The 72,089-nt window shown below is 42.9% G+C and overlaps 1 protein-coding gene and 1 pseudogene across 1 annotated transcript; both read left to right on the forward strand.

Annotated features, from left to right (window-relative positions):
• The first annotated feature begins 9,528 nt into the window (after window positions 1-9,528).
• LOC143750703 (uncharacterized) lies at window positions 9,529-20,075 on the forward strand (annotated as a pseudogene).
• Window positions 20,076-32,026: 11,951 nt separating this feature from the next.
• LOC143750704 (trace amine-associated receptor 13c-like) lies at window positions 32,027-33,107 on the forward strand. The gene has a single exon (XM_077243883.1). The coding sequence runs from the start codon at window positions 32,052-32,054 to the stop codon at window positions 33,105-33,107; it is 1,056 nt and encodes a 351-aa protein (XP_077099998.1). The 5' UTR covers window positions 32,027-32,051.
• Window positions 33,108-72,089: the final 38,982 nt, after the last annotated feature.

Genomic DNA, 72,089 nt, shown 5'->3' on the forward strand with positions numbered 1-72,089 from the left:
CACCTGCACAGCGCATAACTTAAAATTTTCCTTTTGCAGGATGTCAGGATGGATTGAATCAAACAGAACTGATTCTGTTCTAAATGTATAAATATTGTGTTGTGGACATGAGCAAAGTGGGTTGAGCGTTTTTCAGGGTAAAAGGACCCCGAGTGCTATTAAGTGAGCAAGAAATTATCCGGAGATAATGTTTCAGGTTGTTGATTCCACAGGTCAGACCAAAGGGGACGAGTGGCAAGACAAGCGGTCACTAACAAAATACTTAAGGTCTTCATTCACAGGTCAAAGCAGGAGATGGTTCACTCCAGTAGGGGTACATCGGGATCTAAGGGGCAAATCTGGTAATGATCAGAAAACGGTTGGAGAGTGGGACACCTGGGTCGAAGCCTCTCACCTTAGACTACACCGACAGGCCTCAACCATCCAATAGAGCACAAAGTGAGGGATTCAAGGACGTGCTAGTAACGTACCTCCCGAACCAGCGATGGAAGACCATGGCTACGGCACGCAAAGTGTCACCCTGGTGAAGACGGAATGTTCATGGGGCAAACGAGGTGACCAACACACCTGGAGGAAGATGCACCAACTAATGGTTTGAGTTTAGCAAAAGAATCTGTTTTTGTGATGATTTTGATGATTTTATTTGATTGAATCAAAATAGGGCTTAGATCAAATGATTTGATTGGTTAAGGATTCATTAGAAAATATTTCAGGTAAATTATAGGGATTATTATTGAAGAAACTTGATGATTAGGCTTTCCATTAAGGGTAAGAAAGGCCGATCATGGGAGAATATGTATGGTAATAAGCTAAAAGATGGTCCGTATTTGAAATATTAGAGTTAATTTTGAACAACTACATTGGTTAAAAGAATGGATAAAAAAATATAAAACCTTTTCAGGATAGATTTTATTAAATATGGTGTTAAAAGTTAAGAAAATATGGTTAGGAAAATGGAGGTGATGTATGGAAATGGGCGTGGACTGATGGTAAATGGATAAGATTGGTTAATCTTTGGGGGGTTGGGGGTACTGTACTACCAATTTCAGCGATAGGATTATCAATATTGTTATGTTTACCATGCATTATAATGTGTCTCCAGCTCAGTACAGAGACTGGTTAAAGCTGGGAGTCTGTTCAATTGGATGAACAAAATATGATGATACAAGTAGTGGGAGCTACTGTGACATGTGTTAAAGTGTATGTTTCCTTTTCTTTTTCTTTCTTTCTATGAATGTTTTTGATATGAACAGAAGGTTAAAAGCTGTGGTTATCCGCTATGTGATGACGTACAAGGAGAGGGGTCGAAATGAGGGATTTTATTCTACTTTTATTTCTTCGTATTTCTTAGCCTGTTGAAATGCCATGTGGGTTTCAAGATGTGTAATGATAACCAGGGTGTTAAATTGATGTGTTTCCTACTTAAACTATACACTATTTCTTGTTTATACTAAGGTGACTGAGGGTCCGACCTAGGTCGGGAGTGCAATAACAGTGCTTATTCATTCAGTCCGGCCTCAGATAAAGTCTTTACTTGCTTGCTAATACTTAAGGGACTATCCCCACAAAAACAGCCTAAGCTTTTTACTTTTCCAAATGTTATTTCACAAATGTTTAAGAGAGTGGTCAGTTATGTGAAAACCAGAGATGAAGAGTATAAGTGTGATGAAATGACTTAAAATTTGTTCTATTATTTTTATTATTATGATTGGGTAATCTGAATGATAAAAAGGGGGGAATTGTTGTAGAAATTTTAATAGTCATTGATCCCAAACAGGTATCATAAGAGAAAGAACCTATTCAATGTATAAAAGTATATGTGTGTACGTGCTTGTGCGTGACTTTTCAGGAACATATGGGACAGGACCTCTGACCTTAGGGACGGTCAGTTTTGGCCAGTTTATTTCAGTACCAGTTTGTGTCTTTAAGTAGAAACTGAACAGCAGTAAGGACCTTATCTGGGTGGGTGAAAGGTACAGCGGGTGAGGAGGAACCTTGAAAACAGTATAAAGGCTGTCTCATATCTTCCTGTTGTGTGTCACTCTCTTGCACAGCGTAACTTCTTTGTACTAGACTGAACCTATTCTTGCAAGAATAAATACTTATCTTTTTATTAATTTTGACTCTGAGTGTCTCTTACGCAGTGATGATGTTTAACAGAATTTTTGCCACAACAATCACGATTTTGATTTTGTTTTTGTTTTTTTGAGAAAAGTAACTATTCATCATTTTATCACAATTCTTTTTCATGTTGGTTTTACTTTTTTTCCAAGTGAATGAGCATTACAGCCAAACTAATGTCCCTTAGTATTTTAAAAACAAAGCCTTACAATGTAACAATATATATATATATATATATATATATATATATATATATATATATATATATATATATATATATATATAAATAAAAGGCAGACATTTAGAACAAAGTGGCGAAGATAAAAAACCCTTGTCATTATTTACTTTGTTATTAAAAATTAAGAACAATACACATATAATATAATTAGCTGAAGAAAAAATTCACTTTTTTTCATTTGTATAAGTAGGTGTATTTAACAGTAGCATTCAAGAAAGAAATTACATGAACAAACAAACATAAAAGCCTACATAGACTTCACTGTATAAATAATACATTGATTCTTATTAAAGCTACTATTAAAGTTCTCAGCCAAGAGCAGCGAGTGATTTTCTCTTTGTTTTGTGTTGTCTTAACATTAAATGGACAGTTCATCCCAAAATGAAAATTGCCATAATTTACTCTCCAAGTTGTTTTAAACCCGAATATGTTTCTTTCTTCTGTTGAAAATAAGTTATTTTGAAGAAAGTGGCCATCTAAACAGTTGCTGGTCTCCAGTGACTTCCATAGTATATTGTAACTATTATATTTGTACTGCAATTAAAGCCATTGGGGACAATCAAATGTTTGGTTAGCCACTTTCTTTAAAATATCATCATTTTTTTGGTGTTGAGCACAACAGATAAATTAAAACAGGTTTGGAACAACATTAGAGTATGTGAATAAGGACAGCATTTTCATTTTTGGGTGAACTATCCCTTTAAGGACAAGCTGCAGCAAGTTTACGATTAGGCTACTGTCGCTTTAAGACCTGATCGCATCTAATATACAGGCATGATACGCACTCTATTTTCTCTCAAATGTTAGCTTTCATTTTAGAAATAGCCTAACCAACTGTATTAACACAATAAAACTTAAAAGATAACTTTTTGACAGGCTTTGACAGACAAAAGCGCATGTTAGAAGAACTGCGCATCAGCAAGCGAATGAAATGTTTAACCGGCACAACATAACTTTTGTGAAGTGCAGTGTCCCGTGAATGTAACAAACTATCTCTGCTTTGTGAATGTCACTACGTCGCTTTGTGAGACTAAGGCGTCAGAACTGCAACTAAAGCACGATACTACGATATGTTTTCATAAGCAGATCGTGGAGGCATTTTAATCGTCCGCGATCAAAAATCGTGATATTGCACACGCACACTCCTAATGCTGATACACGTTACCCATGAAAGTCAGGTTTTATTTGTAAAATTGTGTCAACTTACGTGCATTGCCTCTTGTTGTGGTTCAGTCAACGGTGTAAACGCAGCGCCATCAGCAGAGCTGGCGGAATCTGCGATGTCTGGTGCTTGGCCACCGCTTGAGTTAAAATCGTCCTCGTCGTTGGCATTTCCTGGTATGCTTGACACATCATCATGTTCATTTGGCATAAATTCTGGCTGAAGTGGGATACCGAAATTCTCGAAAAGTCTCTCTTTCACTTGGATTCCAATATCTGCAGATGCACACGCACGGCAATTGTTCCCTTTAGCTTGAGCTAAATTTTGGCTTCCACTTGACCTCGATCTGTGACTGATAAAATGAGAAGAATGCCTCCGTTTGACATGATAGTAAAATGAGTTGTAGACTCGATATTCCTGAGCGCAACCATCAATCCCACAGATCACATGGAAATCCGGGCTGGAACTATGCACGGTGTTTATGTGACTCAGCAGTGCTCTTAACGACAATGCCTCAAAGAGACAGCAAATAACACAACGCCAAATCATTTTAAGTGGAAAATCTGAACATTTAGTTTAATAAATCATATTTTTACTTCATTCCCATATGTGCCTGTCCCGCCGAAAGCAATCAGAAGAAATTAAAGGCCATGGTGCAGGTTTTGTTTTGTTTTTTTTTGGCAATTTTCTAGTTGGTAATAAACATTTAAACAGTTATCCGTTGTATTTGATGTTGTAGGGTACTCAAAAATTTAAATATAATACAGAAAAGTAGGTGATATGTTAGCATTTAGCTACAGCTTAGCGATGATTCTTATTTCTCCCACAATGCATTCCATGACGTCACATGAGGTACTCGCTGACTGTTGGACGACAGACGAAAGCCCGCGGCCCGCCTTACCATTGAGGGAGAGTGATACGAGGAGTAGCTAGCTAGTGAAAGAGTGACAGTGACAGATTTACAAGTAAAGATAGATAGATAACGATAGATAGATAGATAGATAGATAGATAACGATAGATAGATAGATAGATAGATAGATAGATAGATAGATAAGCATAGCATATATAGTGAGAGATAGCATAGCATAACAGATAGCTTAGAGATTGATAAAGAGTAGATCATAAATAACGTTAGTCAAAATGGTTTATTATTGTGTTTGTGGCGGGTGCAAGAACTACAGCAAAACTGGACATAGGGTCCATTCCTTCCCCAAGGACAAAGCGATCTTCCGAAGCTGGGTGCAGTTTGTGAAGATTATGCGGGCAGATTTTTCAGCGAGCTCTGTCACCGCCTACTCGAGAATATGCAGCGCGCATTTCAAAGAGGAGGATTACAACTCAGGGGATGCCAAGATGGTCTCACTTAGTTTAAAGAGTGAGAGAAGTGCTAAATTACTTCCTACCGCCGTGCCGTCTGTGAACGCAAACCTCTCTGCTTGCCCTGTCCCGAGGTCGAGAGACACCGCCTGCCGCAAGCGAGAAATTGCCACAGTAAGCATCATGCTAACGTTAATGTTTACAAGCTGCGTGTTAGCTAGCTCTGTGTGTATTTTGTATACCGTGCTCCCTTTGACACAGCCTCCACTAATTTACAAGCACGATCACTCTGAAATTAGAAGAACATATTGCGTGATTCACGAATAAAAATTAGAATAATAACAAAATTGCCCTGAGGTAAAAGTCCATATCATCATGAGTGTTTGGATCAGATCAAGCGGCTTTCGCAATAGTGTGTTCGCGTTTTGTTTTTTGACTGCTACGGTTCTCTTTCACATATATTTGACCGTGACCATGTCGCCAGGGCTGTAGTGAAGGCTAAACGCAAGTAAAACATTTAGTATCGCATATCTGGGTCCACAGTACTTCAATCTAAGTCAGTGGTTCCCAACCTTTTATCTCTTGTGTAGCACCTAAGTTACCCTCTTAGCATTTTTCTCACCCACTCGCACTGTTTTGATTTTGGTACGGCTGTGCCATAGGTTATTGTTTCCACTGGGAAACTAACGTTAGTTGTAGCACACACGTCCCATTTTATTGATGGACTGATGAAATGACTGGGAATATTTACTTATCGTCTTGGAATTTCAAAGATAAGTAAATAATTCTCAGAACTTCCAAGTTGAAAATAAATGATTAATTTAATGTGCTCCTGCAATGTGCTTGTGCACCCAATGTGCTTGCGAATCACTTGTAAGTATTCATAGTTTACCCACCTCTTATTTCACCACTACACCCTTGCATTTTGCTGACCCTTTTTCACATTTGTTTTTGCAAGATGTTGATAGACGCCTCACAGCAGGAGAATGTGGACAGTGTAGGCACTGTGGAGAGTGTCTATACTGGGGATCAGCCCTTGCCCTCTTCCACTTCTGACGCTGGGACACAGTGTTCTTTGAAGCTCCCCCGATGGTCTCACGGTAAAACTTGGGTATTTTAAGGGGTAGATATTATCATATAGTCTAAAACATTGCCAGTATCTGTGCAATCAGAACATTTCCATACACATTGATTAAATTAATACATAGCCTGTAAATGTGTTATTTTGTAGGCTTCTCTTAGCGGCGCTGCATTATAATCACAATGGCAACCGGGAGACAGCAAGGAGAAGTGATTGGATGGAGAAGTACTGCGTGCGGTATCCGCGCTTCAGAAAAGGTGCCCATGTGGTGCGTCCCATCAAAGAGGCAGCCTCATACGGTAAGCAGTGTCATGCAGTTCTATCATATTTTGAGATGATCTTTATTAAATATTATTATTATTATTATTATTATGTCTGCAGGTTATGCAACATCATTGATGAAGGCCCTTCAGGAAAGCTACACCCATTCACCTGCATTTCTTCGAGAGGTTAGCGCTAATTTGTCCTCCGATGCACCCGCCCCCATCGCCAAATCCTTTGAACTGGTTCCTAAGGAGGAGGCCGTCAGCCTCTTCCTAGCCCGGCAGTCACGCTACAAGAGAACCTAAATGCACATTATTTTTAAAAAAAATTCCACAGACAATTCCAATGATTTAGTTGTAAGTATTTCTTTTATTTTAATTTATTTTAGTAAGTATTTATTTAGTTATCTTATTTCCTTCTGTCCCTGTCATCTCATTTGGTGGTGGTTTCCTGTATTCTGCATCTTTTGTTTTTTCTTTGTGTGCTGTTGCTTTGGTTTTACTTTGCACTAAATCATTACATTTTTTCGTCTTTGTAAGTGGCAATAATTGTCGCTGTACCCCATTCACGGGGTCCTGCATGTCTGCTCCTCTGTCTGTTATTTGCATGAAATTTGTTGTATGTAATTCAAAATAATTTACCAATCATTTTACCTGTGCCTTGTCAACGTCTGTGTGCGGTGTTGTCTGGGCTCACTGTGTGTCAGCTTGATGTGCTTTTGCATGTAACACTGCATATGCATCATGAAAGAGAGAGTGTGTGTGTGTGTGTGTGTGTGTGTGTGTGTGTGTGTGTGTGTGTGTGTGTGTGTGTGTGTGTGTGTGTGTGTGTGTGTGTGTGTGTGTGTGTGACTGTGTGTGCGTGCTTGTGTGTAAGTGAGTGTGAGTGAGTACGAGAACCATTAGTTGACCCTCAGGTAAGACCACACTTTTGCAGGCATCTGAGAAATACTTTTTTATCCTTGGATGATGCTAAGCAACTCATACATATATTTATTTTCTCCCATCTTGATTACTGCAATGCTATGTACACTGGCCTTTCGAAGAGTTCTTTAGCGAAGCTACAAATTGATACATAATGCTTCTGCCAGAGTACTAATGAAATTAAAGCGTTGCATTCCATGTATGAAAAGTGCTATACAAATAAATGTAGTAACCCTTACAAGCAATGCCAATAAACTGTTTTTACTTATTAAAATTCATGTGTTCTGTGTACTTTATAACATTTTAAGGGCAATTGGGCGATCACAACAGAATATTTATTTATTAATATTTATTTACAGAATTATTTTTATTCATTCTCATTCAAACAAGGCCATTGAAAGCCCTGATAGGTCTGGTCACCACTTTGGAAGTTTTGCCTTATGGTTGAAACCACACAAGAGGGTAGATGCTTCCTTATACTCCTCCCTAAAACTCCATAAGCCCAGCGTATAGCCTGCCTGTACGCTGTGTACCGGTATTGCCTAGGGATAAGTAGGAAAGATTTGTAAGTTTTAAACTCTGTAAGTAGGTTGGAAATTGCATTTGAAGCCTGTCTCTTATGCATGTTTGTGCATGCAACACATCTCTTGTCACCTATAGCTGTTGTTCAAAGGACTCCCTGTAAAAAGATTGGTAAAGTAAACATAAACCATGAACATACTCGTGCGTGCTGGCTTGAAGCCATGATCCTGCCTGAAGTGTGAGTATGCTATCTGTAGCACAAACGGATTCAGGCAGCATGACTCAAACCCAGGATGCTGTGTTAGGCACGTTACATCTGCTGGCCGCGGGGTAAGATCCTCGACCAGCGACCAACACGCGCTCACCACCCTACAACCCAAGCTCTCCACCACAGTTTCCATGGGACGACACCGCCCACACACACACCTGCCAAACACAGCGACACAGACGATTACTACTCACTCCCTCTCCCGGTAAGCCTGACTGTGTCAATGACAATCAATCGCGAGGAAAACGAGTTGGCACTATCAACAATAATCACACTGAAGACATGACCAGCCTACTCGGCGTCGGCTACGGTGAAACAACATTTTCACCGGAGAAAGAGGTAAAAGTTTAAAAATAAACACTCACAGGTGGGACTGTCAAGCTTGCATTATATTTATAGATCTTCTGACTAAGTTTAGGGTAACGTTACTTTTCTGAGCCAACGACATAATCACCGTCAACTGGATAAAAAGAAAACGTTGACTTTCACTCGATGCTATTCACTGACAGTAAAAAAAAAAAGTTGTTATTGTATGCAGTGCTGTTCATAGACTACTAGCTCCAGCGGTCATTGCTTCGTTTCTGAAATGGTAGCAACTCAAGAGGACACTACACCAACTCTCCATTCATTCTCCTCTGACCATGCATTTATTTGTCTTTGACGGCCATCGGCTCTCGGTATTTCCTCATTCGCCCTCTCACGTCTAAACGTCTAAATGTATGGCTGTGGGCCATCATAAATGTTAACTCTGGGTCTTGCCACCTCTTCCTCATCCCAGTTAGACGCCATAGTAGTCAGTGCCAGTCTGCTAGAATTAGTTCAAGTAACTTAGCTGAGAACGGCTGAGGCTACATTCCACCGCGTCTACCTCGTGTGACGTCATCGCCGAGTTGCGTAAAAATAACCGTTACTAACTAAAAACTACAATAACTAGACTTTAACACCATTTTGGAGACATTTCTAACTTTATATACATATCTTGACTGCTTTATCTACCCATTAATCGACAGTGGTGTTTAACCTGCACCATGGCCTTTAAGTGTTTCAAACTTTTAATCCAATCAAGGCAGCGGAATATTCCAGTGGATATAAATAGGTGAAATCATAAAGTATTATTCCTTTAGAGTTTTAAAATGTTGTACTCAGGGAAGGTATATTAAGAAGAAAAAACAAAAAATTTAAATATGTAATATTTTGAAATGTTAAAAATATTATAATTTCACAGGTTTTATATGTCTACGCTTTTAAACCCTACGGATGGAGCGTAATGGAACCGCCCTTAAATTTACGTCACTGGACCCAACGACCGTTACCACTTGTACCAGTTTCGCGGTTTTTCACAATTTTGAGCGCTTGAAGGCAAGTAAGAACAAATTTTCTTATTATTATTTATTTATTAATCAAATCATTTAGTTTTGTATGAATGTAAGAAAGAAAGATATACGTTCTGATAATTAGCGTGTACAAAAAGTGAGTTCGAAATATGACATTGTAGTCTTAGTTAATAGAAAATTACTGGTTAAATACATTTATTTGCTTCTCTTTCATATTTGATGTCATAACCAAGTAACTTAACGTTAAAGCTAGCAAATAGTCGTTTGAACTTTCTAATTTCCATTCAGGTGGCATTTATGGAGCAGCTTGATTCAGTGACACGGTCCACTTTACACGGTATGTTTTACGTTTTAATTTTGCTTCAGAATCTGCTATATTCGCTTAGTTCAGTGCACATGTAAGAAGTCTTAGGCATGTTATAGATTCTTCACTAAAAATGCTTTATAGTGTGCCAGTCACAAATATGTTTACACTTTCAAACTGTCATTTTGCTATTAATAGTAACGCACTATATGCAAATTTATTTCCAAAAGACGTCTTTTCACATAAGTGCAATTTTTTAATGACATATTTTTTATATGTCCGATATAGACGTTCATGGACCCACCATACAAGGTTAAAAACGTCCCGGGTTACATATGTAACCCTAGTTCCCCGAAGGGACGGACGCTGCGTGAAATCGCAGTGGGAACGCCCTCAGCGTGACGCGTCTGAAGCATGAATGAAATCAGTCAATGGAGAGAATGAGCGTACGGCGAGTGACGTCATCGACCAGGAAGCTATAAATATCCCCTGAGTACACAATACGCCAGCTTAAAAGTTACTGAAGCAGCGACCCAAGGGGATGCCGAGAGTATGGCAGGACACGCAGCGTCCGTCCCTTCGGGGAACTAGGGTTACATACGTAACCCGGGACGTTCCCCTTCAGGGACTACCGCTGCGTGAAATCGCAGTGGGAACGCAATACCCACATCCCCATACGACCAAATCCCCGTCGTGTGTCATTAGGAGACACAAACCGATGAGAGAACCTGAGCCCCGGGAGTGGAGCTAAGATCGAGGGAATACAATCTAACGAAAGTGTGCGGTGAGGACCAGCCTGCCGCATCACAAACGTCCTGAAGAGAAGCTCCTGAAAGAAGAGCTGTAGAAGCAGCCATACTCCGGGTGGAATGAGCCCTTACAGCCAAAGGTGAAGGCTGATGGGCCGAACCATAAGCAAGTGGGATGGCCTCGACCACCCACTTGCTCATCCTTTTTCTAGATGCAGGACACCCTTTCTTAGGTGACCCAAACAGACGAACAGTTGTTCTGATCTCCTCCACAGGGCAGCTCTGTGGACGTAAGCATCAAAACCCAAACTGGGCACAGCAAATTCATTTTCCTTGGTCTGACGTCAGAAAAGGCGGAGGACAGAAAACCTGCAGAACTATAGGTCTAACTGAAACAGTTGGAACCTTAGGAACATAACCTGGTCTCGGAAAGAGAAAGGCCTTAACCAACCAGGAGCAAATTCCAGAAACGAGGGAGCCACCGAAAGTGCTTGGATATCTCCAATTCTTTTTAGAGATGAGATAGCGAGAAGAAGGATAGTCTTTAGAGTAAGAAACTTTTCCGAAACTTCCTCGATGGGCTCGAAAGGAGCAAGGGAGAGACCTTCTAAGATGATGGCCCGATCCCAAGCTGGTACCCTCGTGCGAACTGCAGGCCTCAGCCTCAAGGTGACACGAAGGAAGCGAGACATAAGTGGGTGTTTCCCGAGGGAACCTCCACTTGAAGGGGTGTGGTAAGCAGCTAAGGCCGCCACATACACCTTCAGTGTGGAGTGGGATAAATAACCCTGTGGAGAGACGGTCCTGCAGGAAATCCAGGACTGTACCAACCGGGCAGTTAACTGGGTCCTGCTGGCGCTCTCCACACCAAGAGGTGAAAAGTTTCCACCTCGCGGCATATAACTTCCTCGTGGAGGGAGCTCTGGATCGGAGGATGGTCTCAACGACCTCAGCCGAGAGACCAGAATCTATGAGCTGGGCCCCCTCAGAGGCCAAGCCCACAGCCTCCATAGCTCTAGACGGGGGTGAAGGATCGACCCACTCGCCTGAGAGAGCAGATCTCTCCTGATCGGTATCTCTAGGGGAGAGCCGTTGAGGAGAGACACTAGGTCCGCAAACCATACCCGGGCCGACCAGAACGGGGCTATTAGCAGGAGACTGAGCCCGTCCCGGCGAACCCTCTCCAGAACTCCTGGGAGCAGAGCGATCGGGGGAAAAGCGTACAAGCGTGACCTCGGCCACGGATGTACCATCGCATCCAACCCCAGCGGGGCTGGATGGCTGAGAGAGAACCACAGCGGGCAGTGTGATGTTTCTCGAGAAGCAAATAGGTCTACCTCGGCAAGACCGAAATGTTTCCATAGGAGTTCCACCACCTCGGGGTGAAGACTCCATTCCCCGGGCCTCGGCCCCTGTCTTGACAGGATGTCTGCCCCCTGATTTAAATACCCCGGGAGATAAAAGCTCTCAGAGAAAGAATTTCCCCCTGGGACCATAGAAGGATCTGACGTGCCAGTTTGTAAAGCGGGCGAGAACGCAAACCGCCCTGATGGTTGATATAAGAAACCACCGATGTGTTGTCTGTCTGGACAAGAACATGGTGGCCCCTTAGGTCTGGGAGGAAGTGTTTCAGAGCCTGAAACACCGCCAACATCTCTAGGCAGTTTAAGTGCCACAGACGATGATGGTCCTCCCACAGACCCTGAGCCGGGCGACCATCCATGATCGCCCCCCAACCCGTGAGAGAGGCATCTGTCATTAGCATAACGCGACGACAAGGAGCTCCTAACACAGGGCCTTGGGACAGAAACCAAGGATCTTTCCACATGATCAGGGCGTGATGACACCGTCGCAAACTCACGATCATGCGAAGCGGATTTCCCCTCGGGGAGAATCCCTTGGTCCTGAGCCACCACTGTAACAGTCTCATGTGCAAGAGGCCAAGAGGTATCACATTGGACGCAGCTGCCATGAGACCTAACAGTCTCTGGAACTGTTTTACAGTGGATGACTGGCCTAGCTTGACCTGATCTACTGCAGCGAGAATCAAAGTAATACGAGCAGGTGACAATCGAGCCTGCATCGTCGTTGAATCCCACACTACACCTAGAAAAGTGGTTCTCTGTAATGGAGAAAGAACACTCTTTTTGGCGTTGAGCCTCAGCCCCAGTCACTTGATATGAGCAAGAACGACATCTCGGTGCCGAACCGCCTGTTGTTCCGATTGAGCTAGAATCAAGCAATCGTCTATATAGTACAGAAAGCGGATGCCCTGTAACCTCAGCGGGGCTATAGCAGCATCCGTACACTTCGTGAATGTTCGTGGTAACAGTGCTAGGCCGAACGGAAGAACCCGATATTGGTACGCTTCGCCCCCGAAAGCGAACCTCAGGAACTTCCTGTGTTGAGGGAGGATAGATACATGGAAGTAAACGTCCTTTAGATCTATCATGACAAACCAGTCCTCGGATCTGATTTGAACATCCCCAGTGACAGACACAGCGCCCTGTAACGTACTGGCAGGGAACAGCTGGTCTGTGCACTCCACAACCCTCCTCGGAGGGGGCGAGCGTCCCTCGGGAAATCGCTCGCCGAGTCTCTCTACGCCCTGTGAAGGCAGGGTTAGTAGAGCAGACCCCTGAGGGCATCGGAAAAGACAGGGCACCGTGTTCTTGTGCAGTGAACTCAGGTCTTTCACGATAGGGACCACCCTCAGAGTCCTGACGTTCAGCACGTCAGGATTTTTTTTTTTTTTCGATGAAGTAGTATCCTAACTCCCTGCTGGGTGGGGGACCCATTCCGCCAGGAACTCTACTAAGGGAACAAGCCTCTCGAGGCTGGCCTCCGGATGAACATCCCGAGTGACAGACACAGCGCCCTGTAACATACTGGCAGGAAACAGCTGGTCTGAGCACTCCACAACCCTCCTTGGAGGGGGCGAGCGTCCCTCGGGAAATCGCTCGCCGAGTCTCTCTACGCCCTGTATAGGCAGGGTTAGTAGAACAGACCCCTGAGTGCATCGAGAAAGACAGGGCACCGTGTTTTTGTGCGGTGAACTCAAGTTTTTCCCGATGGGGACCACCCTCAGAGTCCTGACGTTCAGCCCGTCAGGACTTTTTCGACGCGGCCTTTCTGGCGACAATGACTGTCCTCAGATCAGTCCTGCCCCGAGAAGGCCGCGCCGGAGAGCGCCCCGCCTCGTCCCTCCAGTTTCTCTGCAGGGGGGCACGAAACGTGACACTCCGCTTCTGCTGTGCTCTTTTGGAAGACGAACTCGACGAAAGACTTTGCTCTGGTTGAACATTCTGCGTGACAGACACAGTGCCCTGTAACGGCGCACCGGCAGGGAACGACTGGTCTGAACACACTAGAACCCTCCTTAGAGGCGGCGAGCGTCCCTCGGGAAAGCACTCGCCAGACCCTTCTACGCCCTGTTTCGGCAGGGTTAGTAGGACGGGCCCCTGAGGGCGCCGGGAGAGACAGGGCACCCTTAAGGGAGGTGAACGCAAGTCTCTCTCGGCGGGGACCCCCCTCAGATTTCCTTTGAGCAGGTCGGCCTGAAAAGCCTGCATAAAAGTCATCGTATGCAAACATGCAGCCGCCTGCCCAGCCACCGAGTAAGCCTTCCCCACCAGCACAGAGGTATATATATTTATTTATTTATTTATTTTTTGGTGGAAGAGCCGGTGCTTTAAGTGAAGACGATGAAGCAGGAGAGAGATAGCTCGCGAGCGTCTCCTCCGCCTACAGTATCGTCACATAACCAGCAGATTTAGCACCAACAATGTTACCATAAGCATTGGACTGATTTGTGTAAATTCTGCTTGAAACCGGTCTAACCCAGGTCTTTGAAACCTCAGCATGAAGATCTGGGAAGAACGGTAAGCACCGGCTAGAAGGTTGAGGTCGTGCAGACAGAAATCTATCATCTAGATTGCTTTTAATTCTAGAAACCTGTCTATCAGCTGGCCACTCGATACTGTTTTTTTTTTTTTTTTTAGCTTTTCAACAGCCCGAGATAATACATCCATCAAACCTTCTTCATTTGCAGTATAATGTGATAAACTAGTTTTCTCTGATGCAAAACTTTCGACATCCAGCTCCTCAGAACTGGAAAATCTCAATTCAACATCATCATGTGCCTCCACCCAGGCAGAAGTAACCGCCGCAGCGCGTGCTTCCAGAGCCGGGTGAGAGGCACTAGATCTCGTCGGAGATAGCTGAGATAGGGCGGAGCCCGTCTCAACGTCGCCAGCGAGATCCATCTGCGAGCCACAAGACAAGCGCCGCCGCTCTGCCTCAACAGAAGCGGGACCTGAGCCTCGGGGAGCTCGCAGCAAATCACTCTCCTCGAAGAGCGATCGCCGCGAGCGCAGAGTTCTCAAGGGAAAACGCTCGCAATGCTGACAATCGACTCCCTCGAGAGCCGACTGGGCATTGCTGCACTCCCAAACAAGCCACACTTAGCTGGTGTGAATCCCCACCCGTGATGTACCGAGTACAGGGGGGAACACACTTCTTATACTGCTCGCTCATATTGGTTTTTTTATATAAAATATATATAGTGAAAACTCCTGACAAAACAGACAAACACAATCGACAGATTCAGACACACACAGAGCTGCTGAAGTAACTAAAAGCTGGCGTATTGTGTACTCAGGGGATATTTATAGCTTCCTGGTCGATGACGTCACTCGCCGTACGCTCATTCTCTCCATTGACTGATTTCATTCATGCTTCAGACGCGTCACGCTGAGGGCGTTCCCACTGCGATTTCACGCAGCGGTAGTCCCTGAAGGGGAACTATTTCAAATGTGGCCATTGTGGACATATTTTCAACATCATTTATGGTCTCATTTAGATATAATTTATACTGTTACTGGACCAAATAAACACTCTCAGGATGCATTAGATTAAAACTCACATTTATTTCAATTTAATTTCCATTTGTAATTGCAAAACAATTTTTTGTGTGTTTGTCCAAAAATCATTCAAATATAAGAAACTTCACTCACACCTTTTAGTTAACTTAGCATCTGTAATTCCCACATGTTTGGATCGTGAGATAAACCAGACCCTGTCTTTCACTATTTATGTCAGAAGTTCTTAATGAGAATTTACAGAGGTTTAGATGTTCATATTTGTTAACACACCTGTTAATTCTCATTAAGAACTTCTGACATAAATAGTCAAAGTATCTGTATTTTATGTCTGCAGGTGATGGCAGTTTAAGCAGCTCAGTGGGATAGCACGTTTAGGCAGCATAAGTCTGTCGTTTTTTTGGCTTCATGAAATCACACACTGACTTGATAATGGTAAAATCAGATTTCATATCATCATATCATATGACTCCTTGTGCATAGAAAAAAAAATCACTGGACTATTATAATGAATGCAAAAAATAATTCAATGTAAAGTGATAGGCCTGTTTCCAACCAAAATGACACATTTTGGTTGATAAATGATACATATTTATGCATGATAAATAACTGTCTTAAAACAATTGTTAATCTAAAATAACTAAAACTTTTTTTTACATTACTCTGCATATGGACAAAATTGATCCATGGCATTATTGTTAAATATGTTTTTAAATCATCCTAGCTGCAAACATCAGCGCAGCAGTATTGCCAACTTTGTCACGTGATGACATTCGTGATCTGTTCCCGGGACCAGAAAACTTTTTTACGACGGAAAACCATATGGGAGACGTTTCATACAGAAAAAGAGGTAGACCTTTACTCCATTTTTCCAAACAACAGTATTAATTTTAATTAAATATTAGTGGCAGAAAAAATAAAGGTTACATACAGCAATGTTTAGGTCATTCACAAACAATCACACTAAATATCTTAAGTATGCAATAAGGTACGAGAGGTAGTGCTGTTTTGTGAATAAGTCACGGCTGAAGGGCCGTGTGGCCTGTAATGCAGTGCTATGATCAAGAAGAGTTTATTTTATTATTGTTATTCATGGGTGTTCTATTAACAGGTTTGTTTATATAAATTGTAATAGCTTTCATCTGAATTCAGCAGGGACAGGAGGCAGGATGCCTCAATCAAAACAAGGAGCAGGATGACATTAGTCTAACTTCTGCTCAAACTCCGTCTGAAATCCCAGTGACAACAAGGCACAGTATCTTTGAAGAGCCAAGTGGTCATCCTCCAAGAACCTTGCAGTTGCCCAACCCTGAATATGTTGTTTACACAGACAGTGAGCTAGAACATGTTAGAAAAGAGTATTTTGATCTGCAGCGAGTTGGGCAAGAAAGAGGTTGCAGACTTTCAAAGGAACTTCGTTGTCGACTAGTGAGGAACACAGTGACCAACATGGTGTCTATCATGAGAGCATCAAGCAATGACTTCATGTACCCATCAAAAAATGATGTGCTTGCAATGGCAAAGCGACTGGTTGAGAACTTTCCCATGCTTCGAGATGACTCTGTGAACTGCAAACATATTTCGGTAAGTGTTAAGGACTTGGTTTCAAAAATTACATTTGCACTTTATTCATCATATATTGTGTGTAAATTTAGGAGATCCTTAATAACTGATAATAAAAGCATTGAGAAATAAACCATTTTATATTTGTCTGGGTGTACCTTTAACCTTTAACATCGTCAAACAGGATTCCATCTTCAAGCAATTAATGAAGAGACTCCAAAACATAAGAACCCCAAAAAAGAAACAGGGTCCAACACCACAAAGAAAAAAGAAAAGGTGCTTGGATTTTGACTACGATGGTGATTCAAGCTCTTGCACATTAGATACAGCAGAAAGCAGCAGTGCTTCATCTGTAATGTTGGACACAGGAGAGAGCAGCACACCACCATCAGTGAGCACCAACCCACTTGCTGGTAAGTGTACCACATATTCATAATATACTTTAAAAAAATGTGTGGACCAAAAGGTTCCCAGCAAACAATTGCCATCCTTTCATCGTCTCGGTTAACTATAGACCCGATATAGTCCGGCTGTGAGTAAAACACTTCTAGACAAAACAACATTGAATTTGGTTACATGTCATTTTAGCCAAAATAACTTGTGAGATGTATGATATTCCATTATGTAAACAAAGTCAACAGTGCTTAAGGTGTTTGGTTTCATTTCTTTGACATGTTCTAGATGACTATTCTATACTTGGGCTATGGTTAGGGTAGATGTCTATTAAATTTTCACTGACAGCCCAAATTTTGCCTTGTTTTAGCCTAGACGTCTGGGTTGTGTTTGGACGGCTATTAGACGTCTTTTAAATGCAAAATTGCTTGCTGGGTTTATACTGGTTTCTTTTCTTTTTTTTTTTATAAGAAGGAACAGCTGAACAAGATTTACCATTCAGTCAGACTGACCAAAGAAGAGATGAAGACCATTCTGACACTGATAGTCAACAAAGCCAGGCCAGACATTACCATACTCTCCAAGAGATCTATAAAAGACCAAAGCCTAATAAGGAGGCAGTTGCTCAACTACTTGACCTTGAGTTTGATGCTCGGAGAGCCTTCATCAACTCAGACTGTTTCAAGGATCAGGACAGACCTTCAAAGATACTGCAAGCGTACCCCTGTTTCAGAGAACTACATCATGTAAGTAATATATATGATAATTCCTAGTGACTTCAATTGTTTTTACAAATGTGTATGTGGGATTATTCCAGGTAATGGATGAACTAGGCCGGATTCTTGACAAAGGAAATCCCAGATTCATCCCAAAACTAAAGGCCCGTTGGGAGAGCTTCTGTAGCAAAGCTCAATTCTATGGGGTTTACAAAAAGGTTTTGAAGCCACCAATGACTCTAGATGGAGGTAAACTACCTGCCTTTACCATTTGAATTAAAATGTGAAAAATCGAACAATAGTTGTTTAACTTGCTTGTCAGTGTCTACCATTCAAATGTTTTAGAACGTTAACATTTTAAAATATGTCTCTTTCTGCTCACCAAGCCTACATTTATTTAATCCAAACTACAGCCGTTTTATAAGTGAATATATAGTAAAGTGTAATTTATTCCTGTGATCAAAGCTGAATTTATCATCATTACTCCAGTATCACATGATCCATTAGAAATCACTATGATGATTTGATGATCAACAAACATTTATGATTATTATTATTATGTTGCACACAGTTCTGTACCATTTTTTAAGGAATGTGATGAATAGAAAGTTCAAAAGAAAAGCATTTATCTGAAATGGAAAGCTTTTGTAACATTATATACTAGTACACCGATCAAAAGTTTGGGGTCAGTAAAACAAAAAAAATTGGTGTTAGGGAATTTAAGACATTATTACTGTTATTTAGCAATGATGCATTACCGTATTTTCCGGACTATAAGTCGCTCCGGAGTATAAGTCGCATCAGTCAAAAAATGTGTCATGAGGAGGAAAAAAACATATAAGTCGCACTGGACTATAAGTCGCAGGACCAGCCAAACTATGAAAAAAAGTGTGATTTATAATCCGGAAAATACGGCAAATTGATCAAAAGTGACCGTAAAGACATTTATAATGTTAAAAAGCTTTCTAATTCAAATAAATGCTGTTCTTATAAACTTTCAATTAATACAAGAATTCATAAAAAATCTAATTTTGTTTCTAATATGCAACAAATCATCATATTAGAGTGATTTCTGAAGAATCAAGTGACACTGAAAACTTGAGTAATGATGATAAATTCAGCTTTGATCACAGGAATAATTTACACATTCTATTCACATAGTATAATATTTCACAATATAATTTTTTTGCTGTAGTTTGGAACAAATAAATGCAGGCTTGGTGAAACGAAGATACTTATAAAAGAAAACATTTAAAAAAATCTCACATTTCTAAAACATTTAAACGGTAGTGTATTTGAAACTAAATAAGTTAAAGTTGAATAGTCCTTTCGACTACTTTTGATCAAGTTTGTATCCTTTTTAATGCACAATTGTTATAAGACTATATCAAGATCAGGAGGTTAAAGGAAATTCTTAAAGGCATAGTTCACCCAAAAATTAAAATTCTACATCATTTACTCTCCCTCAAATTGTTCCAAACCTGTATTAGTTTCTTTCTTCTGATGAACACAAAATAAGATACTTTGAAGAATGATTTTTTTTGGGTGAACTATCCCTTTAATGCATGCTCAACTCACTAATTTCAGTAAATCATAAAAGACTATTTGTTCTCCTCAATAGTGAAACGCTCCATAGCCTTGATGAAGGCTCTTCCAGAGATGTTCCCATCACCTGTAGCCCCACTAAAAAAGATGGGACATGCAAGTGAAGCAATACTGCACATCCTTGAGGTAAGACATACAACCTTGTTTATATTTCTACAAGACCAAGAGAAATAGAGAAGTGGTCATTTATATCAAGATGTGTTTGTATTTGTATTCAACAGAAAACCCAGATTCCTTCCTCAAGGGGAGACCACTCTTCAGTCCTTTCCTGATTGTGTCAGAGGACAACTGCATGTTGGCAATTGGGACAACACCTGTGACAACCTTTCCACAAGAAGACCTCCACGAAGGTGTGCTCTACCTAATGGCATACTATTATGCACTTCATCTTGTGTGCCCAAAATGTGTTGCAACTTTACTGTCTGTGCTTCAGACAGAAGTAATTTCAGATGCAATACATGGGCGTGATGCAACTTCTTCCTACAAAAATGCCACTTCGGAGTGGAAAAAGTTCATTGGGGAGTAGTGAAAAAGTAATTTGGTCTTTTGATCACTAATTGTTGACAGCAGTTGTTTTCATTGGGTTTTTATAGACAGCAGTTGCTTAAATTCTAAAACAAAATAAAAATTCAGTTTTTCTTCTTGGTCTCTTTATTTTTATATATATATATATATATATATATATATATATATATATATATATATATATATATATATATATATATATATATATATATTCACTTTCTCAGTGATGTATCTGTGTAACCTTTGACCAAGCTACCAAACTTTGTTTTAATAGGCTTATCATTTGCTGTGATATGATGCATTGCTGTAATTTTTGAACAATGATTTCCTTTTGCAGTTGGAGTTAATAAAGCAATATTAAGAGCATGTTTGTTGTACCATATTTATTAATTGTATCTCCGTTTCAGAACTTATTTTTAGAAATAGTCTAGATTGAGAGGGGACATCCATATTAGTTAGTCTTATTTTAAGACTTTAAATACTCATTTAAAACCAAACCTTTCCCTCAAAATAAGCCTGACACTCTTAGAATGTGTATATATATATTCTTATATCAAGATATTTTAAAGCAAACCTTTCCCTCAAAATAAGCCTGACACTCTTAGAATGTGTATATCTATTCTTCAATCAAGATATTTTAAAGCAAACCTTTCCCTCAAAATAAGCCTACACTCTTAGAATGTGTATATATATTCTTAAATCAAGATATTTTAAAGTAAACCTTTCCCTCAAAATAAGCCTGACACTCTTAGAATGTGTATATCTATTCTTCAATCAAGATATTTTAAAGCAAACCTTTCCCTCAAAATAAGCCTGACACTCTTAGAATGTGTATATATATTCTTAAATCAAGATATTTTAAAGTAAACCTTTCCCTCAAAATAAGCCTGACACTCTTAAAATGTGTATATATATTCTTATATCAAGATATTTTAAAGTAAACCTTTCCCTTAAAATAAGCCTGACACTCTTAGAATGTGTATATATATTCTTATATCAAGATATTTTAAAGCAAACTTTTCCCTCAAAATAAGCCTGACACTCTTAAAATGTGTATATATATTCTTATATCAAGATATTTTTACCAAGAGTATTTTAAAATAATCACAAATAAAACAAGAAAAAAATACTAGATTTTACTATTTTTGCATTGGTTTCAAGATATTTGTACAGTTTGAATCAAGTTAAAATATCTAAATTTACTTCGTTTTTTCTTGTTTTAAGATTTTAAGAACTTCTTTTATCACAAGTTTCTTTGTCTTGTTTCAAGATGTCTTATCAAGTAGAATTTTCTCACCCCATTGGCAGATAATTTTGCTTGATTTTAGTTTTATTTTTCTTAATTTAGGTTTTATTTTCTTATTTTTGCATGTCGATTTTTTGCAGTGCGCAAATATAGTAGACAATAATTAGGACACGCGGCGCTGACGCGTGAACTGGAGCGCGTCTCGTAGCCTACCGAAAACTGACAGAAAACACTAGTTTATTAATAAACAATTCAAATGTTTAATGCATAATCCTTACTTTGGCCGTTTCTTTGTGGCAAAGTTTTAGCTCCTTTACAAGATTAGCATACTCCCCTTCAGACTCTCTGTTCTTTAAGATTGGGTGCACACAAAATATTCTTTTCTGTCTTTTAAAGAAAATGAAAAGCTCGTCTTCACAGGATGATGATGATGATGATGATGAAGTGTCCATGTTTTTTCAGCTGTCGGCGTGAAAGTTTTGGAATGTTAAAGCTCTGAACGTCGCAAATTCACGTCGCGGCTGAAGTGAATGGTTTTGATGCAAACTATTCGCATGCGAACTGTTCGCTTTTCCGTTTCGCTTTTTCGTTACGCATCCAGTGTGAAAGGACCTTAAGACTGATTTTGTGACCCAGGGTCACATATATCAATGCCATTTACTACAACACTTCGCTGATTGACTTAACAAAGTTCACTTTAAAAAAATTGTGTGTGACTAGTGAGTAAAAAGTGACTAGTGAGTTTTAGCTGTTCATAAATAAATTCATGTAATTTAAAAGCATAGGAAGGGATAGTTTGATTAAAATATCCTAAATCTCAAATCTCCACTTCAATGTAACTTCTTTACACATTTTATAAGCTCTTCACAAGTTCTCAGCTGATAAAAATGCCATCATATGTCTACGCACATACATGAGCGCATTATATAATCGCAGCATTGTTTAGGATGTTCAGTTGTTTAAGTTTTGAAAGTTCCGTTGCAAAAACTACGTCACAAAAGCCGTTTTATTTATATACTGTATATCTTTAGGCTTGGTCTATCCAGTGTCATTAAACATGACAGTGTGCATGTCAGTGTGCATCGCAGTTGATCCGTTATCCGGACCAGGCCCCACATTTCGGCACGCGTGATTCGCGGATTAACTGCTAAATTTAACCATCATAGATTGAAAGTATATAATTTAGACGTGTTTTGTCTTGCCATTCAAACAATTCAAACAATTTTAAACGCTGAAGAAGAGGCGAAAATCGGGACACACTCGAAGCACGCGTACACCGAGAGAGAGAGAGAGAGAGAGGGGCGCCTTTCAGATAGTGCTGGAACACCGAATTGATACCTCTTTCGCGTTCCCTTTCGAGGGAACTCAAAACTGCGTCGAGAATCGACTCTTTGGGGAAGCTCCCTTAGCGTGCGTCTCTGAAGTATGAATGAAACTATTCCAATCCTGATTGGTGTTGAATCAGAATCAGAATCAGAATCAGAATCAGAAAGAGCTTTATTGCCAAGTGTGCTTGCACACACAAGGAATTTGTTTTGGTACTGAGGCTTCCAGTGGACATATACAAATACAACATGAAACATAATACTACAAATTATAAGAATAAAAAATAAAAATATAAATATATGAGAATAAAAACTATCACAGTTGGGTTTAGTCAGAATAGACATTTTCAGATTTACAGATTATGAACCTATTTACAGTGTTTTGAATATTATAAATAAATAAATCTACATATAAGTATCACCTGAGTTGTGGGATATTGCACTAAACAGTGGGAGCATTGCACTTACAGGCATATGCCTTGGGAGGAGTGTTAACTGTTCAGGAGGGAAATGGCCTGTGGGAAGAAACTGTTCCTGTGCCGAGATGTTCTTGTGGCCAGTGATCTGAGTCTCCGTCTTGACGGTAACAGTTCAAACAGGTGGTGTCCAGGGTGAGTGGAGTCTGTGATGATTTTACCTGCTCTCTTCCTCACTCTGGAAGAGTACAGGTCCTGGAGGTTTGGCAGGAGGGCACCAATAATCCTCTCCGCAGTCCGGACTGTCCGTTGTAGTCTCCTGATGTCTGATTTGGTAGCTGAACCAAACCAGACAGTGATGGAAGCGCACAAGACAGACTCAATGACGGCTGAGTAGAACTGAATCAGCAGATCCTGTGGCAGGTTGAACTTCCTCAGCTGGCGAAGGAAGTACAGTCTCTGCTGGGCCTTTTTCACAGTGGAGTCAATGTGATTGTTCCACTTCAGGTCCTGAGAGATGATAGTGCCCAGGAACCTGAATGACTCCACTGCTTCCACAGTGCTGTTCATGATGGTGAGTGGGAGGAGTGCTGGGCTGTTCCTCCTGAAGTCCACGATCATCTCCACTGTTTTGAGCGTGTTCAGCTCAAGGTTGTTATAACTGCACCAGGCAGCCAGCTGTTCAACCTCCAGTCTGTAAGCAGACTCGTCACCGTTTCGGATGAGACCGATGACAGTGGTGTCGTCTGCAAATTTCAGGAGCTTGACAGTGGGGTCTTTAGAAGTGCAGTCATTAGTGTACAGGGAGAAGAGCAGTGGGGAGAGAACGCACCCTTGGGGAGCACCAGTGCTGATTGTGAGTGTCTTGGATGTGTGTTTCCCCAGTCTCACTCGCTGCTGCCGGTCCGTCAGGAAGCTGGTGATCCACTGACAGATCGAGGATGGTATGGAGAGCTGGGTCAGTTTGGCTGTGAGAAGACCAGGCATGATGGTATTGAAGGCCGAACTGAAGTCCACAAAGAGGATCCTTGCATAAGTCCCTGGTCTGTCGAGATGTTGCAGGATATAATGCAGTCCCATGTTGACTGCATCATCCACAGACCTGTTTGCTCTGTAAGCAAACTGAAAGGGATCCAGCAGGGGTCCAGTGATGTCCTTCAGGTGGGCCAGCACCAGTCTTTCAAACGACTTCATGACCACAGACGTGAGAGCGACAGGTCTGTAGTCATTAAGTCCAGTGATTTTGGGTTTTTTGGGGACAGGAATGATAGTGGAGCGTTTGAAGCAGCAGGGAACTTCACACTGCTCCAATGATCTGTTGAAGATCTGCGTGAAGACCGGGGCCAGTTGGTCAGCGCAGGCTTTTAAACAAGCAGATGAGATGCCGTCTGGGCCTGAGGCTTTCCTAGTCTTCTGTTTTTTGAAGACTCGGCTCACGTCCTCCACACAGACCTTAAGCTCAGGTTGGATGGCAGGAGGGGGGAGTGATAATTGGAGAACAGGAGGTGATGCTGAATGTGTGAAGTGCAGATCAGACCGGGTGTGTGGTGTGAATGAGGGCTTTTCAAACCGGCAGTAAAATGAATTTAAATCGTCAGCCAGGTGTTGATTGTCCACAGATCGAGGGGATGGTGACTTGTAGTTGGTAATGTTCCTCAGGCCATTCCAGACTGATGATGGGTCGTTGGATGAAAACTGGTTTTTCAGTTTATCAGAGTAGTTCCTTTTAGCAACTCTGATCTCCTTTGTCAATCTGTTTCTGGCCTGGTTATACAAGATTTTATCCCCACTTCTGTAGGCATCCTCTTTGGCATGACGAAGGTGTTTGAGTTTCCCAGTAAACCATGGTTTATCATTAGTGAATGATAAGAATGTCCTGGTAGGAATGCATGTATCCACACAGAAACTTATATATGATGTTACAGTATCTGTGAGCTCATCCAGATCATTGGTAGCAGCTTCAAAAACAGTCCAATCAGTGCAATCAAAGCAGGCCTGTAGATTCTGCTCTGCTTCATTAGTCCATCTTTTCACAGTCCTTATTCCAGGTTTAGCTGATTTCAGTTTCTGCCTGTAGGTCGGTATGAGATGAACCAAACAGTGATCAGAGAGCCCCAAAGCTGCCCGTGGGACGGAGTGATATGCATTTCTTATTGTGGTGTAACAGTGGTCCAGTATATTACTGTCTCTGGTGGGACATGTAACGTGCTGTCTGTATTTTGGTAGTTCACGGGAAAGATTTGCTTTGTTAAAATCCCCAAGAATGATTAAAAGAGAGTCTGGGTACCTTTGTTCCGTTTCAGATATTTGTTCAGCCAGCTGTTGTAGCGCCGCGCTCGCGCACGCGTCTGGAGGGATGTAAACATTCACGAGAATGAAAGAGGAAAATTCCCGAGGCGAGTAGAAGGGTTTACAGTTTATGAAATGTGCCTCTAAATTAGGAGAGCACATCTTCTTCAGTGTTGTTACATCTGAACACCAACTTTCGTTAATGTAGAAACACAATCCACCACCTCTCGTTTTCCCCGTTAGCTCCGCGATGCGATCCGCTCGGAACAGCTGGAAGCCCGGCAGATGTATTGCGTTGTCCGGTATGACTTCACTCAGCCAGGTTTCAGTGAAGCACAAAGCAGCAGAGTTTAAAAAATCCTTGTTAGTGTGGGTGAGGAGAAGAAGTTCATCCGTTTTGTTAGGAAGGGATCGGAGATTCGCGAGATGAATGCTGGGGAGTGCAGTGCGCAGGCCGCGCTCGCGGAGTTTAACCAGCGCGCCGGCTCGCTTCCCGCGTTTGCGTCTGAACGCGCGTTTGAACAACAACGCTGCCCCTCCGACGAGAATGTCCAGCAAAACGTCCGAATAATCAAAAACTGTAGAAAAGGTTTCTGGTGTGTGTTTCCTAATGTCCAGTAGTTCGTCTTTGGTGAAACTGATAGGAAAAGAATGACTAATGACTAAACGCAGAACAAACGAACAAAAACAACACAATAGCTCGAGAGCTCAACACCACACCGTGTTGCGTCATGACGTAACATGTGACGGCATAACCGGATGCATAAAAGCGACGCCGGCACACACACACACTAGCTTTTCGCTCTTCAGCAAGCGCTCTATGTTACGACTGTCTGTCTTATTTGGTGTTGTTTGTCTATCCCTCAATATATATATATTATGGACAGCCAGCAGTTCTGAATGTGTGTGCACCCCTGTCCTCGTTTTATTACGGATGGGGACACGTATGTTTTGTGTGTGAACTGTTTGCGAGCGCAGCACGCCCAGGCAGCTCTCGAGGGAGCTGCCTGCGTACACTGTGAAGCACTTCCCATGAGGGTGCTGCACTCCCGGCTGGCGTGCTTTGAAGAGCTTGGTCAGGCTCGCGTTCCCCGCGGTTCTGGTCCCGCGTCTGTTGAGGTGGCGTAGCGACTCAGATCGTGGGGTTCGCAGCGGGATCTTGCAGATGAGAATGAGACTGCTGCGGCACTTTCTCATTCTTCATCTGAAGATCCCGAAGCCCCTGTGAGTGGTGCAGAAGCCCGCGCTGCGGCTTCTTCTCCCCACGACCAGGTCCCGGTGCTTGAGCTCTCTGCTTCCGAGGAGGCAGAGGTGATCAGCATCGAGGATGACCGTGAGTCGAGCGCGCCATTTCATGGCCAGGCTTATGAGGAGCTGGTGGAGGTTGTGACTCGTGCCGTGGCCAGACTTAACATCAGCTGGCCACAAGATGAGCAGGGAACGCAAGTCGTAAGCAAGTTAGACGAGCGTTTCCTTCGGCACAGGTCACAGCCTCAGCGCCAGGGTTTGCAGTTTTTCCCCGATCTCCACAAAGAGATCTCGAGATCGTGGGATAAACCGCATTCGTCCAGTGTCTCCCATCCATCTGTTGTCGATTATAGCAATGTTGTGGGGGCACGGGATATGGGTTATGGGAAGATGCCTAAAGTCGAAGAAGCTCTAGCCGGTTATCTATCTCCTGAGTCGGCATCTTCCCTTAAAACCCCGGCGCTGCCTAGTAAGCCCTGCAGAGATACATCTGCTTTAATAGGCAGGGCTTACATGGCGGCAGGTCGGGCTGGTTCATGTCTGCACTCTATGGCTATCTTGCAGGCATACCAGGCCGACCTCCTGAAAGATTTGGACGAGGGGGAGGGGCCAACTCCTGAAGATATTGCAGAGTTGCGCAAAGCCACAGATTTGTCTCTCCGGGCCAATAAAGAGACGGTCCGTGCTATTGGCCGCTCTATGGCAGCTATGGTGGCCACGGAGAGGCATCTGTGGCTCAATTTATCAGGTTTAAAGGAAAAAGATAAATCTGTTTTGCTGGATGCACCCTTTTTCGCCTTCTGGCCTGTTCGGTGACGCCGTTACATCGGTCGTCGACAGGTTTCAGGAGGCGAAGAAGCAATCTGCGGCGTTCCAGCAGTTCCTCCCCCGAAAATCGAAGTCCAAATCGAGTAGGGTGGGGCAAGAACATCAGCCCCAGCCATCAATCAGCTCCTCAAACCGGGCAGAGCAAAGGGAGAGCGTTTCCTCTAGAGCCCCTCCTCCGGGAGCTTGGCAACAGAGGAAACGCTCCCAGCAGAAGCCCCCCAGCCAGAAGGGCGATTTAAGGGATGTCCTTCAGGCTAGGAGGGCTTCAGGAAAGAGGTCCTAGCCAGAGTTGTGGGACCTCTGAGGGCTGTCCCCTCCGTTGTAGAGGGAGCCCTCAAGGAAACGATGTGAGTTACCCGCCGTCGGTGACGCTTCGGGCCGCATCATATTCCAGCGAACGCACTGAGAGTCGTTTTTCTCGAAAAATAAAAAACGAGCATCAGTTATGGTCACGAAAACCGTATCGACTACAGCCTGCCGGTCTTCCGCTTCAGGGGATCGAGAAGGGTGCTCGGAAAACACCAGAGGCCAGTCTCGAGAGGCTGGTTCCCTTAGTAGATTTTGAAGAGGCATGGTATCATCTTCCCAACATATCTCCATGGGTCCTGCATATAATAAAGTCAGGGTACAGACTGCAGTTCGGGCACCGCCCCCCCACATTTTCTGGGGTGGTGCAGACTACAGTGGTTCCAGAGCAGGCTCAGGTGATGGAACAAGAAGTGCAATCTCTGCTGCTAAAGGAAGCCATAGAACGTGTTCCTCATTCAGACAGGGAGTCCGGATTTTACAGCCGGTACTTTATAGTTCCAAAGAAGGATGGGGGGTTGAGGCCAATTCTAGATCTCAGGGTTTTGAACCTGTCTCTGAGGAAGCTCAGGTTCAAAATGCTCACTATTCCTATCATCGTGAGTCAAATCAGATCCGAGGACTGGTTTGTCACGATAGATCTAAAAGATGCCTATTTTCACGTATCCATCCTTCCATGTCACAGGAGGTTCCTGAGGTTCGCTTTCGGGGGCGAAGCTTACCAATATCGGGTTCTTCCGTTCCGCCTAGCACTCTCTCTCTGCACATTCACCAGATGTATGGATGCAGCACTTGCTCCACTAAGACTTCAGGGCATCCGCATACTGAATTATATCGACGACTGGCTCATTCTGGCCCAGTCTCGAGAAATGGCAGTTCGGCATCGAGATGTTGTACTTGGCCACATTCAAAAATTGGGGTTGAGACTCAACACAAAGAAGAGTGTGTTAGAACCGTCCCAGTCCACAACGTTTCTAGGCGTTGTGTGGAACTTGACTACGATGCAGTCACGCATGTCTCCGGCGCGTATCGAGTCCATTCTGGCGATGGTGTCCAAGTTAAAGCTAGGACTGGCCACTACTGTAAAGCTATTCAAAAGACTGCTGGGCCTCATGGCAACGGCATCCAACATTATACCTTTGGGCCTTCTACACATGAGGCCCCTTCAGTGGTGTCTGAAAGCCAAGGGGTTCTCCCCCAAGTGGAATCCATTTCGTCTGATCAGAGTAACGCGCAGATGCCTTCGTTCTCTAATAATATGGAAGAAACCTTGGTTCCTGTCCCAAGGGCCAGTGTTAGGAGCGTCATGTCGACGGAAAACCGTTTCGACAGACGCCTCCCTCACTGGCTGGGGCGCGGTCATGGACCGCCGCTTTGCCAGGGGTCTGTGGCAGGACCATCATCATTTTTGGCACATAAATTGTCTAGAGATGTTGGCTGTGTTCAGGGCTCTGAGGAGCTTCCTTCCAGACATCAAGGGTTACCATGTCCTAGTACAATCGGACAATACATCAGTGGTAGCTTATCTGAACCGACAAGGGGGACTCAGATCGCGCCCTCTGTGCAGACTGGTGCATCAGGTTATTCTCTGGTCCCAAGGGAAAATACTGTCTATCAGAGCTATGTATATTCCGGGGGTTCAGAATCAGGGAGCAGACATCCTGTCGAGGCAGGGGCTGAGGCCCGGGGAATGGAGACTTCATCCAGATGTGGTGAAGTTGATATAGGAGAGGTTTGGGCCCATGGAAGTGAATCTATTCGCGTCTCGAGAGACGTCCCACTGCCCACTTTGGGTCTCCCTCTCACATCCAGCCCCACTGGGGTTGGATGCCATGGCACAGGCCTGGCCGAGGCTTCGCCTGTACACATTTCCCCCGATCGCTCTGCTTCCGGCAGTCCTGGAGAAGGTCCGTCAGGAGGGCATCAGTCTACTTCTGGTTGCCCAAATGTGGCCGACCCGAGTATGGTTTTCAGACATAATTTCGCTCCTGATAGCTCAGCCATGGCAGATTCCTCTGAGGAGGGATCTATTGTCTCAGGTGGAGGGCACAATATTCCACCCTCACCCAGAGCTGTGGAAACTGTGGGCCTGGCCTCTGAGGGGCTTCAGTACCTAAACGCTGGTCTATCAGCCGGGGTGGTTGAAACCATACTTAGCTCTAGGGCTCCGTCTATCAGGAGATTAAATGGCCTCAAGTGGAATGTTTTCGTCACTTGGTGTAGAGAACATAATTTAGACCGAGTTAACTACCCGGTGGCTTCAGTTCAGGAGTTTCTTCAAGATCGTTTCTCTGCGGGCCTCTCCCCTTCCACGCTTAAGGTGTACGTGGCTGCCATTGCAGCTTTCCACGCGTCAATAAGTGATGGGCCTCTGGGGAGGCACCAGCTGGTCATTCATTTTCTCCGTGGTTTTTGGAGGATGAGACCGACAACCAGGTCCAGGGTTCCTGCCTGGGACCTGGCAGTGGTTCTGGAAGGGTTATCCCTGGCCCCCTTCAAACCTCTTCAGTCGGCTTCGCCTAGAGATCTTACCTACAAATTGGTCTTTCTCTTAGCCATCACCTCTCTTAAGAGGGTGGGAGATCTCCAAGCCCTGGCAGTGACACCAGCTTGCTTGGAGTTTGCCCCTGGCAAGGTTAAGGCCTTTTTGCACCCGAGACCGGGCTATGTGCCTAAAGTGCCTGCTAATACGGCTAGGTCTACGACCCTTCAGGCTTTCCATCCTCCACCCCATGTGTTGGCAGAAGAAGAGAAGCTTCATTTGCTCTGCCCCGTCAGAGCTTTGAGTATTTATCTCGAGAGGTCCTCTTCTTGGAGGAGGTCGGACCAACTGTTAGTGTGTTTCGGGTCACCTAGGAGAGGGCTCCCGGCATCCAAGCAAACCATTAGTAATTGGATTGTGCAGGCTATTGCGCCGTTCTACCACGCCCCTCTGGGCCTGAGAGCGTCTTGCTTCATCGCTAGGCTAGTGTGTGTGTGTGCCGGCGTCGCCTTTATGCATCTGGTTATGCCGTCACATGTTACGTCATGACGCAACACCAATCAGGATTGGAATAGTTTCATTCATACTTCAGAGACCCACGCTAAGGGAACGTCCCCAAAGAGTCGATTCTCGACGCAGTGTCTCGTTCCCTTCTCAGGGAACAAGGGTTATAGTCATTACCCGAGACGTTTTCTTGCCCTTGAACGGACATATACACACAAAATTCTGTCAAAGTATCCATCTAAATATCCAATTTAATGTTTTTTTTTTCCAATAAAAACCATTATTTAATGTCATCCACCATCGTTTTGTGGTTCTTTTTTTTAAAGTATCGGTTCAGGCAACGTTTAGAATGCAAGTAGACTCTCTCGGTTATGTTATAAGTGAACAGTTACAGTTGAGGAAGAAACCAGATGTTTGTCAGTATTTTCGGTCCATGCAATGCTTAAAGTGACAGCAGACGACAAATATTCCTACTGTTGTCTGTGTCATTAATGTTAATAAAACAACAAAATACAGCTTTAACAAAAGATGAAAATATTTAATTTCTACAGTGAATAAATAGTGTAATTTTACATGTAGGCTTAATTATTCATTTTTGTACCTGAATACTACTGTTTGTAACTTTGTTATTGAGAATTAATTTCTGCATTTGTTATTATTTTATTACTGACTGTTCACTTGTTTTTAATAATGTTTGAACTTGAGCTAGCAGTTTTTGATGTGGTATCAAAGAACTTGTGAGCTTTAAGTAATAAATGAAAAACAAAATTACCCCCCCCCCCCCCCTCCCTTAATATATGGTTGTTTTTTTTTGCTGATCCAAAAAATTATCCGATCCGTGGCTCAAAAATCGTCAATGATCCAAACCGTGAATTTTGTGATCCGTTGCACCACTAATACTAAGTGAATCAGGACTAAATGTATCATTTTTTTTTTTGGGACCAGACAAAAAGATCCAAGAAAACCAGACTACAAGTGTGAACAAAGCTACTCAATCTAATGCCATTACAAATCTGTATGACTTTTTTTCTTCTGTGGAACATAAAATAATATTATTTAGAAAAATGTGCTTTTTGTCCATACAAAAAAGTCAATGGTCTCCAATGTTGTTTGGTTCCCAATGTTCTTCAACATGTCCTATTTTGTGTTCTGCAAAAGAAAGAAATGCATACCGGTTTGGAACCAAATGAGTTGTAAATTATGACAGATTTTTAATTTGTGTGTGGAGTATTAAGATATGAATGTGCTAATATTTTTGCAGATTTTAGCCTACATTTTAGGTGAAGAAAGAAAGAAAGAAAGAAAGAAAGAAAGAAAGAAAGAAAGAAAGAAAGAAAGAAAGAAAGAAAGAAAGAAAGAAAGAAAGAAAGAAAGAGAAAAAAAGTTGTACAGCATCAGTGTGTGTAGATTGGTTGGTCAGTCTGATCCAGACACTGTATAAATGAAAGGACAGAAAGGAGAGCAGAACAAACTCCTAACAAGAGGAGACTCACTCATGGCCTATGAAACAGAGGATCATGAGACTCAATACTGCTTTACTGCCATCAACTCATCATGTATCAAGGGAAAACGCTCCAGACATGAATACAATATCATGTATTTGTTTTTTTCATTGCTGTCAGCATGGACTGTGTTTCTGAACCTGCTGGTGATCATCTCCATCTCTCACTTCAAGAAGCTTCACACTCCAACTAACCTGATTATTCTCTCTCTGGCTGTAGCCGACCTGCTTATTGGACTTATTGTGATACCCATAGAGGGCATCAAGTTAATTGAGAAATGTTGGTACTTCGGGGACACTTTCTGTAAACTGTTTATGTTAATCATGGGACTGCTTTTATCAGCATATCTCAGTAATTTAGTTTTAATTGCTGTTGATCGATATGTGGCTGTGTGTCACCCTTTAATGTACCCACAGAAAATAACCATGACTAGAATGATAATTATTGTCTGTTTTTGCTGGCTTTTTTCTTTGACTTATAATATTGCAATTGTAGTAAGTATCTCACACAGAACATATGTGTGTTATGGCAAATGTAATATTATGCTTACATTTGAATGGAGAGTAATTGATTTAATATTTTCCTTCCTGTTTCCTTGTAGTCTGATCATAACTTTACATTTGAGGATATTTTATGTTGCACAAAAACAAGTGAAAGTTATAAACTCTCTAATGAAGAGTGGAAAATGTGATATGGAAGGTTCAGTGAGGAGGAAATCTGAGAGTAAAGCTGCTCTGACATTAGGAATCATTGTGGCAATACATCTGGTTTGCTGGATTCCATACTATATCTTGACTCTAACTGAAAACACAGCAATCCCACCCACCATACTGTATTGTCTAATATGGGTCTTGTACATTAACTCTTGTCTGAATCCTCTCATTTATGCTTTATTTTACACCTGGTTTAGAAAATCTGTTAAACACATCTTAACTCTTAGAATATTTCAGCAAGCATCCTCTCGGCTTAATATTTTTATAAATTATCATTCATGATATTTCTACCATAATTTTGGGCTTCAAACTGGTGAAGCAATTCTATAAAGCACACCATATATTGTCATTTTTTAGAACTAATTTTAGATCATTTTAATAGATAATCAATAATAAATCTTTGTACCAAATAAATAAATGTAATTTGTTGCAAATTTAACAAAACAAACATCTTAATCTGTTATCCAATTGTAAGGAATCTTAATTATCCTGTTCATATACATGATGCTATTCATAATGAATCGACAAATTATAACAAACATTTATAAGTGCATTTCTAATTAGGTTCAAAACATTAAACAGAGAACACAAATGTGTATTTAGTAGGTGTCACAATTTGCTACTTCACGTTACTCTACTTTAGGGCTGCATGAATAATCGAAATTTGGTTTAGTGCAATTATGAAAGTCGCAAAGGCTACGATTTTTTTCATCTTCAATTGTTAATTAATTAAATAAATATATGCACAGCATGACAGCATGTTAGTGAGCGGCTCTGTGATCAGTAAATGCTGCTCCATCTCCACTGCGAGTTTGATTCACTTGTAATGCATCTTCTCACTCTCTGACTCTGAGTGCATGTTTGGAGTGAGTGTGGTGGGTGCTCCTGAGAGCGTTTTGAATGTGAGTTTTCATGGCTGCAGCAGGTGAACAGTTTAGTTTGCACAAACGTCACGCTATTTAACTTTCTCCGCCTAACGGATGTTTGTTCGGTTGAAGAGTGAAGTCTAGTGGTGGATGAGATTGTTGGATATGATAGTGTTAAATTGGCTTCTAGGATGAATAGTGCCGATTGTAGAATCTGGCGAATGTGTTAGGTGTCGCCCAGCCTGCAGCTCTGCAGATGTCTGTTAGCGAGGTGCCATGCGCTAGAGCCCAAGAGGACGCCACACTCCGGGTGGAGTGGGCAGTCACACCAAGGGGGCACGGTCGACCTTCCTGCTGGTATGCCAAAGCAATGGCGTCCACTATCCAGTGAGACAACCTTTGCTTGGAGAGAGCCTTTCCCTTCAGCTTCCCACCATAACAGACAACACTTTTGAGAAATATTTTAACGCAATGGCAACATCATAGTCCAACACAGCAGAAATGCTATAAAAACATTTAATCATAGGCGTAATTTGCGGGTGGGTCATGTCCCCACCACTTTTTGCCATGAGTCGATATTGTCCCAGCCGGAGGCGTAGCCAGAATTTTATATATACCGGCCTATTCTGAGTTTCGGTTAATTTAGGCTATGAGACAAGCTCCAGTTCTCGCGCCGGCGCCTCCGTTTCCTATCTATCGTCTGCTATATTTACTTCTTATTTATTAAATCCAGGCAATTGGTTGATGAAACATTGATTCAAATTAAGATACAATTCATACAAAACGAAATTCAGGTTAAAGAAAGGTTTTGTGCTTTCTGTTTGATGTCTCTGTGAAAGTTTTAAAGCATCTTTTAGTGCCGCTTTCAGAGCGCTCATGTCCGTAACTGAGAACACGTCCGTAACATTGTTTTTTCCTCATAAATGCTAACACGAAAAATAAAATAAAATGAATATTTGATGTACTGTGGAGACTGAGAGCCAACCCTTCTTACTTTGGTTTGCGCAGTGTAATTCACATAATCACTAAAACATATTTTGCCCCCTAAGTTATTATTATTTTATTTTTTAAGCAATTAGAAATCTGAGCTAGCCTACTTTTGAAACTTCTCGCGCCACGGATGTAACAAATACTAATAAACAAATAATACAAATAAAAAAAACATCTCCAGTTAACTAGCAGAGCATTCATTTCGTTCGTTTGTTAAATAAGAGGCGATCTACCACGCTGAAATGAGTTGTTTTTGAAATCAAATGATCAAAGTGCTCGTTGCCGCTGCGATTGGTGTGGATACAGTGTTCTCTTGTGGCTTGTGCAAAACTTGTAAAAAAAAAAAAAAAACTTGTAATGTTTGTTTTGCAAGCCTGTCCACCAAAAAGAAAATGAAAGAAATAGTGGTGTCACTGGATAGCCAGTGGGGGGAATCTGTCCTTAAAAGCAGAAATGCTGCGCGTATAATTGATTCTGCCCGTATTGCAGTAAGTAAAAGTGTTAATACTTCATAAGTTAGTGTAACCAGAAGTGAAGCTGAAAGCCTGTGTTTTTCACATACTGAATATCAGACATATACCAATGTGACCTGGCCTTTACTAACATAGTCTTATTTCATACATGGAATAATCCATCTTTACCTATAATTTGTGCTAAAGAGTAACTATAAGTTGTGTTCTCTGTGAAGTATTAAGTAAGTCATGATTGCAATGGCAGAAACTGCAGAGTACCTCTGGCCTTATCTGAAACTGGCCAATGATTGTATACAGTTCAAGAGTAATGTTTCTTGCATTGTACTCCAACTCCATTAAATGTCTCATTTAAAATAAAATTGCTTTATATAGTACTGAAGTTTCTAATAATTCAGTGGGTTTAACTAATGTGTGATAACTGCTTTTGTTCATTTCAGGTGAGTAAACTTGAAGCTGTGGGGTACAAGTCAATTTTATTTATTGGCAAGCCAGACAAAAGGACTTCGAATAAATGGGTTGCAGATATAATTACCCATCTGCACCCCACTCCTGTCACTAAAACTCTTTTGGATAAGATGCGGAGGGCCTATGAATTTATCTTGACAAAATGTGAGTAATGTTTTGGTTTAGAAATTATGAATATTTAAGATACATGTATATTTCTTTGTTAATATGTACAGATTTTAAATTAAAGTAAACTTGTATTATAGCAACCTCCTCAGCACAGCAACCGGAGAGTCAAGCGGCGGCGGAGGGTCAAATGGTGGCGGAGGGTCAAGCGGCAGCGGAGAGTCAAGCGGCGGCGGGTCAAGTGGCGGCGGAGGGTCAAGCGGCGGCGGAGAGTCATGCGGCGGAGGGTCAAGTGGCGGCGGAGAGTCAAGCGGCGGAGGAGGGTCAAGCGGCGGAGGAGGGTCAAGCGGCGGAGGAGGGTCGAGCGGCGGAGGACAGTCAAGCGGCGGAGGAGGGTCAAGCGGCGGAGGAGGGTCAACCGGCGGCGGAGGGTCAAGCGGCGGAGAGTCAAGCGGCGGCGGAGAGTCAAGCGGCAGCGGAGAGTCAAGCGGCGGCTGAAAGTCAAGCGGCAGCGGAGAGTCAAGCGGCGGCTGAAAGTCAAGCGGCAGCGGAGACTCAAATGGCGGAGATTCAAACCAAGGAGTCTGAGACCTTATTTTGAGTCAGGAAGGGCCACGTGTGAAGAACAGAAGAAAAGGTAACTTTTTGCATGGTACATCTTACTCCACACTGTAAATAATTTTGCTCCGGTCAGAGTTGACTTCATGTAAATTGGCTAACCGAGTTATTAGTAGCCAGTCTGCAGTATTTAGTTATTTAGCTGTGGCCTGACTTAAGGTCCCTTGCACACTGATTCCAAAATTTTGGTATGCGTTTTTACGTATTCGTCATTCTGTGGCTCTGAATTGTCAAAACACCATTAATGAAAGTTTCGTATGCAGTGTGTAAACGTGATTGACTAAACATTTATTTGTCGCATTTATTTTGTAATGTGCATAAATTTCGGTTGTGAATTTCTGAGTTGGTGTACAAGAACCTTTAAGAGGACTTTGAGAAAACCAATCCTGTACATTTTGCTTGATTGAAAAAAACAGGGAAAATTTTACTTTGAACTGAATGGAAAGGACTGCATATCACCTCGCATGTGAAATTATAAATTTGGACTGATTCAGGAATGCTTATATAGAAGCAGATTAAAAAGAAACAAGTTGGTTGGCCATTGACAACACTCTGAAGAACAAACTATTTCAAACATAGCCTTGCCAAAACCAATAACTTGGTAACCAGACTAGCTCATATGACATTATAACCATTTTGACAACATTTCCTGACAATGTCTATACAGCCCACAATTGAACTATTTTTTATGCTTTACACAAATATGTAATATTAGCCTTAATGTGTCTTTCACTTAATCCAAGACTAGTGATATCTTTAATAAATCTACTTTTTATGTAAAAAATCTAATGATTGGTTCTGGTTTGATTGTTTCCCTGCCATATCAAACTATACATGTATTGTAACATATACTCTCATAAGTGGTTAAACAATGTAGATCTACAATATATCTTGAATGAAAAACAATACTGACCCTTATTTGAATGATTCCTGCTTGATCTTGGCCTCGCATAAACAATATTTCCAGCAATGTCTCTTTTTCTCCATTCCACCCTCAGCTCAGGTGTCTTCACTGGTGCTTCTGCCTCCTCTTCTTGCAGCTCACCAAGAAGGTCATCAAGACTTTGGAGCTCATCCTTCAGTTCTTGGTCATCAACCAAGTTATCCAAGATCATGAGATGTTCTTGGATTTCTGAATCACTCTTGGACATTGTGATGGGCAGAAACACAAACAGACAGAAAGACTCAGAACGAAGAGATGCACAGATAAAACAAATATAAATGTAAACACACACAGAGAGAGAGAGAGAGAGAGAGAGAGAGAGAGAGCTACAGAGAGACTGATGAGTACAGATTAACAAGATGGACGTGGCTCTTAAAAGTGCCTTTGTTTGCACGTGTGTGTGTGTGTGTGTGTGTGTGGTGGGGGGTAAGAATAAATATATTTTTTGAAGCTGCCAAATTTGAGGGTCCTAAAGAAAAAAAAGAATTGAACATTTTACACCAGTATTCTCTTCATCTGTGTTGCCAGAATGGGCTATATTTTATGTGATATTCATTTTATACAGTTCAATAAACGAGAAGTTAATATTGTTAATGACATTTTAGAAAATAATTAGACAACAAATGTTGTCTAACATTCTATATAATTCATATATGAATCAGTCAATAAGTTATGATATCATTACTTATTACAATAATTATACATATTAATTGTTTTATTTAATATTGAAAAATTAATAGAGCCAAAATCAAGTAGTTATAAATTATTTGTGTTGTTAATTATAGATTTATTTGGGTGTTTATTATATAATTTTGAGTGGATTTTAAACAATTATGCTGTAAAACAAACAAATCTGGCAACACCGTTCTTCATCTGAACATTTATAATGTTGGATAAAAGTTGTGTGCTAATGTAATACTGAAAACCTTAAAATCTCCCCTATTACCTTACATGATTAACGTTATATGCGACAAAATTTGACAAAAACTTGAATTCAATTAGCTAACTTTGCTAGCCTGCACATTTGGTGCAGCAAGCTATATTTTGATATTGTCTTCTATCATTTACTGTCATAAGAAATTGCCACCTTACACATCTAAAGGTTCTAAACACAACTTCTTGTCCTGATTCAAGAGTTTTTGATGTGTACATTTAAGAATAATATCCATCTCTATTAATTAACTCTTCTACTTACCGAGTGGAAAATCGCAATGGACCTTGGGATCGCCCCATACAGTGACGTCAGCGTTATTAATTTAGATGATTAAAAAATTAAAACATTTAAATAAAAAACATTATATATTTTATATATATATATTATATAAACATTATATATATTTATTAACATAAACAAAACTCCGATAAAAATACGTTATCCAGCATGCTCTAGTTAAAGCAGTCTACATCATGTATGCCAGTAACGTTACCTTTGACAAGAAAACGCGTAAACTGCTTACTTGCACACGCCGTGGAGCGTTGTTTAACTCACCGTTGAATGCCGTTCTACATGCAGTTTAGCGTTGTTTTGGTTAAACTCACCTCTGAATGCCGCTGTACCTGCAGTTGAGCTTTGTTAAACTCACCGCTGAATGGGGTTGTACACCATATTGAGCGTTGTTAAACTCACCGATGAATGCGGTTGCCTATGAACGCGCTAAACCTTTGCGGAGAGGGCACTTTGATATCAGATTGTGAGGGTTTTTAAACATAAAAAAACAGTTGGAGGGCCAGATAAAGATGATCTGGGGACCACCATTATACTAGCCCTGGCATAGATCATTTATTGTAGCCTATTCCTTTTTATTTTTATTTATTGCAGTCTCGACTCTCGACCCATTCGCAGCAGACCATTGCGGTGAGCTTACCCAAGACGTAAAATTTCAACGCTACAGGCTCCGGTTCAGAGATCTATAGAAGTCTATCTGACTACCCTGCACGTTGAAAAATGACGCCAAAGGTATACCCAGTGCGTCAATGAGTGACGCCAAGGGGTCCTGGCCAAGCGTCCATATGTGACGAGTTGGGGTGTGAGAATGTGTTGTCTTGTGCGGAGACTCTCGATTCGTTCCGGTGATATCACAAAGTGAAATAAACACAAACCCTGTTTGATATACAACCACTGATAAACATAATTGGTTTTAATGAGGAAATACAAACCATTGAAACCATTGAAATACAAACACAAATTAGTCGATTCGGATCTATGTATTTCTTCACGTAAAAATCAGATAATTTTTCTGATATTGTGAAAAAATATAATTACAGTTACAATACAAGTCAACTCCTATTTTCACTGTAGGAACATTTTAAATGAGAAAATAATTTGGCAAATAATAATTTAGGCTCAGCTTGGTCTGGTATGAAGAAAATCGTGGGATTACAGCATAATGTAAATAAGAGCACTGTATGTATTGATGGTTTTAGATCAAATGATGATCTTTCAAATGCTCTTAATAGGTTTTATCCAAGATTTTAAAGTTCTGATTTTAAAGATGATGTAGAAGAATCACGATGCCTGTGTAAGGATGATTCCCATATAGTCTTAGAACAGGCAGCAGTGGAGAAAAATTTTCTCTCCACCAAGGTGAATAAGAGTCCTGGGCTGTGTTTCCCGATAACGATGGATCTTAGCACTTACGAGCATTTACGAGCGGCTCTACGAACGTTCGTGTTCATTTCATGTGCGTTTCACAAAAACGCACTTAGCACGATCGTGCGCAGCTGTGTTTTAAGTGCTACTTAGAGTCTCTGTCCGTTTGTCGAGTGCTGAAATGTCACGCTCGTAATTGTAGCACACGCTTGTATTTTGAAATGTATAGCCTAATTGTTTTCATCTGATGTGCATTTTCTACGAGGCCAATAATCTATAAAAGCACAAACCTATGGGTGGAGACACCAGCAAACTGGCTGAACCAAAAAATAAACAAAGAAAATATTTTTTTTTAAAAGAGGAGATTAATGTCATTTTAGAGGAGGTGGAGCTATACAACATATTTTATTCAGCAGGTTTAAGGGCAGTCATACAAATACAACAAAAACAAAAAATCTGGGAGATTATTGCTACAAAACCGACTGCAACTAGGGGCATTAAAAGTTCAGGGAAGGAGGTCAGGAAGAAGTGGCAGGGCTTTGCCAGCCTTGCTAAAAGGAAAAGGGCACTGCAGAGGACAACATTTAATAAAAAAGGTGGTGGGACCACTTGTGACAAGTATTGACAATGCCTTTTCTTCCTCTGCTGTGAGAAGGGGGAATCTTCTCACAGCAGAGGAAGAAAAGGCATTGTCAATACTTGTCACAAGTGCTTCAGATGGCATTTGTGGTGGTATTGACATCCATGGAGGAGTAGGGGTAACTCAACCTGAGCCTGGTCAGGTCCTTCATGCTCAGAGGAACCAACAGTTTCATCTGCCATCTCCTAGCATCTACCATCTCCCAGTCCTCCAAACAACCCTCCCAGGCCTCAGCCTCCATCTTCTGTTGTCCAGACTGCAGCCACAACATTTCAGCAGTTTGAGAATGTTGAGAACATGATAATTTGAGAATGTTTGTTGTTGTAGTCAGGACATATGAGACCGCATTACTTAACAGGGAGGAGGATGAAGAGGTGGAGAAGGAAAAAGATGGCCCACCACATGTCCCACCACATGGAATGGGGCCAACCAAGAAACAGGCTACATGGCTGGTTTTCGTGCATGTCAGCAAGTCATTGACATATTTTTTTAGTTCATCCTATTTCCCCATTCTTTGAAGCATATTACACCTTTTTATTATTTTTTTGTTCATTAATTTAATTTAGATTAAATTATTTCTTTTTTTGTTGTTGTTTTCTGCCCTTTTTAATTATTTTATTTATAAATTCATTTAAACAAAAAACGAGTAATAAAGTGTACAATAAAGTACAATCAAAACCTTATATTATAATCACATTGCACTTGAATAAAGTTAAACGTGTAATGTGCCGGTTGTCCTGCAGGTGACCTCATAACTCTGTCTTCGTACGATGCACTTGGGGATTTACGATTACTCCAGAGCACTCGTAGATCTACGATGATTTTCAAGTGCTACTTAAGTCACGATGCTTTTGGGAAACAGACCGTAATATTAAGATCATTCGCACGATCGTTTTTACGATCTTCTTAGGCTTACGATGCTTTTGGGAAACGCAGCCCTGGTCCAGACCGCATAGGTGGGAGAATATTAAAGCACTGTGCAAAGCAATTAACTTATATATTTTCTTATATTTTTAATTGGTCACTACGGGTACAAAAGGTACCTAGTTTGTGGAAAAAGTCTATTATCACTCCTGTTCCTAAACGCAATAACCCTACAGTGTTAAATGATTTGAGACCAGTTGCCCTCACTTCTTTAGTTATGAAATCACTTGAGAAACTGGTGAAGTCTGAGCTATTGAGTAAGACTGGACAAGTCCTCGATCCTTTGCAATTTGTGTATAGAGCGAATAGAACTGCTGAGGATGCTTCACTTATGTTGTTAAACTTATTGACTAAGCTTCTGGATGTCACGGTTGGTAAATCCTACGTTTTCTTCTTGTCTCGTGTTTCTGTTGTTATATGTCAGCGCGCTGATTAGATGGGCGTTCCGCTCATCAGCGCTCATCACCCATCCACTCATTATCCCTTCACCAGCTGCAGCTTGTCAGATCATGTGTATTTATACTCACCATTTTCTCATCTTCCCTGTCAGATCGTTGCATGTGGTTTCCCGGTGTGTCTGTGTTCCTGTCGCGTTCCAGTCTCTTGTCTTCCTTGTTCCGGTTTTCGTTCTGTGGATTATATGGACATTATCGCACTATTGGGCACTCATCACCGCATCTCTGCTTCTTCACCCATCATCGGACCATCGGAGTTCCTGCGTCACTTACCTGTTGCCTGTGTTGGATTCTTATTTGTTCTACCTAAATAAAGAGTTATACTGCACTTGCTTCCTTCAGTCTATCATGACAGAACGATCTGACCAACAAAGCATGGGAGCAGCAGGAGACTCATCCACATCGTTAGAGGCGTTTCTGAATAACAGCAGTCAAAGAATGGATATCCAAGAAAAGAATTTTCAACGATACGGCTCGTGCTGTTCAGGCTTTAGTGGCGCAGGTGTCCGGGCTCACCCAGCAGATTCAACAGCTTCGCATGCCCGCTGCGCCACCCGCACCGCCAATTCCCCCACCACCACCAGCGGACCCATCCCCGTCAGAGCCTCGTCTACCAGTCCCTGAGCCATATGCAGGTGAACCCAATTACTGTCGTGCGTTCTTAACCAGATGTGATATGCACTTTTCTCTGCAACCTAGAACCTTTCAAGAGGAACAGACCAAGGTCGCATTCGTTCTGACGCTTCTGACGGGGAAAGCGGCGCTATGGGGAACGGCGATGTGGGCTAACCAAGACGACTGCTGTTCCTCGTTCCAGCGGCTCTCCGACGAGATGCGGCGGGTATTCGACCGGGCCGCAACGGGAAGAGAAGCTGCCAGGGTGCTGGCCGAATTACGACAAGGAGAAAGATCCGTATCAGAATTTTCTATCGAATTTCGCACCCTGGCGGCTGAGAGCCAATGGAACGAGGAGGCGCAGTGGGACATGTTCCTGCATGGGCTGGCTGACCGCGTCCAAAGAGAGATTTACGCCATGGACCTGCCTACCGGACTTAATGATCTGATAGCGCTGGCACTAAGAGTTGACACACGTCTATCACGAGGCATCAGACGTTTCCAACCGGACCGTCCCTCTGGAGGTGCCGAGGGAATGCGTTCGGGAGGCGGGGGCGCGGTCAGCCCCGTCTACGAGCACGAGCCCATGCAGGTGGGTCGAGCCCGGCTTTCCCGGGAGGAGAAGGAGAGGCGGAGATCCCTGGGCCTTTGCCTTTACTGCGGTGGAGCTGGACATTTCGCGTACAATTGTCCGTTAAAAGGCCCAGCCCGACAGTAAGTATGAGGCTACTGTCGGGTGGGATCTCTGCCGAGAAGCCCTCATTTACATCTACCTTCCTCCCGGTAAGACTCCGATGGTCAACTCACCTCCACGACTGTCGGGCACTACTGGACTCAGGGGCGGAAGGTAATTTCATGGATCACTCATTTGCACTTAGATATCAAATTCCCCTCAAACCCCTTTCACACCAGATCAACGTTCACGCCCTCAATGGACAAAGACTCCCCACGATTTCACTGATCACCGAAGACATCACACTCATCACATCCGGCAATCATTCTGAGACTATTTCCTTTTACATTCTGGACACTCCACTAGCACCCATCGTTCTTGGTCACCCATGGCTCACCCGTCACAACCCCAAAATAGACTGGCAGATCAAATCGGTGGCATCATGGAACAGTTCTTGTCATAAGTCTTGTCTTGTGTCTGCCTGTCCGTCTGTTCCTGTTCATGTGTTACAGGAGGAGACTGTGGATTTATCAAACGTGCCCACGGAGTATCGGGATCTGAAGGAGGTGTTCAGTAAGTCTCGGGCTGATTCTCTTCCTCCGCATCGTCCCTATGACTGTGCTATAGACTTACTGCCAGGTACGTCTCCGCCTAAGGGCAAGTTATATTCACTCTCCGTCCCAGAGAGAGAGGTCATGGAGAAATACATTTCTGATTCTCTAGCAACGGGATTCATCCGCCCTTCCTCTTCTCCAGCGGGGGCGGGGTTCTTTTTTGTGGGGAAGAAAGATGGATCATTGCGACCTTGTATTGATTACCGGGGGTTGAACAACATCACGGTAAAGAATACTTATCCTTTGCCGTTGATGTCTTCAGCTTTCGAGAGGTTGCAAGGAGCATCTATCTTCACAAAACTGGATTTAAGGAATGCTTATCATTTGGTCCGCATCAGGGAGGGGGATGAATGGAAGACCGCTTTTAACACCCCTAGGGGGCACTTTGAATATTTGGTTATGCCGTTCGGTCTTTCCAACTCCCCAGCGGTCTTCCAAGCACTTGTCAATGACGTGTTGCGAGACATGATCGATCAGTTCATATATGTCTACCTGGATGATATATTGATTTTTTCTTCGTCTCTCCAGGAACACGTGCAACACGTTCGACAAGTGCTTCAGAGGTTGTTAGAGAATGGGCTTTTTGTCAAGGCGGAGAAATGCGTTTTTCATGCACAGTCTGTTCCTTTTCTAGGTCACATCATCTCGTTTGAGGGAATGCGCATGGATCCTGACAAGGTTAAGGCTGTGGTGAATTGGCCAAGTCCAGATTCCCGTAAGGCCCTACTGAGGTTTCTGGGGTTCGCCAATTTTTACCGGCGTTTTATTCGCAATTTCAGCCGACTAGCCGCGCCTCTGACCGCCTTGACCTCCCCCAGAACGACGTTCAGGTGGTCAGACGCAGCAGAAGCTGCGTTTGCCAAACTGAAGGGTTGCTTCGTTTCAGCCCCTATCCTGATAACCCCTGATCCATCACGTCAGTTCGTGGTGGAGGTCGATGCGTCAGAGGTGGGGGTAGGTGCAGTGTTATCCCAGCGCTCTCCTTCAGACGACAAGATGCACCCTTGTGCGTTTTTTTCACATCGTTTATCCCCTGCCGAAAGCAATTATGACATTGGCAACAGAGAGTTGTTGGCAGTCAAGTTAGCTTTGGAGGAGTGGCGCCACTGGTTAGAAGGGTCAGGGGTACCTTTTATCGTCTGGACCGACCACAAGAATCTGGAATAAATTCGTACTGCTAATAGACTTAATTCCAGGCAGGCTCGGTGGGCTCTTTTTTTCGGACGTTTTGACTTTACTCTTTCGTACCGCCCGGGTTCCAAAAACATCAAACCCGATTCTTTATCGCGCATTTTTGACCGTTCCGATCGCCCGTCTACTCCCGAGTGCATTTTACCAGAGAATCTATTCATCTCTACACTCACCTGGGAGGTCGAATCGAAGGTCAAGAAGGCCTTAGAAGGGGTAACGCCTCCGACTCGTTGCCCACCGAACCGTTTGTTTCTGCCGGAGAGTTTACGGTCCAGCGTCATTCAGTGGGGTCATTGTTCCAATGTGGCTTGTCATCCAGGAGTCAATCGTACCATGTTTTTGGTTAAGCAACGATTCTGGTGGCCTCTCATGGCTCGTGACGTTCGCAGTTTTGTAATTGCTTGCTCAGTTTGTGCCACGGGTAAGACTTCCAATCAACCTCCAGATGGGTTACTCCAACCGCTGCCGGTGCCTTCGAGACCCTGGTCCCATATCGCGCTAGATTTTATCACCGCCCTCCCACCCTCCCAGGGTCACACGGTAGTTTTGACCGTGGTGGACCGGTTCTCGAAGGCGGCCCATTTCATTCCCTTGCCCAAATTACCTTCAGCCAAGGAGACAGCGTTGGTTGTCGTTGACCACGTCTTTCGGCTTCATGGCCTCCCGATAGACGTGGTTTCTGACAGAGGACCCCAATTTGTGTCCAAATTTTGGCGAGAGTTTTGTAGACTTCTGGGGGCGACTGTCAGTCTGTCCTCTGGGTTCCATCCCCAGAGCAATGGTCAAACTGAGCGAGCCAACCAAGATTTGGAGAGAACGTTGCGATGTTTAGTGTCCAAGAATCCTTCCTCCTGGAGTCAGCAATTGTCTATGGTGGAGTACGCCCACAACACGTTGCCAGTGTCATCCACGGGCCTATCACCATTTGAGTGTAGTGTAGGTTACCAGCCACCAATTTTTCCTAGTCTGGAATCCGAAGTCGCGGTCCCCTCCGCCCACGCCTTCGTCCAGAGGTGTCACCGCACTTGGACTAGAGCCCGTGAGACTCTACTCCAAGTGGGGGCACGCACCAAGGCCAAAGCCGATCGCCACCGGCGGAGGCCTCCCGTATACGTCGTCGGTTCCAAAGTGTGGCTTTCTACCAAGGACATTCCTCTCCGCTCCGTTTCGAATAAGCTCGCACCGAAATTCATTGGCCCGTTCCCTGTCACTAAAATCATTAGTCCAGTGACAGTCCGTCTCAATCTTCCTCCAGTGTACAGGAGGATTCATCCCGTATTTCATGTTTCCAAAATTAAGCCCGTATTTTTTGCTCGCATTAATCCGCCAGTCCCGGTTCCCCCCCCGCCGCGTCTCGTAGACGGGGAGCCTACTTATTCGGTCAATCGTGTTCTGGACTCTAGACGGAGGGGACGCGGATTCCAGTACTTGGTGGACTGGGAAGGTTACGGTCCGGAGGAGAGAAGTTGGGTACCGGCTAGAGACATCCTGGATCACTCCCTTATCGATGATTACAATCGGCAGGTAAGGGAGTCTGGGAACGCCAGGAGGCGTTCCTAGGGAAGGGGGTACTGTCACGGTTGGTAAATCCTACGTTTTCTTCTTGTCTCTTGTTTCTGTTGTTATATGTCAGCGCGCTGATTAGATGGGCGTTCCGCTCATCAGCGCTCATCACCCATCCACTCATTATCCCTTCACCAGCTGCAGCTTGTCAGATCATGTGTATTTATACTCACCATTTTCTCATCTTCCCTGTCAGATCGTTGCATGTGGTTTCCCGGTGTGTCTGTGTTCCTGTCGCGTTCCAGTCTCTTGTCTTCCTTGTTCCGGTTTTCGTTCTGTGGATTATATGGACATTATCGCACTATTGGACACTCATCACCGCATCTCTGCTTCTTCACCCATCATCGGACCATCGGAGTTCCTGCGTCACTTACCTGTTGCCTGTGTTGGATTCTTATTTGTTCTACCTAAATAAAGAGTTATACTGCACTTGCTTCCTTCAGTCTATCATGACACTGGAGGGGAAAAATACCCGTGCAAGACTGTTGTTCATTGACTTCTCTTCAGCTTTTAATACTATACAACCCCACATCCTGGCTAGAAGATTGCTAGAGTATTATAAGCTGAACCACAATTTGGTGGGATGGTTACTGGACTTTTTAACTAACAGAATTCAGAGGGTAAAAGTGAATGATAGCTTATCGGATGTATTATGTTTATCCACAGGTTCCCCTCAAGCCTGTGTTATTTCGCCCTTATTAGTTATTTTATACACCAATATGTGCCAAAGCTTACATGAAAACAGGAATTTTATTAAATTTGCTGATGACACAGTGATAGTGAGCCTGCTACAGGGGGAACAGTCTGGCCATGGTCTAGTTGTGGACGATTTTGTGACTTGGTGCGATGATTCTTATTTAAAGTTAAATATTAACAAAACGAAGATATGATCATTGATTTTAGAACGCACGCTGTTGATCACGTCACTACGACTATCAAAGGACAGGTTGTGGATCTTGTGGAGAGTTATAAATATCTTGGCACAATTATAGATTCAAAACTGACATTTGAGTTGAATTGTGAAATGATCCGCAAAAAGGGTCATCAAAGTTTGAGTTGCCTTAGGAAACTGGCTAAATTTCACATTGATAGACACATGTTGACTTTGTTTTATTTTGCTTTTATTGAATCAATTTTGTCATTTTCTACTGTGGTGTGGTATGGAAGCCTGTCAGTGAAGAACTCCTTAAACCAAATTGTTAAGTGGGCGAGTAAGACAACAGGAATAAATCAACGGAACCTAGGAAATGTCTACACAAATCAGCTGTACCGGAAAGCAAATGCTGTCTTGAGTGACTGGTTGCATCCTTTAAGTAATGATTTTCAGTTGCTTCCATCTGGTTGTCGGTTTGTGGTTTTGAGATGGAAAACCAGATGGTACAGGAATACTTTTGCTCCAGCGGCAATTACAATTTTAAATAATACGAGTAAGAGAGACGTTTTAGTATTGGATTAGTTAACTTGGACAGAGGATGTACAATTTGGACATGTATTTGTTGAGGTGCAGTTTGTCATGAAATTTGTATGTGAAATGTTTTTGTCTGTCTCATATGTATTTTTCTTTTTTGGATGACCGAGGATCGCGGGCACGATCGAACTGTGTGTGTGTCATGTGTCTTATAGCACAACGTATTGTTGTTGTCCTACTGTCAGTTTTAACTGCTTCTATTGTTCTCATTTGTAAGTCGCTTTGAATAAAAGAGTCTGCTAAATGAATAAATGTAAATGTAATGTAAATGTAAATGTATGACAAAATCTGTCCATATTTCCTCAAAACTCACTAGAAGACAATTTGTAGGAAACTAGTGTTGATGATACCCAGCTTCTGACATGAACAGGTTATCGGATTCTTGTATGTTACCGCTATGTAGTTCTTCTGTGGTAGTATGGTTTTTCATAGTATGCTCCTTAATCACATTAAAGATTGCTCAGGTTTCTCATTATCTCCAAGTGATTGTGTTGATTTGACACTGACTACCATAGACTATAATGGAAAATTGGTTTCTGTTTATACAGTATATGAGAGGGTTGGGTCTTACCTCCAGGTCTTATGTAATCTAAAAACAAACCAAATCAACATTTCATGAAATAGCAGAGATGGGAGACTCGAGTCACATGACTTGACTCGAGTCTGACTCGAGTCGCAAATGTAAGGACTTGAGACTTGCTTGACTAAATTAAGAAAATTACTTGACTTGACTTTGACTTGAGATCCAATGACTCGAGACTTGATTTGACTTTAACTGTATGACTCAAAAATGACTTCATATACATTTTTATATAAATCATTGCAACATCAATTGATTAATAAAATGAAAGCAACGGAACCATTGACGCCAGTCATCAGATTCTGCGCGATTGCGTGACACTGCACAGAAAAAAACATACAGCGCGGTGAGCATGCTCAACACAAAAACATCTCAAGCATCGTTTCTTTTTGGATATAAACACTAGAAATTTACCATATTCATACAAGAAGATTTGCTGTATGCATAATAACTGGCAAGGGATATCGGACACAACCATTACATCCTCGAACTTCATTCACCACGTCTAAAAGTAAGATGGCTTGTTTAACCTGTTTGTTATAGTTAATTTGACTAACGTTAAATCTAGAGAGAATAGTGGTCAAACAGCATGCCTCTTTATACAATATTATGTTTTCAAATATAGCTTAAGGCTGTCAATAGATTTAAATGATAATTAATGGTGGCATATGTTTTGTATAACGTGCATACATTCACACATGATTTCCATTACACGAGAGTAGATGTTAAAACTTCATGCTGATTTGTACTCGGCTTTCGCCAAGATAAGCACCAACTAAGACATAGCTTTACAGTAACCTATGCTTCTCCATCCATTTACGCTTCTTTCCATATGGTGATGTAAATCTCCTTCTGTCTAGTGTTAACACGCGTCAGCACACACAACGGCTGCAACCACAGTGCATCCCCCCATGACAACCGTCTGAATTGGGCTGAGTAGGGGACATCTCTAGGGTCTTCAAGTGGCCACCTTCCGTCCTCTTTGTTTCGTCGACTAGTCAACGACACCTCAAGAGGGCTCGACAGTGACTTTGGCGTCCCAGAGTCACCCCCCTCCGTCCCCCACTCAACTCAGCCCAGCTTACTGACCTCTACATCCCTCCTGCTGCTGAGACCTAACCACAATCTCACAATCTCCCCGCAACCCAACCATACGCGCCAACCCGTTTGACTAAGGCTGTCGAGCCCCACTGGGGCGTTAATATGCAGTTTCAGTGGCAACGGTTCCATATGGCATACCACCTACCGCAAAACACAATATCAGCCCAACCACCCGTCATTCACGCAATATACACAGGAACGTAATGACTGTAAATACTATACAACCTATACAAATAAATAAACAGACTCTTCAAGTTTTCAAGAATTCTACGAAGCCGTAGCATGGCGGCCTGTACACAGCCAGCTAGAATCTTTCCGTCTCAACCACAGCCAGTTGCTGCTCCTTTCTGCTGCTTTAGATAAGTTCTTTACTGTGCGACGCAACTCTTGGCCACTGAATCCGACATCTCTGAGGAGCCGGGTTGTAGAGTGTGCCACAAAACCTCGACAACACACTTCCACTGGATAAACCTGGACTCTCCATCCTCACTGTTCTGCTTCACTGGCCAGATGAGCATACTGCAGTTTCTTCCTCTCATATGCCTCATCTACCGCATCCTCCCATGGCACTGTTAACTCTATCAGTTGAACAATGCATGCTGATCCACAGACATTTGCCACAGTTTCTTTCAAAGCATGATTTAAAGCCAAATATGTCGCTCTTTCCAATGACGAAAAACAGCATAGAAAACTGTCAATGATGTATTGTCGTGTTTTATGTTTCTCTTGAAGCAGGGTCAGATGTTAGGCCTATCAGGGGGTTGGGGGGCAAAATGCGGGTGGAATTAATATGCAGCCAAAATTCAAGATGTGGAAATAATGTCCCTAGTATGAGTTATTTTTATATTTATAACATATGATATTAAAAAATATTTCCAGAATATTGGTGCGATTGCAAATGTGATAATGATTTTATACAACAGTTCAGTAAACAAAGTGAATTTTGTGGTGTGACTTTTTAGACGTAATATTGTAATTCTCTGTTTTTGCTCTATTTCTCCAATGACAGTAGTTCTACCAGAAAGACTCGGGAGATAAAATTATGTAACAAAGCATTCATTTACTGGGAGCCCAGCAAGCAATTATTTGCAAAGTTCTTTGGCGTAGGCCCCGTCCAAGGATCGTAATCCGAGGGTAGCGGATCAGCATCTCCTGCCTGAAGACGAAGGCAGGGGCGCAGCCGACCCCCTAGGGAAGTATAGACGGGACCATCCTGGTGGTGGTGGGGAGGGTGGAGGTTGTTGTCGCGTCGGGATCTGCGAACTCAAACATGTGTAAGTACCGACCTTTTATACGATAAGAATAAGGACGTGATTGGATAAACTTGAAGGTGACGGGTGACGCAGTAATTAAGTCTTCCTGGCAGAACTTATGCTAAAGCTTTCATTTCTACCAGAAAGACTCGGGAGATAAAATGATGTAACAAAGCATTTATTATTATATTGCAATTATTTGCAAAGTTCTTTGGTGTAGGCCCCGTCCAAGGATCGTAATCCGAGGGTAGCGGATCAGCATCTCCTGCCTGAAGACGAAGGCAGGGGCGCAGCTGACCCCCAAATGTAGGTGGATTGTAGATCCATTGGGACGGGGCCAGCCTTCCCCCAAAATTGATGAACGAAAGTATACCCACCCGTCGTGAATCCTGAGGTTCCTAAAGTAAGAAAAGGGGGATACCATAATTAGCATGATGACGTTAGTCAAGTACCTATGCTTGAAATAATTTTTTTAATTTTTTTATTTTATTTTATATTATATACAGGACGAAGCTTTGTATAGCCAGCCTCAATAGACCACACGGATATAACCACAATAAGCCAGACAGGTCTCGATAGACCACGCAGATACAGCCATAATAGCCAGACATACACAAGTCTCAATAGACCACAGATACGCCACGATAGGCCAGACATAGATAGGTCACGATAGACCGGATACAGCCATGATAGCCAGACATAGACAGGTCTCGATAGACCGCAGGCATAGACAGGTCTCAATAGACCACACGGATACAGCCACGATAGCCAGATATAGACAGGTCTCGATAGACCACCAGGTATATCCACGATAGGCGAGACATAGACAGGTCTCGATAGACCACACAAATATAGCCACGATAGGCCAGACATAGACAGGTCTCGATAGACCACACAAATATGGCCACGATACGCCAGACATAGACAGGTCTCGAAAGACCACAGATACAGCCTCGATAGGCCAGACATAGACAGGTCACGATAGACCACACAGACATAGCCACGATAAGCCGGACATAGACAGGTCTCGATAGACCACAGATACAGCCACGATAGGCCAGACATAGACAAGTCTTGATAGACCACACAAATATAGCCACGATAGGCCAGACATAGACAGGTCTCGATAGACCACACAAATATGGCCACGATATGCCAGACATAGACAGGTCTCGATAGACCACAGATACATCCACGATAGGCCAGACATAGACAGGTCACGATAGACCACACAGATATAGCCACGATAGGCCGGACATAGACAGGTCTCGATAGACCACAGATACAGCCACGATAGGCCAGACATAGACAAGTCTTGATAGACCACACAAATATAGCCACGATAGGCCAGACATAGACAGGTCTCGATAGACCATACAAATATGGCCACGATATGCCAGACATAGACAGGTCTCGATAGACCACAGATACATCCACGATAGGCCAGACATAGACAGGTCACGATAGACCACACAGATATAGCCACGATAGGCCGGACATAGACAGGTCTCGATAGACCACAGATACAGCCACGATAGGCCAGACATAGACAGGTCTTGATAGACCACACAAATATAGCCACGATAGGCCAGACATAGACAGGACATGATATACCGTACAGATATAGCCACGATAGACAAGCATTTTTTTAAATTATTTTTTATTTGTATTATTTAAATAATTAACCTATTTTTAAATTGATATATAAATAAAATATACATATGGCTACAGCGCTGCGTAGAGACAAGGCCACGCAAGGCCATTGCATGATACCACCACCAGAAATTGTATAAAATTTACCTGATTATCACTGAAGAGCTTGCTGGGCTTCGAGGATGGTTTTTGAATCAAGTCTGACATATGATTCGAAAGCTGAGGAAGACCATCTGCCCATGATCTTAATGGCTGATGTAGAGATTCCTCTTTCAGCTGCTGAAGTAGCTGCCCCGATTCTGAATGAATGGCCAGTGTAGAGAGAGGGGGATAGACTGCAGCTTTTGATAACGGTGGTTAGGTGAGATTTGAAAAAGCCTTGGAAAGGGGTGCTCCGTTAGGTAATAAAAACAGCGGCGCAAATTTAGAAGTTCTAGGCCGGATTTTAAGAAATTTAACCATAGCTGAGAAGGGACAAAAATTATTATTGATTTTAGAGAGTGTTAAGGTAACGCCAGAACCTTGAGCATCAGATTTAGAGTGTTTAAGAAAGAATGTGAAGGATTTAGGTCCGAAGCGTAGATCGGAAAAGGAAATACCACGGGCTGGATCGAATTTATTAGTATCTGAAGTGAATTCCCCTGGACGCATGAAACCGTAGAAGGCAGATAAAAACACTGCTTCTAGAAGGATATTTAGGTACGTAGAAAAGAGGCCATTGCGAACAGAAACAATTAATCTCTGCAATAAAGGCAGGGTAATAGGCAAACGTTTGTCTGTTGTTTTGCTGGAAGATTTAGCTAACCCTCTAAGTAGTAATCGAATAGATGAGTCAGAAAAAAGGCTTTGGAAATTGGGATTGTGATGTTTTGCATAGAATTGAATGCCACCTAGGAGTCTGCGAGTGGAAGAAATTTTAAGATTGCGGTTTTCGAAGTTAAATGCGAGAAAGGAGCTAACGGTCGAAATTAAAATAGGAAAAAACGGAATTTGGAAGGAGAAACAGAACATAAGAAAAGCGGACCATGCTGATTTATAAGCTTTAAGTGTAGAGGGAGCGACACCTTTAGAAATGTAATGTCTAGCTGACGTAAGCAGGTCGTTTAATTTAGTATTATGTCTGCTAAGGGAGGGCAAGTTGTTGGATCTGGGTTGGCTGAAGGGCACAGGTCTGAAAGTCTGAAAACGAAATCGAGAGAGTGCGTCAACGATGACATTGCAGTGGCCAAGAATATGTACAGCGTTGATAATGAAATTAAAAATAACGGATTGCCAGATTAACCGTCTCAAGAAAGGCATAATCATATTACAAGAGGATCGACCTTTATTAACCTGTTAAGCTGCAAGCCTACTTTTGAAAAATCCCCAGAAATGACATACCCAAACTGAAACAGATACAGTTCATGAACCCTTTGCACTAAAAGCACAAGTATGATCTCATTTGAAAGCTGACACCTGGTAGTGGTATAATTATTATTTATAATTATATCATTATTATATCTATTATGATTATTATCACTATTATTATATCATTATGACAATAATTATTGTCATAATGATTTTTTTTTAAAATAACTTCAAAGTTTTGTAAAGTTATTAGAAATTTATTTTTATGAAACATCTTCATGAAAATAAAATTGAAGTTGGCCCTGGCACAATCTAGAAATGCACTGCAGCTAAAGCCATATGTGTGACCATGTTATATTTAAAATCTGAAAATGATAAGTCTAAAACTCTGTATTTAGTTAAATGTTTTTCAAGATCATGTCAAATTACTTTATTTTGATTAGACTCTAAAATGCAAACTGATGTTTAGTCATATTCTGAGTCATCTATTCAGTCTATTGTCTCTATTATTTTGTGGTGCATACGAGCCCCATTCAGTGTGAGTCTCTCCCTGCACACATTTACACCCCTCCAGACTGGTTATGGCTCTGAATATGCATTTCTTTTGTCTGCATTATAGCTACTAACGACTGGCTATTCACAGGCTATTCAAAGGGTTTCAAACCCTAATTTATTTTATCAAAGTTCTCACTAAATATTTGAAACTGGTATCAAATATACTGAAACATTTCAGTAAGCATTCCTATTTAGAAAAAAATCATAAAACAATAACTGCTGGTGGCAGGTGCACCTGGGCTAGCTAGCATGTTAGCTTAGCACACCATTACACGACCATTTATGAGATTAAAACCATGTTTGTGCTCCAAACTTACTTTATAACGCAAGTCGAGTGTTTTAAATAATCGTATGTGATCTAATTTGGCTTCAGATAAAAAAAAATCCGACAGAAAATTTATTATTTATAGTGTTCTGCACGATGATGAAATCTATATCGATTAGCATTACATTATAAATATAATATACTATTATGAAATACCTGACATGGCTTGAAGAACACAGGTAACTCAAATATCATTGCAATCATGTTTATTGTCTTCAAAACATCTTTATCTGCATGTTACAGCGATCTCTGTCAGCTACTTTCTGTATCGAGGTGACGTCTGGAATGTCACATGACTATGGGTCTTCATATATGGACTATTAGTGTGCATATAGCGCCCTCAGGCTATTGGTATGAATTGAAAACACAGCACATCTCAGTAAGAAGCGATCATAATGATTACATCGACGCATTTGGGTATAAATTCAATAAATATTATTCCTGTCTATAGAAATATGATGTGAATCAATGAGAATATATCAATATTTCTCCAAGTCTGCACATTTTTGAGCTAAAGCCCTGAGGGACGTTGTTTTGTGAATCGCTGTCATGACGACAGCATGGAGTGTTTTTTTGAATGGACCAGCTGACGCTCATAATTCATATTAAAGGTATCGACTCATTTTTTTCATTTCATAACTCCTGACACAAATTAAGACATAACTGTCACTATAAGTTTCTCAGAATACAATAGTGGTCAAATACTGAATCTTGAGTCTTATATCTTTTTAATGATGTATAGTTTGTCAAGGTATAACATTAAATCTGATAGTAAATTTGAACTAAATAAAAAAAAACGCTTCAGTGCGCCGACGCTCTGGCAATGGTTAACAGGTTAATAATGGCAACTGTGGCTTCGTTATCGCAGAACATCATTATCTGTTTACGTGACCACTCGGGGCCCCAGATGACGCTGGCAACGGCTAAAGGATATATCTCGTAGACCGCGGATGAGACGGAGTCGGACGCTGTTTTAGGAAAGTCATTAGGCCATTTTTCTGCAAACCATTGCCCTTGGAAAAAAACCCCGAATCCGATAGAAGGGGCCGCGTCGGTGAATAATTGAAGTTGAAGCGATGATTCGAAATCATCATTGTAAAAGAAAGAAATACCATTCCAATCCTAGAGCAATGTTTTCCAAAAAATGATGTCGGACAAACAGCCTTCGTCTAGTTGGATCAGATCGCTTAGTTTTTCCACTGAATGGGCCAGAGTTAACAATCGAGAGATGAAAGCCCTGCCTTGAGGAATAATTCTCATAGCGAAATTTAGGTGTCCGAGAAGCGAAAGCATGTCACGCTTTGATATTGAAGGAAGGGCGAAAAAGATTCCAGAAAAGACCTGATTCTAGAATGTTTCTCAGAGGGAAGAGAAGCTTGCATAAGAACTGAGACCAGAGAAATTCCCAGAAATTCTAATGAGGTAGAGGGCCCCGAAGTTTTCTCAGCGGAGAGGGGAACGCCAACGTCACTAAAGATAAGTTTGAGTATGTCGAGGATTGAAGATTGGGAAGATGGGAAATCGATTAGCAGAAAATCGTCGAGCAAATGTAGAACGAAAGGGAGCTTGCTGACGTTCAGCAAGATCCAGCACAGCGCTTCGAAAAGGCTATTAAAGATATGAGGGCTTCTTCTACACCCGAATGTAAGCCTTACAGCGAAATAGAATTTTAGAATGTCATTTGACGCCGAAAAGTGGCCAGTCAGCGGGTTGGATTGCCATAGTTTTAAAAGCATCTGTGATGTCGGCTTTAGCTAGCCACGCGCCTTGACCGGCTATCTTAATTAGATGAATAGCGTTGTCTACCGAGGCGTAGTGTAGAGAGAAAGGTGATAAAGGTATACATTCGTTAACGCTCACTGTGTTGGCAGAATGAGGAGAAGACATATCGAAGATAAGACGTTTTTTGTAGGAGTATTTCCGTGTTGCAACGCCGATGGAATTAATGCGAAAAAGCGAAAAAGGAGGGAAGCGAAAGGACCAATGACGTAACCTTTATTAACCTCTTTTTCTAGCAGGTTAGAAACCACTTTTGGTTCGGTAATTGCTGATTGGAGATTTTTTGCTACGAAAGAGGTAGTGAGATTAGAAAGGATACCCACCCGAAACCCTTGAGACAGACCGGTGATTAGATAATCGGCAAAAATTGGAATCGGGGTGAGAGGAGAGGTAGCTAGCGAGATTAGACACATTAATAGGAGTAGAATTTTCTCTGATAAGGGGCTTTTCCTCGGCTTGGAGGTTTGTACCGGCGTGGACAGACCGATTCCGGGTGCGGATCCTTGCAGAAACTGCAGATTTGATCATATTTACATTGGGTAAAAGAACAGACACATTCATTAAAGTTGTTACAAATATTGGAACTTTTGCGATTTGAAGTGAAACGTTTCTTGCTGACGTATTGTCTTATGTTATCAGCACCATGGACAGTGTGCGGCTCTCGGCTGGCGAAAGCTTTTTGGGCAAAAAGATGCCGAATGTCCGTGAGCGCTACAAATGTTACAAATCAGTGTTTTGGCGCTGCCAAAATGACTAATAAGCAGTTCGGTGTCAGTCACAGACCAATCTAGTCTGGAGTTAAAGGGCAAAGTGAAGGAAGCTGATTTGGCGGAGAATGATTTATGATATTCGTATAATAGTGTACCCCCGTATCTCTGATTGAAGTCTGCCATCATGGCTAAATATAAATCCAACTCTTCCCTTCGATCTGGGAAAACCTGACACAGAATGTCTCTGAAAATGCTGATTGCAATGACAAATTCTGCGAATGTAAGATTCCGTTGTAATCTCGGATCGGAAGTTTTAAGCAGGACTGCCACGTCACCACAGTCAACCATTTTCCTGTCGACAGCAGGCGAAGGAAGCAGAAGTGAAGCAAGGTTTATATCCTTACCTTGGATGATGTTTGTTCAAATGTGGGGAGATACCGTAGCAGCGGCTGGAGACACGAAACGCCTACCGAAAGACTGGGCAGGGGCTACTGTAGTAAGGTTGAAGGATGAAGTTTCGGGTGGTGCTGAAATGTCCTGAAATGGTGTCTGGGCTGGTTGGAGAAAAGTTGGCGGGGCTGAAGAATTAGAAGCGAAGGTCGGGAGATCGCTTAATCCGCTGGTAGGAAGACTGAATTGAGAAGTTACTGCCGCGTTTATAGCCGCATAAGGGTCACTGAAGTTAGCGGTGGGTTTTTCAAATTTTGCCATCCTTGATTCCAGACCTTTGATGCTGTGGGAGAGGCTTTGAACCGGTTGAAGGAGTTGAATGTTAAACCCATCAGGCTCAGTAATATCCGAAGAAGCTGGTGTTTGTGCGTGCAGCGTGGTTCTCTTTGTGGAATGCGGTGACGATGACTTAGCTGTTCGCTTTCTGCCAGCTTGTTTTGAGTGACCAGATGCTGAAGGAGTCGCGAGATTAGTGATGGACTCGGGTGGATTTCCCAGAGTATTTTGAGCAAGAAGGAGAAGATCTTCTCTGGACAGACCTTGGCTGATGGGAATGCCGGCTGATTCCAGAGTACTGTACAACTCCTCTGTAGACCGCGTCACCCAAGGCGAGTCGCGGCTTTGGAGGTGTGAGCTGCGCCGCGTTGGGAGAGCAGAAGGCGGAATGAACTCGTCATCAGAGTCTGAATATTCACAGACGATTGGCGTATCGTTGGACATGGTTAGCAGTGACGCGAGCAATTGTTGTTGTGTCGGCATCTGCGAACTCAAACATGTGTAAGTACCAACCTTTTATACGATAAGAATAAGGACGTGATTGGATAAACTTTAAAGGTGACGAGTGACGCAGTAATTAAGTCTTCCTGGCAGAACTTATGCTAAAGCTTTCATTTCCAAATAAGCCACAGAAAAAGAGTTGTACGTATACGAACAAATCCAGGGTTTTTGTGATTCAGTGACCTAGTTGCTTAGTTCCAGAATGAATTTGCCGCTTTGAACGAATCAGTTGAATGAATGCTTCTATTGTCAAGAATGAAACTCGAAAGCAAATGCAAGTGAAACTCAGTTTATTAATAGTTGATGTAGAAGTAAGTAAACAGTCCAGGTGAGACAGGCTAGTGGCGCAGGAACTCCGATGGTCAGATGAATCCGGTGCGGGAAGTGATTAGGAGTGCTGAACAAACACAACGAATCCAGATAACATCCACAGGAACACGAACAGGAACAATGAAGGCACTGGACTGGAACGCAGAGGGATCAACACAACCAGACACCACAAAACAACGATCTGACAAAGGAGATGAGAAAGTGGTGAGAATTTGAAGGGAGATGAAATGAGTTGCAGCTGGTGGAGAGAAGTGATTGCAGCTGATAGCTAGATCACGGTATCGAGTCGGCACGCCCACCACACATCCACACACACACATATAAACAACGAGGCACAAGACTAGGAAGAGACATAGGATTTATAAACCGTGACTATGGGTGCTTCTCAATTCTTATTTGTGCATCGTTTCCTTTCCTCGCTTCCTTTCCTCGCATCTCAGCTCCACCCCCTGTAGGTTGTGAGGGAAGGACGCAAAGAAAGAAAATGAGGACGGAGGAATCGAATGAAAGCTTTTTTATACATTGGAAGACTTGAACCCTCGAGCGTCACTTTATAGCGTCATCAGCCGCGCTCAAAGTATCTGCCCTTATGTCGTTGAAGTTTGTTTATTTAAGAAATTTATAATAAATAATAATAAAGCAAGATACCCTGTTTAAATATGTGAGATGTGTGGTTTATATACACTGTAAGGGTAAAGTATAAATTAAAATAAATTGTGACCGATGTGAAGGGGGAGGAGAATTTATACGTGCGTCACGTTTAGATAAGATAACACTTCCGCAAAGGATACACCTGTGTATCCTCACACATGACTCCTCTGGAAGCTCCTCACTCCTCGATCTTCGCCTCCTCGCGGTGCAATTAGAGAATTGAGATTTCCTTCAAGATGGCTGAGCTCGATCGGTTTCCGGGTCATAGGTTGGAGGACAGAGGAGCGAGGAGACGAGGAGGGATATTGAGAAGCACCCTTAATCTATGACTTGCTCATTAAGACGGCGATTTGGCGCCACCCATTGGCGATTTAATTTAATAATTAAACAAATATAATTAATAATTTTTAGCATCTATTTTTTTCTATATTAAAATTATTATTTTTAATATAAAAATTATTTATCTATCATTCATCTCATAACATTATTTATGGTGTTGTAATTGCAGTGTAAATGCATGCCGGTGATATTGCATAATAAAAATATATAAGCAAAGTTAAACATATGACATTTACTATAAAACCAATATAATTACTGCATCACACTTGTGAATTTACCTTGAAATGTACGTCTATTATCTTCAACATTTTTCATATAATTGTTATTATAATAATAATAATAATAATAATTCCACATTTTGATAATCATAAATACATGCTGTAATAAATTATATGAATATTATTAATATTACGATATAAATGTATAAGAAAGGTAATCAAAAATAAATAAGGTTAAGGCCAATATAAACATTTTTTCTGTTTGGTATTGTAACTTGACTTGGACTTGACCTGACCCTTAGCAGGACTCGACTTGACTTGCTTGAAGTGAACCATTGACTTGTCTTGACTTGGTTGTGTGTACTGCGACTTGTTGACTTGCTTTAGACTTGATGGTAGGGACTTGAGACTTACTTGAGACTTGAACATGTGTGACTTACTCCCACCTCTGTTAAATAGGCAATAGGCTTCTTGAAAAGGTATTACTTTTACTAGTAATTAGAATGGTATTTCAGTGCACTTAACTTCTAATTTTTGGGAGTTGATCAAAACAGTTCTCTTTTGGATATATAATAACAATGAGATATTCTGTAGCCTGATTATCAGTTTGTCGCATGTTTAGACCTTGTATGTGTGTTGCAAAACACATGTTGCACTTGGCGATCACGGTGGGGATTGATATGGTAGTGGACCATGATGGTCATAGAATAAGCGAAGGAGCAGTACCCCCCAATTATGGTGGGGTAATTAGAACTCTGGTCTGTAAATAACAAAGATAACAATGAGTAGACAGTAAGCACAATAAATTTTCACAATTGGCAAGAAACAATAATATTCTCAAAGTATATAACATGAACTGAAATAACATCATTGTAGTACTAGCCTATGAGGTGCCACTAGGTGGCGCATGAAGGGCACGGAATGAAAGTAGGTGAAAGGTCATTATATTTGCTGCTTCATTAAGTGGCACGATAAATGTGACGAACGACGTAATTTACAATCCACACATATACAATATCAAATACTATAAGTTTTCTACCTACAAACATCACTTAAAACTACTGAATGAAAAATTAAACTTATTAAGAAGGCAATACAGCAGATGAACTTGTACACGCTGCTCGTGCGAGTAAACAAGCTAACGATAACAGACATCCAAGTCTCCCGGAAGTTCCGGGAGTCTCCCGCATGTTGATAGTGGTTCCCTGATGCCCGCAAATTAGTTCATATCTCCCGGAAGCAAGAGCTCGCATACATGTGCTCCAAACCATGTAGCGTGCGCACGGCAGAGAGGGAGAGAGCGAGAGACCTTGCGTGTATGTGCAAGTGTGCATGTGTGCCTAATGAAGCGCATGTAAGACAGTATGTAAAGCCCAATTTATACTTCTGCGTCGAACTCACGCTGCAGCTCTACGTCGTAGGCTGTGTGTACCTTCGGCGTACCCTGACGCGCACCTCTCCAAAAATGTAACAACGCGTCAATTCTACGTGGACGCAAGTGCTGTGATTGGTCTGCTAGAACCCCTCCCTCTGGGTTCATATGCTCCCTCTGCATGTGTAATTGCGCGTCAATGCGGACAACGACGCAGAAGTATAAATGAAAACCAACGCGTAGTCTATAGCGTAGAGGCTCCGGCATAGGTCCGACACAGAAGTATAAATCAGCCTAAGACCTTCCCCACCACGCATGGAAAAAAGATTGTGATGGGGGAGTTTTTATCAGTCATAAGATAAGACAGTGTTGGAGTTGGTATCTTGTTTTCAAGAGATTTTTTACCCATTGCTTGAGTTACAGAGGAAATCATTGAAGGTCGCTTGTTAAAAATGCAAGCTGTATTTAAAAATGTAAAAATTACTTTCATCAATGTTTATGCTCTAACTGTAGGCACAGAAAGGGTGTTTTTTAAAAACACTCTAAATACTGTAATTAGTAACTGTTCCTAGGTGGTGATTTTAACTGAGAATTCAACTCTAGACAGAACCACATGGAGCCAGTAACAATTGACTTGTTAAATTAATTGAGACGAATGATGTGATGTTTGGAGGCTTTTTCATAATACTTAGCGTCAATATACATGGATTCATGTTAAAGATAATTCTTTGTCTTTGGCTACACTTGATAGATTTTACCGTTTCAAACATCAGAATAATGTACTTAAAGGTTGTTCAATACACCCAGTTGGTATTTCAGATCATTGCCTTGTACAAGTTGCTATCTCGAGGAGTTACCCAGAGACACCACGAAACCAGACAAGGTATCAAGTATAAAAAGTATTTTATTGAATTAAAACTTCCTAAACTAAAATTTGGTGTCTCCTCTTCCTGGCCGCCAGGGGTAAGCAATGGAGCAGATGCCTCTCAGGCGTTCACACGACAGTTCCTCTTCACACCACCAGGGGTAAGTAATGGAGCAGATGCTTCTCAGTGAGAAAGCTCAATGGGCAGCTGCTGGTTCTTGTTTGGAACACGAGAATCAAACAGCAATACATGAATGTTTCACAAATCCTCTTCAAGTCATCAGTATTCAAATACTCACAGCATGGGTTTGCTTCAGTGTGAGAAAGCTCAATGGGCAGATGCTGGTTCTTGTTTGGAACAAGAAAATCAAACAGCAATACATGAATGTTTCACAAATCCTCTTCAAGTCGTCAATAGTCAAATACTCACAACATAGGCTTGCTTCAGTGTGAGAAAGCTCAATGGACAGATGCTGGTTCTTGTTTGGAACAGGAGAATCAAACAGACATACATGAATGTTTCACAAATCCTCTTCAAGTCATCAGTATTCAAATACTCACAGCATGGGCTTGCTTCAGGGTGAGAAAGCTCAATGGGCAGATGCTGGTTCTTGTTTGGAACAGGAGCGTCAAACAGCCATACAGGAGCCTTTCACGAATCCTCTTCACACTGGACAGACTGGAGCTACAACCCTGTAAAGTGCACACTCATCACACAGTAAATGGTTACTTCTGACTCAGCACTCCAGGACGGTGAGTGTAACGGCTGGGAACACGGACGGACACGAGGTGACAATTCTCACACCGGTGCATACATCAATCACTTCAAATAATAACAGGTGTACACTTCACACTAAGCACTGCAACTCACACCAACTCACAGTGAATAAGGTCTCCGCTCGTTACCCCAGCCGACTCCCTCCTCCTGAGTTGATGAAACATCCAAACTGTACGGGAAATCCACTACACACACACCACTGACATTAAAAGCTGCAACAGCATCAGACATCAGATTTCAATAGTCATCATCAGAGTTCAATAGGCTTCAGGGCAAACTCACCAGACGGTTGTATACAACACCAGCATTGAATCAGATAATAAGGATTCCCGATGGCACTTAACTGTCTCACTTCTCTGTTACTGTTGTCTTTCCTTCCCCATCCAGGTTGAATCACCGTTTTAGACTCCTTCTCTGCCGTGGATCGCCCCTTCCAGCTCTTCCCCTTTCTTCACTCAACCATCCGCTTTTATGATCCCCCTCGTGAACGCCATGATTCAATCTCCGCCCATCTCGCAGCAGCCGCTCGTTTCTCCCGTTTGCGGGATCCAGCCGAGCTGTTTTTCCTGGGGCAACTGGCGGGGTGTTACATTAAATTAGCTCCCCATGGAAACAACACCGAAATAATGGTTCCGCCCTTCGTCACCTGGTGACACCTGCATCCAGCGCTGCAAGTGCTGCAAGACTTCTCTTGTGCTGGATACGTTATCCAAGAGCGGAGGAGTCAGCTGAAACCGTCAACAGTGGACGATGTGCTTTTTTTACACAGCAATTTAAAACACTAAAAATAGGATCTAATCACCTCACACTGGATTCATAAACGGGACAGTTTCACGTCTCAGCCCTAATTGTAAGGCTTATACATAGTTAAGTAGCATAATGCACAGGCCGGTGTATGTAGCGTTTAGGATTCGCATACAACTGGACTTTTCTTTCATTTAAAATGATCACAAAGCCTACACTGTTGTTATTGTCTAATTTAAAACTGTTAAGTAGGCCTATGTGTGGTGTGAAATTGTCTGATGTGCTAGACCAAATTGCATTGTTTTGTGGTAACGTTAGCCATGTTCTGTATAGGCTATCGGCTTTTTGACAGCTTCGGCTGTTGTCCTTGTCTTAAGGCAAGCCGCCAAAGGCAATACAAATTTGAAAAAAGTGTGTCTATAATGTGTTTGGCTAAACTAATTTTATTTCGGGTGGACTTTAGTTCTGAAGTTTTGAAATAGCCGGTTCATGCTCAGCTGGGTTGACAGCTGATCAGCTGGGTTGCTCGTGGCGAGGGGGTCGGAACAACAGTTTGTTTTTACGACAGTGTGTTTGAAAGCATTTACTACCAGACACAAGGGGGAGCTAGGGGGAGCGTCGTAGAGAAAAAACACTCAGGCGTGCCTGGTGTCCCTTTTACAGCATCTTCTTTACTATGTGCCAGCCTGTATGCGAATTGTAATGGGTCAAGTACAGAAATAACTTTTTTCTGTAAAATGGACACCATATACTTCTCAATACTTTTCATTACACAGGATGTCAAAGCTACTGGTCTAAAATCATTGTTTTCACTTGAACCTGCTTTTTGTTTTTTTTGTAATGGAACAATTATAGATTTTTTCCATAAATCAGGTATAATATGAGAATCCACAGATTGCTGAAAAATTGGACACCATGCCACAGTAAGTTCTTCGACACAAGATTTTAACAATAATGCAGAGATACCATCAGGACCTGTGGACTTCTTGGTACACAGACGACTGAAGATTAAACTAACTTTCTGTTGGTCCACAACGACCCTATCAGATGTGTTCTCGATTACAAGTGACTCCAAAGCTTCTCTACATTCCAGTGCACAGTCCTGTGTGTCAAGCCTGAGGTAAAAGTCATTTAATTAATTTGCTTTCCTCAGGTCATCATTAGTAATAAGACGGTTACCCTTTGTATTCATATTAGTCATAACTTTAATGGTGTCCCATAATTTCTCAGAATTCGTAGACACAAAACTCTGTTCTAAAATCTCTTTCTGTCTTTTCCTAGCATTTCTTCGCAGACTATTCAATTCCTTCTGGATCAATCACATACCCACTCGATCATGATCTCGAAAGGTTTGTTTTTTCCGATTGATAAAGTCTTTTATCTCCTTTGTGATATATGGCTTATTATTTGGATAAACAGTCACACACTTTTTTTCCAGCATATTTGTAGGAACAGCCTTCCCTCTCTGCTGATTCCTAACAGACAAGAGCTGGTCTATGGTCTAAGGCTGCGTTCTGTACACGTCTAACTGCTATGAAGCGGACGGACAGAGAAGCCAGGGCTGGGTCTGCCTGCTCCGGGCACCGCTTGCAGGCTCACCACCTGATCCCATTACGGGAGAGGTAGGAACCTTGGGTACAATCCAGGCCGGGGTCTCAGCTCGTGAGAGTAGCCAGCCCGAACTCCAGGCACAATACGTTGACCGAAAGAGAGCAAGTCCCTACCCTCTAGTAGAGACCATGCGAGCAGGAGAACTGATTTAACAGAATTCTTAACTCACTGCCTGCAGTGGCTTAGGGGCAGACTCTGCAGTGCAGTCGCACCAGAGATAAGGCCCAAGAGGATAAAGAGGGACGCAATGATTTATATTACCTGCTCCTCAGGAACCTGACGATCAGGACGTGCTTCCCATGCTTCTGAGTCATGATGAGCGTCGAAAACACAGAGGCAACAGCATCTTGAGGGTGAAGGAAAACAGCCTACTCCAACCCATCTCGCAGGAAAAAGAGCACTGAAATTATCGAAGCTTTCAGGATCTCCTCACGGAGAGAAGACACACCCAACAACTAGGTTCCACTTCTAATGCCTAAGCACACTACCTTTTCCAGGGGGTGCTTGCAGAAGTGATGGTAACTGTCACATGATCATGTGATAGCCAGTTTGTTTTTACGACAGTGTGTTTGAAAGCATTTACTACCAGACACAAGGGGGAGCTAGGGGGAGCGTCGTAGAGAAAAAACACTCAGGCGTGCCTGGTGTCCCTTTTACAGCATCTTCTTTACTATGTGCCAGCCTGTATGCGAATTGTAATGGGTCAAGTACAGAAATAACTTTTTTCTGTAAAATGGACACCATATACTTCTCAATACTTTTCATTACACAGGATGTCAAAGCTACTGGTCTAAAATCATTGTTTTCACTTGAACCTGCTTTTTGTTTTTTTTGTAATGGAACAATTATAGATTTTTTCCATAAATCAGGTATAATATGAGAATCCACAGATTGCTGAAAAATTGGACACCATGCCACAGTAAGTTCTTCGACACAAGATTTTAACAATAATGCAGAGATACCATCAGGACCTGTGGACTTCTTGGTACACAGACGACTGAAGATTAAACTAACTTTCTGTTGGTCCACAACGACCCTATCAGATGTGTTCTCGATTACAAGTGACTCCAAAGCTTCTCTACATTCCAGTGCACAGTCCTGTGTGTCAAGCCTGAGGTAAAAGTCATTTAATTAATTTGCTTTCCTCAGGTCATCATTAGTAATAAGACGGTTACCCTTTGTATTCATATTAGTCATAACTTTAATGGTGTCCCATAATTTCTCAGAATTCGTAGACACAAAACTCTGTTCTAAAATCTCTTTCTGTCTTTTCCTAGCATTTCTTCGCAGACTATTCAATTCCTTCTGGATCAATCACATACCCACTCGATCATGATCTCGAAAGGTTTGTTTTTTCCGATTGATAAAGTCTTTTATCTCCTTTGTGATATATGGCTTATTATTTGGATAAACAGTCACACACTTTTTTTCCAGCATATTTGTCCACATGGAAGTTGATATAATCTGTGGTAGTATCTGTAGCCTCAATAATGTCCAAGCTGTGAAAAATACCCCAATCAGTGCACAGGAAGCATCCTTTAAGCTTTTCTATGCTGTCCTCAGACCAGACAGAAACAGTCTTTACCTCTGGTTTCCTAGATTTAAAAACAGTCTTATATATCAGGGATAAATGAATAACATTGTGTTCAGAATTTGCCAATGGAGGCTTTGGTACAACAATGTATGCTTTTTTTATATTACCCTAGCATTTATCTAGAATATTTTGGTCACGTATTGCACACTGAACATACTGTTCAAAACCAGTGAGCACTTGCTCCAGTTTGCAATGGTTAAAATCTCCTAAAATAAGAACGTCCAGGTTGCGTATGCAACCCATCGTTCCCTGAAGGAAGCTTTCATCAGAAACTTCCAGTGGTTTTCATTTACACTCAGGAAACTGGTAATGGCATGGTAGTTTCCAAAGTCCACCTGAAATAAAGGTTTGATATTTTCACTTTAGTAAAGGTTGTTAAAAATATGTTTCCATATTTTAAATGTATAACGCCCTGGTTGCATGCAACCCACCGTTCCCTGAAGGAAGCTTTCATCAGAAACTTCCAGTGGTTTTCATTTACACTCAGGAAACTGGTAATGGCATGGTAGTTTCCAAAGTCACCTGAAATAAAGGTTTGATATTTTCACTTTAGTAAAGGTTGTTAAAAATATGTTTCTATATTTTCAATGTATAACGTCCTGGTTGCGTATGCAACCCACCATTCCCTGAAGGAGGGAACAGAGGAAGTAGATCGACGTCGACTTAATGGGGATCACGCCAGGGTACTACGCCAGGGGATCATCTTCGAGTACTATTGAACGAGCGAATGGAATTGGCGTGCGTGATTCACATAACACACTCCGCCCCTGCGGCGCGGGTATAAATATGGAAGTGGATGCACACACTAGTTGCTTTTCGCTGAGGAGCCAAGCGTAACCCGGAGTCAGCGGTGGTCCAGCGGTAGTGGCAAGGGGACTACGTCCTCCGTTCCCTCCTTCATGGAACTGTGGGTTGCATACGCAACCAGGATGTTCCCTTTCAGTTGTAGTCGACGTCGACTGAAAGGGGTTAAAAGGGGGCTTTGAAAACGCCACTAAAGCTGCCACCTTCCAGTGCCTAGACAAAAGCCTCCTGATGCCCCCGCAATTTTAAGGCGGGGAAGGACAGGGCTTAGGCCAGGGAAGTCACTGCTGTTCCTACAGGACCACTGGGAAAGCGTTTCCCGTACATTGGAAGGAAAGGACGCTGGGGAAGCCACATTCTACCCAGAGGGAGGAAACGTGGAGTAACTCAACTGGAGTAGAAAGGCACACGTATCCAGTCCGTAGGAGGGGAATAGCACAGCAAGCCGACACTTGAACCGGGCTCACGGCGAACTAGCTTCATGAGAAGGGAGCCCACGGGAAGCATCGGTTCAAATAGGTGTCGCCCAGCCCCCAACTCTAAATCTGTCAGCAAAGCACTCTGTCAACGCCCAGGTGGAGCAAAACAATCATTATAGAGGAGCTCAACAACTAAGTGGACATGAGCATCTCGGAATCTTTGACCCGAAATAAGGCAACCACAACAGTGGGCCACTTTGCTTGGAACAGCCTTCCCTCTCTGCTGATTCCTAACAGACAAGAGCTGGTCTATGGTCTAAGGCTGCGTTCTGTACACGTCTAACTGCTATGAAGCGGACGGACAGAGAAGCCAGGGCTGGGTCTGCCTGCTCCGGGCACCGCTTGCAGGCTCACCACCTGATCCCATTACGGGAGAGGTAGGAACCTTGGGTACAATCCAGGCCGGGGTCTCAGCTCGTGAGAGTAGCCAGCCCGAACTCCAGGCACAATACGTTGACCGAAAGAGAGCAAGTCCCTACCCTCTAGTAGAGACCATGCGAGCAGGAGAACTGATTTAACAGAATTCTTAACTCACTGCCTGCAGTGGCTTAGGGGCAGACTCTGCAGTGCAGTCGCACCAGAGATAAGGCCCAAGAGGATAAAGAGGGACGCAATGATTTATATTACCTGCTCCTCAGGAACCTGACGATCAGGACGTGCTTCCCATGCTTCTGAGTCATGATGAGCGTCGAAAACACAGAGGCAACAGCATCTTGAGGGTGAAGGAAAACAGCCTACTCCAACCCATCTCGCAGGAAAAAGAGCACTGAAATTATCGAAGCTTTCAGGATCTCCTCACGGAGAGAAGACACACCCAACAACTAGGTTCCACTTCTAATGCCTAAGCACACTACCTTTTCCAGGGGGTGCTTGCAGAAGTGATGGTAACTGTCACATGATCATGTGATAGCCACCTGAACCTCCGCATTCAGTAGTAAGACCGCCAGGAATCTCCAGGTGTAGAACGCGGGTGCCATCGTGCCCCGTCCCTGAAAAAGTATTCAGGGGAAGTCAGGAAGGCTGTCAATGGGAACCAGGTCTGGTTGGGGCCAATAAGGGGCAACTATGAAGACCTGCTCCCTCCTCACTTGGCACCGTAGGTGCAAGCGACAGGCGCAAAAGACAGGAGCACTGCTCAACACAACATGTGAAGATCACTGAGCTTCAGGAGCATTTCTGCTCAACACTTGAGTGCGAAGAACTTCACTGAGCTAGAGGAGCTTTTCTGCTCAACACTGAGTGGATTCACTGAGCTTCAGGAGCACTGCTGCTCAACACCTGAGTGCGATGAATTCACTGAGATATAGAAGCATTGCTGCTCAACACCTGAGTGCGATGAACTTCACTGAGTTTCAGGAGCATTTCTGGTCAACATGAAGTGTGATGAATTCACTGACTTGAGCAGGTGCCAGGCGACCATGAGTCGCAGTCGCTTTTAGGAGGCTCACTGTGGAAATGCATTTCTGCGGGCCCCCGGGGCAGCTGAGAGCCATTGTCTGTCCTAGGGTTGTCCGCTCAGACAGAAATACTGGAAGGGAGACAAAACTGGAGAGGCAACTGAGCGGCCCCGGAGTGGTCATGACCCAACTGGACCCCAGGGGATGGAGTCTGCACTCACCCTGGCTATAACTGTCGTGAGGCTCGTCAGCGGCACGATTGAGTAGGCCGGGAAAGAGTGGAACGAAGCGTCCTCAAAACCTTCCGACTCCAAGGAGCAGGTGACGGGTGAGTCGTGACATGCGAGGGAAGCTTACGCAACGGTTGCAATATCTAACAACTCGAGGCACGAATGCCGTGTAGTTGAGGTTCGCCCAGGCCCCCTTTAAAACACTCCCTTTGTACATGGCCCCTCAGTTGATGAGGGTTTGGCAGCAGACCGGGATGAACTATAGTCACACAGGGTGAGCTACTCTGCCACGGTCACCTCGGGACTCGTTTGTGGAAGCTGTTTGTCCAAATGGCTGCATCTACCATATGCCTAAGGAGCCTCTGAAAGTGCTTTCAGTGGGACCCTTTCTCACTTCTAAACACAGCAGCTGAACACACTCTCATTAGAGAGATGTGTTGGACCGAGGCCACCTCCAAAACTGACAAAGAGATACTCTACCCGTGGGCGAGATTACTCTCTCCCTGTTGACCTGAACGGACTCTGGAGCACTCGAAGGGAAGGACTCTGTACTGATACTTCAACCCTCACACGCAACACACAGGATGGCCTGCGGCGCAGAAGGTAGAGATCTGAAGCACATGCCATTCAGGTCGGAGCTGCAGACCAATCTTGGGCCAAGATGGTCACGACCCACCACCTAGTAGCATGAAGAACGAGTTTACAACTGGCCTTCATACCGGCTGGAGGAGTGGCTATATCAAATCCTTCGCCAGTAGGATAAGATAAGTGCCCACAAGTCAGAAGCACACTAGGTGCGATGAATATCACTGGGTTTTCAGGAGTACGACTGCTCAACAACTAGTGTGATGATTATAACTGACTTGAGCGGGATTCCCGAGCCTAATGTGGGGCAGCAAAATGGAGAGTGTGGTGTTAGTGTGCTGTGCAACACTTACCTGTTTCCACTAGCGGCAGGAGGCGCGTTAGAAGGCGGATGACCGGGTCCTCGAATGCACCAAACTGCCTGCTGGCGACCAAGGGGGGGCTGAGGGGTGTAAGGCTATACAGGGTCACACCCGCCAGACTGGCCCTCTTGGGACCCAGGAACAGATAAATTTACTCTTTCTTTGAAGTGTGAAAGAAGTGTGAAGGTACCGCTTGCTCCACTTTTCTTTTTTTTTTTTGGGGGGGGGGGGGGGGGGGCAGTGGCAGAACAGACACAAACACAAACAAAGACTCCATCCGGCCCTCACCAAGGGGGAGGGAGTGACCAACTCCAAGAGCATCCTCATCCATCCCTTGGTGGAATGCTTTCGCTTGCCACCTGACTTGGCAGCACCTGGAGCGGGCTGGGCGTCCCTACTGCGGCCAGCTCCATTCTGAGGCCTGGGTGGAGGCTGCTGCGGAGGCCCAGTGGGAGCGGTGGCCGGGGAAAGCCCTCAGAGACGAGCAGGCGGAGGAACTGCCACCGGCGGTGGAGCGGAGGCAGCAGGTGGCCGCCAGGGCAGGATGTGCCAGATGACCTCCCTCTGCGCTTGGGCGGCAGAGAACTGTGGGATGCAGTTCGCCACGTCACCGACCAGCCAAACCTGGGAAATTGGGGAGACCAAGAACCGACCCATGTCCGCATCCACCATATCAACCAGGTTGAGCCAACAATGGCGCTCCTGGACCACTAAGGTGGACATCGCCAGACCGATAGCGCACGCGACGTCACTCGAGCCCCGGAGGCCGAGGTCGGATGCAGTGCGGTGCTCACCTATGAGCGCACGGTCTGGGCACACTCGTGCATGACCACGGGTGCCCTGGCCTGACAGACCTGAAGTAGCTTGTCCACAGGCTTTGTAAGCTCTGCCTGTCGGAAAGGACGAAAACTCACAGGCCTTAGGGGGGAGACGAGGATCCACCCAAAAGGCAGCGGCTGCCGGACACAGGTGCACCTGTGTCGAAAATGGAATAGCCTCGCAACCTTTCCCCGTTCCTCCATCAAGGGTAGTGAGGGGGAAAAGCTATTCACGCAGTTTCTGGCAGAGAAATGTGCTGTCCACAACCTGGTAAGCTCTCAATGCACTTCAGGAAAGAAAGGCACTGGGGTGGCGAGCTGAGAACCAGGACATCCATCACCATCCTCCGATCAACCATCCCAC

This window comes from Siphateles boraxobius, unplaced genomic scaffold, assembly GCF_051911475.1.
Source record: "Siphateles boraxobius isolate OS27281-9 unplaced genomic scaffold, OSU_SipBor_1 25, whole genome shotgun sequence".
NCBI classification, from domain to species: Eukaryota; Metazoa; Chordata; class Actinopteri; order Cypriniformes; family Leuciscidae; genus Siphateles; species Siphateles boraxobius.

Coding starts and splice junctions, on each gene's coding strand:
- LOC143750704 (XM_077243883.1), top strand. CDS start 32,052: ATGAAAGGACAGAAAGGAGAGCAGAACAAACTCCTAACAAGAGGAGAC.